Here is a 72,089-nt window from a genome sequence, read left to right as displayed (position 1 = left end):
GACACACACACACACAAATTCTCATTTTGTGCGAACAAGATGTGCCTGTGTGGGCTGACACAATAAGCTCCGTGTGTGTGTTTAAAAAGTGCATCATCGAAGTGTGGAAGATATTCAATGTGTTACATTCATGGTCATAGTTTCAAGTTATTATTGACTCTAATTTCAATTATTTTAGTTATCAGGGTCCATGCAGAAGTGCAGTGCAAATACCCTTTTGAAATTGGTTACGATCGAATGATTTGCCATTTTGGTGGCCTCAACACGGTCGAAAAGTCACGCATTTTGGCGAGTGTACTTATCCTGGTGTACATATTAGAAAACTCACTCAGTGGCGCACCTTTGAAAGTTAGACAAAAATCTGCACCCATTCCACCACATTTAGGTGGCCATAGAGTGTGAACCAGACGCACGAAAAAGTCCCAAGCACGGCGTCAAATTTCTATGATCATTTCAACAATTCAATTGAAAGAGAGCTTGTATTGTATTTTTTTAAATGAAATATGCATTGACTCCAAATACATTTTGGCAGAGTATTAAGGGATGTTTGCCAGTCAATATATTAAACTCGTAACAAACTGCATCCCTGCTCGGATCATTCCAGGCTTTAGTTTTTTACGACAGCGGGTAACTTCTAACTTCAGTCGTGCTATGCTCGTGAACATTTGTTCTGAATTTGATTTTAAGTGTTGTCATCTCCTTCATTTTTATCTATGCAACAGCAGCTTAATAACTTTCAGCTTCCAGCCAAATGATAAAACGGAATATTCTCTCTTGCTGATCGAGTGAGTGATGTTACATAAAAGCAAGATTTCTTTGCTAGCGGAGGGAGATGGGAAGCGGATTGCAGTCATGCCAGCTCTTTTCCAAACACAGTTAACAACAACAAGCACATGCTAATGAACATGATTCTTCAGCCTTAGGCAGCACCAAAAAAAAAAAAAAGATGACTTATTCAAAGGCCAGGCAACAATAAATCCGCACAAGACTAAAATGATCAAAGTGTGAAGGCGACACTTGATATTTTCTTACATTGTTAATGAATTCAGGGAGCTTTTGGAATGTGGTGATTTGTAATGAAAAAAAAATGTGGGGTAAAATGCAGTTTCTTAGGGTGGATTGACAGAATTGCTCGGACATCTGAAAAATGTTACACATGACAAGCATACCATATATCCTACATGTCAATCACTCCAGCTGTGCCACGGACTGGTCGTGACACAGTCACGACCCCATTAGCAGCGTAAAGTGAGAACAGTTACTTCTTTTCTGTTTGACTTCTATTCAAGATTTTTTTTTTCCACTCTCCTTTCTGTCTGACCGTCGTGTGACTGGCTGTCTTTCCAGTTGCTATCTGTGCAGTGATTGGCTTACAAGGGCGGAGTCATTATAGCAGCACTGAATGTTGACTGTTCTCAACCTGATTTGAAGCGGGAGCCCGAGTCATTTTCATATCGCCGGGCTATTCAAACTTTTGTGGACATAATTTTATGGACATCAAATGTTTTGGGGGGGGGGGTTTCGTCGTGTCGTCGGCATCGCCATCACCGCTTTACATCGCTGGCTGTAATTGGATGACAAAACAATAAAATAGGAGCCGTACAAAAGTCACATATAGCAAGCGAGCTAGTTGTTGTCGAAAAGGTTGTAAAATGTCATGAGCTGCAGCGTGTTCGAGCAATAACAAGAATGGTAGCATGGCAAAGAGATGCATGAATAATGTATTTGCACACGCACACACATATACAGCCACGGGCACACATTAATGGCAAAAAATAAAAAAACACACACAAAAACAAATCACATCAAATAAATGCTTGATTATAGTGTATGAAATGTTTCTGATCAGTCAGCTGAAAAACTAATTTCATTTTCTCATTAGAGTTCTTGCCCGGGGCTCCTTCTCATGTCAATGTTTATTACTTGCAAAAAGAGAAAATTAAAATCATCTGCCGCACTCGCAATCGGAACTGAGAGAGACTATTTGCAAAGGAGGAGGAGTAAAAAGGGGGAAAAAGTGGGCAACCATTTACAGAATCCATCTCTCTCTCTCTCACTCTCTCTATTTTTTCTTTTTTTTTTTTTAACAGAGGCAGTGGGTTTATAGCTGCTGTGACCTTTCCCTCTCTGGAGATTTGCTACTCTGCACTCATCCATCATCTTTATAATTCACTGTGGAGTCACTTGGTGGATTGTTTGCGCCAGGTGACCGACACCATTAATGTTTACCATTTTGTCCTATATATTGGCTTCCCGAGGGACAAAAACAAACATATCATTATGTATTTTTCTGCATTAAGAATCATACAGTTGAAGGAACTTCAGCTGACTCGCACCGGGCTTTTATTTACTGGAATGCAAGTTATGGCTAGTCTTTTGGCTACAAACGCATTTGTGTAATAGGACACAGACACACACACACACACACACGAATAAATACATACATGTTCCCAAAAAAGGTGGAACGGGGGAATGTTTGCTACTGTTGTTATTTATTTATTTGATTTTTTTTAAAGAACTTTCAATAAACATTTGGGAACTGAGGGCACTCATTGTTGAGGCTTCTTATTATTCTTTGCCATTCTGACTTAATGTATATTTTCAGCTTCTCAACAGTCTAGGGTCTCCATTATTTTATTTTCCAGTTAATGCGCTGCACATTTTCAATGGGAGACAGGTCTGGACTGCAGGCAGGTCAGTCTCGTACCCGCACTCTTTTAGGAGCAATAGCAACATTATTGTTTCCAGCAACAGAGTTATGCTACGTTACTACCCTGTCCAAAAGTAGACTGTACTGGAATTTGCAATGTAATTTGAAAGAGGAAATTGTGTAAATGAAACTCTCACCTTGATTCTACCAGATGGCGATGATACATTAATGTAAACAAGCAGCTGTGAGTGAAGCGTAAGCTCGCAAAGCCCAAAAACAAGCGTAAGGGATCACCACCCACCTGCCAGCTTTGACTGAAAGAAATCGACTTAAGTCTAATCATGCTGGAAGAAATGTAAGAAGATATCTCTGATTTATGTGAGATTTAACTGCCTATTTGAAGTCTTGATGTCATATGAAGTATTTTTCAAAGCCATGTCACGAAAACACGCGTCCTGACCTTTCCTCTGAGACCCCGTTTCCATTTATTTTCCAACACGCTTCCCTTTGAGAGCACTTCTGCTTCCGTCATTGGAGGAAAGGTCAAAGAGAATTGTCAATCCGACGACTCGACGAGTACTGCCAGTGTAATGAAATAAGAGTAGAAAATAAGTACAGAGGCTTTTTCACGATTCTGCTCCCTGATAATATATAGTCTTGAAAAAGCGTGTTTATTGTTTTCCGTTTGCAGAATTCCGCAAAATTGCTATCACTTTCCACAAAACTGTGTAGAGGGTTAGCGTTTGTGTGTATCGGCGAGGATCCGAAAGAAGTTGTGGATCCTCTCCGAACCTCAAATCCGCAAACCACTAGAACAGCATGCTGCCTAAGACAAAATACAAAATGTTTCTACAGTATCAAATTGAATTTACAGAAAGTACAAAAGGGGAAATACTTCCATTGCAACTGTACTTTTGTCTTGGTTGGCTTCGCATTACAGTATGTCTACCACAGTGCAAAACACCCCATTATCTACAAGGGCAATGCCTCCATGTTCTTCCAGAACAACATTATGCAGTACATTGAAATTATGGCTCCATTCAAGGGAAAATCGAATCCGAAAGTGATGTGCAAGGACAAAGTGGTTTCCTGTATGAAGGGCCTGAAATGAAAATCTGTTTGATGTTGGTGTTTCCTGAAATTTACAATAACCCTTCACGGTTGACAACCACATTGCAAAATTAAAATGATTGAAAAGGGCAGGAAAAAAAATGCGGGCCAAGGAGAGGCAGCACTGAAAGTGGTTTGCATGTCTGCCTCACAGTTCAGAATGTCTGCGTTTCGACTCTCAGGCCCTCCAGTGTGCAGTCCTGATCTGATGATCTTCTTGTGCTTGTAGTAAGACACCCCCCACCCCACCACACGCTACCACTCCTTCAAACAGATACACGCACACACACATTCAAAAAAAAAATGTTCGCTTCACTTTACTTGATTTACTTTTCTGAACTTTTGGACAAGAAGTTGTGAATTTCTATTCGTCAACAAAGGCAACTAGCTCGTTTGCACAGTGGGAATCCGAGATTTGGGACATTGTGAAGTGACCCCCCACGACTCCCCCTTATGCAAGTGAGCAACTACTATGATGGCAGGTTGGGGGTGTTGCTATTGGTGGCTTGTCAAAACGATGGTGATGGATGACACGGCTTCTGACTGGGAACACCACATTAGAACGTGGGTGATGAATAGAGCGAGCGTCAGCCGCCCACCCCTGAAAAAAAGGCGGACGACTTATTGAAATGAGTGGAACCCTGGTTTCAAAGCACACACGGTGAAGTAGCATTTTGCTGTTCTGCTGCACTCAAGTCGAATAAATGTCCAACTGAAGTGAAGTTAGCCCCTCTGTAAATGCTTTAACTAAGCTTTGTCAGGATTTTCAGACAGCTACTTTTTCTGCCTTTAAGTCTATTGTTTGGAAACATCTTCATAACGTTTTCAACGTATGAAGTAATTCTTAGTAAGGTATTTTTCTTCGCTTATCTTTGCCTGATAATGTCTTCAGCTGTTTGTTTTCCTATTTACTGGTACCGGTAATTAAAAATGCCTTGTCCAAACATAATTGTTGCTACATGCTTGCAATTTATTTATGATTCATTGTTTAAAAAGACGATTACCTTTTAATGTCAATAAATGCAGTCCTCGGTTCAGAGAGTTAACGCAGCAGTAAAGTCATATTTACAAGAAATAATTAGTATGAAAAACACGTCTGTGCCGTAAATATAAAAGCGTCTCATGAAAAACAGTAAGTACGGTGATTACTGAGCGTGCCTCCTTGTGCCATGTGTTGACATATTCCTATGCTGATGTGCAAAGTAGTTCTTAACCTTGAAATGTGGGCTAGCACAACTTGAGATCGCCTTGTGACTATTTTACAAAAATAGCTAACCAGTTTTATGACTCTGTTTTCCAAAGTGAAAGCTGACCTTATAACAAAGGTACATACTGAATTGTCATTCTTGGCGTACTATTCCAGCCTTATCATCAACTGGCTAACTGTGAGGACGCATTCTTCTGGTGGACCAAATTTATGACATGGCAGAGATTCCTCTGATCGTCAAACAGACAATCTTTCCACTTCAGACCCGTGATACATCTTTACTCATTGAGTCGGCCAATTAGTTCAGCTTTAGGACTTGAAAGTGCTGTCAAAAAGCCACATAGCAATAACAAACAAAAGGATATGTGGACTTCCAGGACAGGAAGGTCACTAGGTGCATTGGACCCCCACGATCCCCTTTGGCTGGCCCCCTGGCCCTGAACAAAGAGAGGATTCAAACAATGAATCACTCTGAGAGCTGAATGGATATACGGGGCAAGCACTATAACCCAACCCCCCGCACCCCCTTCAATTCCCTTCATGCTTGTGACAGAAAAATACTTGTTCTTCCCAATGAAGAACTAATGAAGATGGCCTGGGCAGTAAAATGATTTAAAAAAAAAAAAAAGAAAAGAAACACGCGCACACACACACACACACACAAGAGAAATGCGCACGATGGGAGCATGGCAGGAGTCTGTCTTGTGTCGTCAACTGTACACTGTCCAGGTTTCACAGTGCAGCTGTTCTCTCTGAGTCTCAAAACAATCGCTCACGTGCGTCTGGAGCTGGTGTCGGCTTGTGATTTGTTACGCAAGCTCACTCATCAACCAATGCGTGCAGTGTATTTGCATGCGCTGAAATACTGACGACCACTCATCGACGGACTCACCGGACTGACGAATGTCCACCTCTGCGTCAATCGTTACCCTGATGATGAAGGGCAAAGCTCAGTGTGGCCAATTTAGCGACTTTGACACCTGTCAAAAATGATACAGTGACTTTTTGTGGTTTTACTGGAGATTTCTGGAGATTTTGACGCTTTTCAAAACATGAGATATTTACCTTTCTGCATCCAGGTTAGCAAAACAACAAGGCTTAATTAAACCTTATTTCAACAAAAGCACGCCCATCAAAAGTTTCTTCTCTCAAACAATGGCCGCAATGACACTTCAGCATGATTTTTTTTTTTCCGCCATGCAGATGAGGTCTGCAGGCATGCAAGCTGTTTGCTCTTTTACCTCTGTTATGGCTACTGTTCAACCTTGTCAACACTTCCGTCAATCATGTTATTTATTCATTTATTCCAGTCATTTACCTTAAAATCATATCGGATATAAAGTATCTATTAAATATATGATACATTATTAACTTATCGTAACATGCATTATAATTTAAACAGTGCCCTAAATTTAAGTGATTATTACTATCATTATTATTATTAGTAGTAGTAGTAGTAGTAAATATATACAGGTATATATATATATACACACACACACACACGAAGTGAGCATCTAATGTGAAATCAATATAACATCAAAAATCCATCAATTGATGTCAGGATGATGTTGAATACAGATTACGTGCTTACTAGGTGGTGTATGACTATATTTTATGTATTTTATCTATCTATCTTTATATATACTGTATATTCGTTTGTTTTGTTTTTCTGCAGAGGCGATTAAAAACAAGAAATGATCTTCTGTTATAATACTATTCATATATTTCAATGCAGTGCATTTGTGGTATGATTATTATTTTAATATGATGTATTCAAATGTGTGCACATCTAACGGCATAATAATGTATTCGAATCAGAGCACACAAAGCCCGAAGCCTGATTGCCACTGGGTTAACGTAAATTAAATTTAATAAGTTCTTTTTGAATTCAAATGCATTCATGAAACATTTAGGGGATTTCATTTTTCTTTCATTGCACTGCAAATTAGAATAACCATTAAAAAAAAATATTGCGACTCATTTGGGAAGATTTAGCTCTTTATATTTATAACTTGATGATAGTTATTAATATTTACTATACACCTTGCCCACCGACAGCTGGGCCAGCCCCCAAACAAGACAGACAGACAGACAGACAGATGTTAAGTACAGTATAATCACCTGGAGGATATACAGTACTGTTCAAAAGTTTGGAGTCACTGAATAATGTGCCATTCTTGAAAGAAAAGCACCTTGACTCGATGCTTTGATTCTATTTCTAATTACTTTAATGCCACCTTCATTGGAAAAAAAAAGAAGTATTTTTTCAGAAATAATTACATCTCAAAGTGACCCCAAACTTTTGAACTGCGGTGCATGTCTACCGAACATACAATATATAAACACACATATTTTTAAAATACCAGTTTTAAATGATTTTTTTTCTCTCTGTATAGTATAGATTGTTTTCTTTATTTTTACTCTCTCTTTATTGGATCCATTAAAAATTCAGTCTGCACTTTGAACACAATTGAATCATCACCTTGCGCAGTTTTGAAACCCTTTAAGCATCCCTCCTCCAGCGCAACAGTAAATGTTTATAGAGCATACAGAGTAAATGAGTCATTATTGCTCATCTCTAACCTTTTCCTACCCCCACCACCTTTTGTTTGGCAACAGCTGTTATCATGGATTTTTTTTCTCCTCCTTCTTCTTGTTCTTCTTCTTTCTTTTTTTTTTTCTCGGTCAGCTGCGATTGCTTGGGGGCAAAACAGGAGCAGATGGTGTTTTGCTATGCATGAATGGAGCGTTGGAGGAGTTTGCCTTGAATAGGGGCAACTTTTCAATGGTGTCTCCGCGCCACCTGCCTCTTGTGGCACGACATGGAGGAAAAAGAGAAACGCTCGCCGGGCACCGTCCGTACGTATCGATTATCACGGCGAGTGGTGGCGTAATGGCAAGTACACCGAGCTTTGACGTAATTGGTGGTGACAGGGGGCGCTTTTGTGTAATCTATCGCCGGTGCCGCCCTTAATCAGTTGAGTTGCCATAGAAACACGTTGGCCAAGTTAATGGCTTTTATGATTACCGGTCCAAGTGAGCCGCATTAAAAGGGAAGGGATGATAAAGTACAGATGGAACGGAGGTTGTGTGCTTGTGGTGTGCATGACTGCAAGATTTGTAGATATAGGGCCAAGATGGGCGATCGTGATGTTTCTTTAATAATGAATGTGGATGCATCTTTACACTGAAGAATTACAAGGAATTTGTGATCTTTAACACAACAAAATACATAATTCAGTTGGAACAAAATAACTCGTAAATGGACGCAGTTAGAAAGGGGCGTTTGCACTGTTGTGGGGGTAAACGCAGCTGACTTGCTTCCTGGCCAATGCCAGCGACTCCTGTCATTTCCTTTGAATTCAGCGCAGGAGAGGTGTAGTATTTGACGAACCAGAAGCGGTGATTGACTTCCTGGAGTTCAACATATGCATAATAAGTTTAAAAGGAACTGTAAGATCACCACTTGCAGATGATGTGAAGTTTGCAAAGGTCGCCAGTATGAAGTACTAAAAAGGATGCGCCCGACTTGTCCAGGCATGAAAATCAAGATGCGCCGATTTTTACGCCAAGCGTAAAAGAATGCAGGGATGCCTGTTGTTGTCATGTTTATGAATGAATATTTGCCTGTGCCCTGATCAAATCCCCCAAAACCACGTTAGGCTACCTGCACCAGTATTCAGATGTGGTCCGAGCAAGCAAAACATTAAATCGGCTTGTGGTCACCAAATTGTCATTGCCCTGGACATATCTTCAAGGATATGCCCTTGCTGCGGCAAAAACTATAGTATTGATAGAATACCAAGTGGATACAGGGCAATACCATCAACACAAATAGATTTTTTATTTATTTTTTTGTAAAACGTTACCGTAAGCATGTTTCCCATTCAAATGAAATGCAGGCCAGCTTGACCGCATGAAGATTTCTCAGCTTGTTGGTTAGCAAGATGTCAGCAAAACTATTTCCACCAAAAAAATCTAAAAAGTGTGGTATACTGGCAGGTATCTGCAAAATTTGGTTTCAATGAAACGCCAAATAGAGTGGATGCATCATAAAATTGTTAAATCTGAAGAGCTTCGTGCTGTTGCTTTTTTTTTAGTTGGATATTAATTACCGGTAGTTAAAACCCAGGACATCGCAAACAGATGAAGATTCTTGGTTTTGCGGTTTCCCACTGTGATCTGTTTCAAGCGGAAGAGAAACATGAGCAGCGCAGCCGTATTTCTTGGCCTCCATTGAGTGTGTTAATGGTGAACTACTCTGTGGAGAGTGGTGCTATTTGCTCTCATTAACAGCAGGATGAAGCATATTAGAGCACTATCAATCACCGCGCCGCTATGTTCCCATGTGGCAGAGTTGCTCTTACATTAAGCAGAAAGCTGAACACGACATCAGAGCAGTTCTATTAACTGACATGACTGTCGTCATCACCAACATCATCAAAACTTTGACATTCGTCCTTAGTAGGTTGGAGGATCCTTTCTAGTTCATGGAATCAAACAAGTGGGCGGTGGCATGATGATTTGCTTGCGACATACATCGAGGTTGTCCAAAGATGCATTTGAAGAAATAAAGGCTTTCTACAGACATCGCTGTAGCTAGCACGGTCAGTGGAAGAAGGAAAGTCTTTTCATTCCAAAAAGCTGAGAACGCCAGCCTAGCCAAAAAACATTTATGGCTGTAAAGCATGTTTACAAGACAAACTAGCTAGGCATCTACCTGCAAAGAAGAACGTCACTAATGTGAACCTGTGTGCTCTTGTACGCCCCCCTTCGGTGTGGCTGTGTGGCTGCCTGCCACAGTGTGGAGGAAGCGGAGACAGAATCCTGTCTGCCTCCCTTCACACTGCTGCGTTTTATGCCATCAGCAAAACTAAATATGGCACACAAATATCAAATGCACTAATCTGACCATAGAAAATTAGAACGCATATTAGGAGTGCCCGAAAATATTCAATCGGAGATGTGAACAGAGACAGAAGATGTACTGTATTTGTCAATCTTCACTTCTGTAGCAGTACAGTGATTTAAACCAATAGAATTCTGCAATTTCGAAAGGAAATCATGAATACCCTTGGAGTCAAAAAGAAAATCATTATAAAGCACAGACCAAAGAGCTAATATCGTGATACTACAGCACATTAAAATAGAAAATAAATGTGTGGATTTATTTGTGTTCAGTGTATCTGTATGTATTTATTCTTCACAAGCAGGTGAGGCCCTGCCTCCCCGGACCCCGCATCCTTGGTATCTGTGCGTCCAAACATGCATCTGGACAAATAATGGCCTCTCATCAATAAATACCTTACAGATAACAAATGCCTGGTCCACCAGATGCCACCGCTTTACAAAATTTGGTGGAAATCTGTTTTGAATTTTTGGCATGATCCATCGACTGAATATTCCTCACAGCGGCTGCTCCTCTAACATATGCTGTGTCTCAATTTAATGCACGTTATATTGTATAATATATGATTTTGATTACATGTCCAAAAACTGATTAAGAACATGTAATTTCACATCAAGATGATTTGTGTAACTACACTCCTCCACTCATCCCTCCAATAAATGCCTGGTAATTACTGCAGTTGAGTAAATAACCCCCCGGCTAATTTTTGACAGAATAGGGTCTGTCTGTCATTGTAAGTAATACAATCACGGGATGACCTAATTATGCCCTCCCCTCTCCCCCCACTCCTTGCGCTGGAGAGCGAGTGCAGAGTCAGATGTGCAGGCAAAGGGATTTTCTATTTTAATGATTTATTTCACTCTTTTGTCGCTTTCCCGTCCGGCGCACACAAACAAAGCGATTTGCCACAAAAGCCCTGCTGACACTGACCATCTGACCACCAGTCCCACGCCCACCCGTTGCCCTGCTTGCTCACCGAGAAACTTCATCACAACATTGCTAACGCAGCGTTTTGTTTTGTTTTTTTTGTTGCGGGGGAGGGTGCGCACAAGCCGGTTGCCCCCGTAAGTCCAAAACACTGACTGATGTGCTCTACAAATGGGACAGCTGAACACTGACATGAATAGATGAGAAGAGAAGATCAGGCATCCCTTAAGGGTAAGGTGTTTACTAGAGGTAAGGCATTTATTTGGCCAAAGGCTTTATTCTTAAGCTCTACCAAGAGGAGAGCTGAAGTCCGACATATTGAATATTTAACTGCAGAGGGGATCAGGCTTCCATTGGAGGTGTGGCATTTAGTAGGGGAGGCCTGTATTTGTCCCAAGGCTTCTTTGCTCAACTGCAGAAGGGACCAGGTGTCAATTAGCGGTGAAACATTTGTCCAAATAAATATATATATATATATATATATATATATATATCCATCCATCCATCCATTTTCCGAACCGCTTGATCCTCACTAGGGTCGCGGGGGGTGCTGGAGCCTATCCCAGCCGTCTCCGGGCAGTAGGCGGGGGACACCCTGAATCAGTTGCCAGCCAATCACAGGGCACACAGAGACGAACAACCATCCACGCCCACACTCACACCTAGGGACAATTTAGAGCATCCAATCAGCCTGCCACGCATGTTTTTGGAATGTGGGAGGAAACCGGAGCACCCGGAGAAAACCCACGCAGGCCCGGGGAGAACATGCAAACTCCACACAGGGAGGCCGGAGCTGGAATCGAACCCGGTACCTCTGCACTGTGAAGCCGACGTGCTAACCACTGGACTACCGGGCCGCCCTAAATATATATATATATATATATATATTTTCCTTCAAACACACACGCTTTCTACACCTGGAACTGGGTTGAGGGAATAATGAACCGTGCCAAATACCAGTCAGTGCGAGAACAAAACAGTCAGGTTTTTTTCTCTTGAAAGCAAAGAAGTTATCAGAAAAAAAGCCTACTGGAACATCAGAACTTGAATAGAAATACGGTCACAGCTCGCAGGTCTGTGTTTATGCGTCCCGCTACCAAATGGGGCGTGGCCCAAAACCGGTCCGCGGACCGGCGTTTGGGCACCCCTGCACTAAATTGTCCTTAGTTGTCACAGTGACTGGTTGTTTGTCTATGCGTGCCCTGTAATTGGCTAGCAACCGGTTCAGGGTGTCCCCCGCCTAACTGCCCAAAGACAGCTGGGATAGGCTCCAGCACGCCCGTGACCCTTGTGAAGTTAAGCAGTTCGGATCATGAATGGATTTACTTCTCTGTGAAATAATAAGTTAAGGGGCCAGAAGGAGCGATTAGAGATTTTAAAACATGCTTTGTTTCCGTTTGTTTGTGGATTTTTTTGCAGTGAGGCACTCGGCCATTAATTGAGGAATGTGTCAACGAGAGTGGAGGCCACTTGTTTGAGAAAACATTCCTCTCGCAGAACACCTTTTTTTTCCTCTTTTTTTTAAGGAGAGTGTCATTGATAGTGCTTTATTTATTTTTTCATATCTGTGTAGTTGACTCAAATTGTGCAGAGTCAGGTATTGGGAAGGAAGTGCATTGATTCATCTGCTAAATGCTGTGTTTTGAAATGGAGCTGTAACCTTTTGATTCGGGTGGCTGTGAGATATTTGTCCACACACTGACCGGCTCGGCTCTAAGGGCTTCCAGGAGCAGCGAGGAACTCTTCCATGCATTATTTATGGGGCCTCGGCTGTGAATCCGCTTGGAATAATAATAACAGCCATTTCCCAGAGGCTCATTATTGTGTGTTTTTAAAAAGCGTGCGTTCGGTCTCCATGGACACCGGAGCACCTCCGTCCTCTCTCCCTCTCTCTCTCGATCTTGCATTGACATTCAAGTCACGTACACTGGCCCTTTTAATTTTCATCACATCATAAGACTTTTTTTGTGTGTGTATGTGTGTGTGTCTGTGTGTGTGTTTGCCTCTTCACCAATTATGGTGAAAGAAATTTGCCTTTTTATTTGATCCCCCCCCCACACACACACTAACAGGAAAACAAATTAGAACGTATTGTCATCAGAGTCAATTCACACCGCTGATTTGTAAGTTGAAATCCTCTCAGTTGCCTTTGGATGAAATAAAAATTTAAAAAATACCTTTTCTTGGAAACCTATTGTGAAGACAGGATTATTGTTGTTTGCCAAGACCCCCAAAGACACCCCCCCCCTCTCTTTTCCAAGCCTTTGGGACATGTTGGAAATGAAGCTATTCTGAAGGCAGTATGAAGAAGGAAGGGGGTGGGGGTTGGTGTGTATTGTTATTATGATGATGACGACAAGTAGCAGTTACATGCTGACCTTGTCCAGGAGATAACACAAATGATGTCCATAAATGTGACGAAAATTTACAAAAACAGTAGAATCATCTATTGTGTCCCCAATAAATAAATAAATAAATAAAATAAAAGCTAGGGCAGCGCGGTACACTAGCGGTGAGCACATCCCTCTCAAAGACTCCGGGTTCTGGGTTCTCCAGCTTCCTCCCACATTCCCAAAACATGCAATTCAGTTTCTCTTTCTCTCTCTCCAAACAGCCTGTTAGCACCTGAGATACTGTACGTTTCCAAATTGATCTTGGTCTGCCTGGAGCAGGCAGACCAAGAAAAAAGAACTTACCCATGCTTTTATCTCAAAGTAGACTTGATTACTGCAATGGTCTTCTGACTGGACAAAGGAGCATCAAACAGCTGCAGACTGTAAAGAGAAAACAACACATCACTCCAGTACCGAGGCTTTACGCTGGCTCCCAGTCAGCTGTGGAATAGATTTCATAATTCTGTTACTGTTCTGTAAATCGCTCAACGGTTTTAAGTCCTGATTACATTGAAGAAATGCTAATACGAATCCAGTAGGGCTTTAAGGTCTGCAAAGTCTGGTCAATTAGTGGAGCTCGGGGGTTCAAAGCAAACGTGGCGAAGCAGCATTTAGCAGTTATGCTGCACTCCAACGCATGAAGATGCCAGCAGAAGTTAAGTCAGTTCCAAGTGTAAATGTATTTGAACATACAGTATAAAGTATGCAAGCACACAATATATAGAAAACACAAAGTATTACCGCATTTGTGTTAAGTGCCTTTTAGAGGCGGGTAAGTTTCCTTACTACACGCAATATGGATAAAACTTGACTTAAAACTGAGGTACCGACCAAACCGTGATTGTTTGGGGTTTACTGTTATCACTGTAAAGTGCTGAAAGAGAAGTAATGCGATTAGTTTACCAATTGGAAATTTATCGCAAACATTGAAAAATGGTTAAAAAAAAAAACATAAAATTGGGCTCCAATCACTTTCATCAGTGTATTTATTTAGTAGCTAACAATAAGATAAAAGGCATAGTAACTCCTGAAACAAAAGGGATCCCGTCAAATAAATATTTGCGATTGATAGTTTAATTCTGAACACACAAATATATAATACTTCATACAAAAAAAAAGTATGGCTACTCTCATATTAGGTGTGATGGAATGTCTCTGGGATGCGTTGATGACTTGTCTACTTGTATGGCAAAGCGAAGGTAGAAAGAAAAATGTATTGTTGCTATTGTAACTCATAAAAACAAAGTAGAAAAAGAGCAGAAAACGCATTATGCGATATAGCAATCCACAGGTCATTTGAACAATGTTTTCATTAAAGCCTCACATATTAAAACTTTACAAGTGATATGAAAAAATGTACAACAATTTCTTTTTTGTGTGTGTTTCTGACTTACTTCAGGGTCTACAGTACAGCTGGCAAAAAAAAAACCCTCTCCAATGCCTTTTGTATTTTTAGAGAATTAATTTTCAGTTGGCTTTGGCAGTGCAGCAGCAGATCAGCTCTGCTTTATTTGTAGTATTTATTTTATTTGTTGTCACGGTAAAAAATACATGACTCTCCTCCAAAGCGTCAGCCTGGTGAAATGGATTATAAAATATCCCCTTTTTTTTTTGTTTGACAAAAATAAGACAATTTGTTTCAACAACTGACGTGAAAAGTAATAGACGATTGGATTTTGAGGGATTAGATGGGGGCAGTAGCAGCCCCGTCTCCACAAAAAACACGTACAGCAGATAACAGCGACACTTGGACGACACGGCGGCAGAAAAATGATCTTTCGGGTCTTGAAAACGTCCTCCCAACCAGGGACCAGTCCAGTCAGTTACATGAGTCCCTCCCATTTGTCATCGCCTCTGGCCATAAATAAAGCTTTTGCATTAAATAAAAACAGTGACAGACACATGGCGTACCCATAGATATCTGAAAGACACCACAAACAAAACGAGTACCGGCACACCCTTACTTACGAACGTCAAACTCAGAATATATTTTGGAGATGAAGATTTATGAGTTTGTTAAAAAAAGAAATTGAATTTTTGAGTTGCGTGGCTTCAGTGTACCGCCACAAATCATGCCAGGCAGCACTTTGGACTACTGGAAGAATTGCAGTGAAATGAAAAGCAAGAAGAAGAGGAACCTGTTTCATCCAAGATGTTTCAGATGAAAATTACATTTTGTCTTCCGGAGAAGGGTCACCATTTTTTGAGCATCAGGATCCCGACATTGAGCTATTCTCAAAGGTTACAACGTGACTCACAAACACAAAAAATGAGTCTGATCATTTCTTCAGACTGCGGTCGTCCACCTCGAAAGTCCTTTTCGATGTTAAAGAAAGGCACACCGAAGAAAACGAAACAAGTACAAGAATCACGGTATTCGTTATTAAAATTTGTATGAGTATTTCGTAGTGAGTCTTTTAAACGATCAAGGTAAGCTAAGAAATACATAGCAACAATTTAAAAAAAGAACTAATGAAGACAGGAAAAGTCTTCTGGAACGTAACTTGTTCGTAAGTGAGGGAGTGTCGGTCAACGCTATCCGAGCTTGGACGAAACCCCATTAACCCCTCTCTCCCTTTGGCCTCACATTTCTACGCGAGTGCATATCCGTCTATAACAATCGACACCAGTTCTTCTTGTTATAACATTCTAAATTGTGACACACTTGTTAAGTGCAACGCTGAAAAGCAACCTGGACCGATGCTTTTATTCTCATGTCCTTGTTGGATTTTGGCTCAGAAAATGCTGACTTGGGAAAGGACCTGGGCGTGGGCCTGGATCTGGGAGGGGTGTTGCGGAGGCGGAGGGTTCTGCTGCTGGGGGGCTGGCTGGGGGCTGCCGAGCGACGCGGAGCCCACCGAATGGGGCGTGCCGGGAGAGTGATGCGGCGGCGAACATTGGGACTGGTGTTGTTGAAGATGTTGGATTTGCTGCTGATGCATTTGCTGCTGCATTTGCATGTGCTGCATTTGCAAGTGCTGCTGCTGCTGCGTTTGTTGTTGTTGGTGGTGGATGTGGTGCTGTTGGAGCTGCTGCTGGAGGTGGTGCTGGAAGTGCTGATGCTGCATCTGCTGCTGGATCTGCTGGTGGTGCATCTGCTGCTGCTGCATCTGGTGGTGCTGGAGGTGCTGCTGCATTTGCTGCTGCATGGCGTGCTGCTGCTGCATGGGCGGGCTCATCTGCGACACGGCCGTGGAATGCGCCATGGTGCCGCCGGAGCCCATCTGGCCCAGCATTTGCGGCATCGCTGGGGACATGTTCTGGTGGGAAACGGTGACCGAGGTGACAATTTGACTGCCCCCGAGTCTCATCTGCAGGGGCTTGGGGGCGATGGCTCGGGGTAGGACTTGCTGAAGAGCCTGGGAGGCCGACGGCATGGAGGGGTGCTGATTGAGGGGCGAGGGCAGTACCAGGCCTGGAGAGAGGCTGGTGGAGGCCAAGGTCTGCTGCACAGACCGGATCGTCTGCGCCTCTGCGGATTCCGCTGCAGCCTGGAAGCAGGAAGAACAAGAACAAATCAAGCAACTGACGTCTCCTGATGCAATATTTTTGAGGATTAAGAGAAATATCTCACCTTGGAGACCAGACTAGCGCGGTATGCTGCCAGGGCCTTCAAGTACTCTTTCTTGGCAGCCTCTGTTTTGCTTTTGTACACCTGCAATGACATGACAACAGATATCAATGATCAACCAGTCTTGGGCGTAAAGTTAGAAGGATGCTAAAGCTCCCATTCCGACAAACGGGACAGTTATTAATCAATGTCTCAGAACTGACCACCTTTACCATCTATTCAAAGAGCTCTTTCTTCTGGAGCTAAACACACTTCTCCACAACAAATGTATGGAGTTTGCAGTCTCATACGGCCGGGCATCAACGCTTAGCGGAGCAACTGAAGAAAAAAAAAATTGTTCTTTCAAGAAAGAAAAGTCTTTGAGAAGAAACATCTGGTTCTTAAAAGAGTCTTTGCTCGGGAAAGTGTGTTTTTCCAAAGATCTTTGAGAAGGAAAAACGACTTGCAAGTTTCTTTTAGAGGAAAATGTCATTGAGAAGAAAGATATGGTTCTCCAAACAGTCTGTAAAAAGAAATATTTGGTTCCGAGAAGCTTCTGAGTGGCAACAAACCACAAAGAGTCTTCGAGACAGAAACAGCAGGTTCTTGAATGTACTGTGTAAAGGAGCTGTACTGCCGCCAATCAGGTTTGTGAAACACTTTAGGAAAGAGTACCAATCTATCAACAGCCAAGCAAGGAAGGAAGACTGAAAGCCCCCAAAAAACAATTCAAATGGTCGAGGATGCGTACTGTAGATCTGAATTACTGAGCGAGAGCACTGCTTTCACCGTCAATGATGACAGTTCAGAATGTGTTGGGCGTACCTGTTTCTGCTCCTCCCCGAGACCGTCCCACATGGATGCCACAATCTTGGACACTTCGCCAAAGGTGGCGTTCGGGTTCTGACCCTTGATGGCGGCCTGCGTGTCTCGGAAGAACAGGGCATATGCCGACACTGGTTTCTGAGGCTCGTTTGGATCCTTCTTCTTCTTCTTTTTGGGTGTCTTGGGCTTTTTCGTGGGATCGACGGGTGCCGGTCTCTTTTCGCCCACCACCTGCAATGATGGAGGACGATCGATTTTGCGCAGATACGAATACATATTCTCAGATATGTTTTGAGAGTCAATCTTTTTAGAATACATCTGATGACTTCCTCACCCTGTTGCCGTCATCCTGGTCATCTTCGTTGATGGAGCTGGAGGGCGACGGCGTGGCGGATTTGCTGGCTGGTGGCGATGGGGAAGTGTGGGCAATTTTGGCTCCCCCCGCGTTCAGGTTCAGCTGCGTGTTGAGATGTGACTGGTTGATGGTGGTCAGCTGATTTCGCGGGACCATCCCGTTGGGGACGCTTATGTTGCCGATGGACTTCATCAGCATGGCTGGGTTAGCTGAATACTGACGGAGATGGGCCGGTCCAAAATTCTGTGAGAGTGGCACCAAAGGAAAAGGGGGCGATGTTAATATGGTCATGCGGTATTGATCCTCGGTTTTCATGTTGCGTCTGCATCTCTTTTCATGACAGGAAAAGGGGGGCAAGGATGGTGGTTTATTGTGTGGCAGTGTCACAATGCAGATTTTATAAATAACTTGGTTACAAAGCTGTGACGAATTATTGTAATGTAAGACAGTGACAAATCTTATTTGAATTTTTTTTGTATTGAAACTCCTTCACTCCCAAAGACGTTTTTATGTCTTTTCAGACTTGGTTTAGAATTGGCTGGTACTGAATGAGTTAAAATCTGCAACAAATCTAAGTATGAAGGAGTCCAGGTCTTGCACAAAATGATTACTCCTGTTTATACCTAAACACATACGTGGTACAATTGACAACTGAAAAGGGAGACGTTTGAAAAAAAAAAAGTCTTGTGCAGGGAACAAGCACAACAAATGTACCGTATTTTCACGACCATTCGACGCACCGTATGGTTGGGCGCAGTCTCATTAATGGGTGCTATTTCTGTATTTTACACATAGACAAAACGCACTGTATTATTGGGCGCAATTTTAAAGTGGTAAAACATACGCCAGCTTAAACATACGGCATGCATGCGCGCACGCTAAAAACACGTTAGCTTGTAGCATGCCAAGACATACAGATACAAGCTAAAAACACGTTTTTAAAAAGGCAACGGAAAACTGAGTTCCGTTGTATTTTATTTAGCCATCGTACAATGTACTCACGTTTTTCGATCAATCATCACCCAGAAATCCATCAAAGTCCTCATCCTCTGTATCAGAATTGAACAATTGTGCAAGTACCGGTAATCCATCAAAAACGCCGTTGTCAGTCACTCTCATTGCCATGTGGCTCCACAGAAATGATGCCGGCTTTGCCAAAAACTCGAACAACAGTGCAAGCAGACACGTTCGTCCAAGTAGCCACAATTCATTCGCAAATTGTGGCGTAACTCGCCCGGCGCTACCTCTCACTCTTTGTAAAGTTGTGTTTGCCATCGATCATTCATTGTTCCCATGCCGTTCGCAACTTTACTTTGAACGCCCGGTTGATGCCGATGTCCAGCAGTTGGAGTTCTTTAGTCAAGGCTCCGGGAATAACGGCAAGCTCAGAGTTCATTTGCTTGACTTGGTTTTTCACCGCTGCTGTGAGATGGGCACGCATGCCAAAAGCATAACCGATGGCTTGAAGTTTGAACTGAGCTTCGTAGGCGTGTCTCTTTGTAGAATTTATTTTCGGGGGTTCTTAGAAACCAAAACCGAAGTTGTTTTGCAACAATGCACATAGCCACACTCTATACAGGTGTTGGTACCTGCTTGTAGCGTGCCTTTAGCGTCCACTTACACGCCCACCCTTCACTCATTGGCGGACTGCTTCCCCGCATGCCTGTCACTCACGTCTGCCTTTTCGCTCTCTTTCTCTCCATATATGTATATATACACGCCCACCCTTCACTGATTGGCCGACTTCTTTGCCGCATGCCTGTCCACAGTCACTTCCGCCTTTTCTCTATATAAACAGCGTGTCGGCTGTCAGTCAGGTTTTGGAACTCAGCGCATAGACAAGACGCTTCGCATCATAAGGCGTCCTGTCCATTTTGGAGAAAATTTTAGACTTTTAATGGCGCCTTATAGTCGTGAAAATACGGTAAGTGAAATAATGTAAGATTGAACAAGTTCTTGAAAGAGCTTGGCAAGCCACAATTTGTTCTTGAGAGTCTCGAGGAATACCGTGCTCTTGAAAGAACGTCTTTGGTTCTCGAAAAATGATCTATCTGTTCTTGAACAGAAGATTTCCAGAGGTAGTCTTTGGGAGTAGTGTTTGCTGGAAGCCTTTAAGAAGCATCGACTGGTTCTAGAAAGAAACTTTGTGCTCTAAGACAAAGCACCTGGAACTTGAAAGTCTTTGAGAAGGAAAAACAGGCACTTGAAAGACCTTCTGAGCTTTAAAATGGAACAACTGTCTCCAACGTCAACCGATTCTTGAAAGTGTTGGAAACCGAACTTGGAGAAGGAACATTTTCTGGAAATTGCCCAGTGCAAGGTGCACGTTTGCACAGGTTGGCATTGATTGCCGCTAGTTTGAAACCAGCAGCTGTCCCTAAGGGCTGCCAGATCAGAGAGCTGACATGGAACAGAGGAGGGGATGTGAGCGCAACACAAGAAGGTGATTTGTTCCTTCTGGCTGAGTCCATCTGGTATTCAGCGGCACAAACTCAATCTCCACCTAAATCAACACATCATAAAGCAATGCATGAGGCTTTATTGAACTCGCCCATCTTGCAGAAATATTGTCACACCTTTTAAGGACACAACATATTGTTGTCACTTCTCTCATCATGAATACAATTTGTGGAGCCACGGAAGGGCTCTATCTACATGTGACAGCAATATGCTGTGAAAAATCGTTTTGTTTTCTCACAAATGAGAAAACACACACACACATACGCACACGCAAGCTTGCGAGCATATTTGCATAGCCAGCTCGCTTCCAAGTGCTTTTGTCGTTACTGAAAACATGACGGGTTGCCGTTTGCGCCGTAAAAAAGACGCATGCTGAGCTCATTAGTCGCGGCCATCTGTATGGCAATGATGCAGGCCGGGCAATGGGCCGTTGCGCCCGTTTGTTTGGGATATGCTGATTACCTCAAAATGCTCCTTAAACGTTGATTTTTTCTCTCTCTCTCTCTCTCTCTCTTTTAAACACGAACCAGTACAGTTAACCTGGAAAGGGCCACATTTGTTTTGGAGCCAGGTTATTTGTTGATGCCCTTAAGACAAAAAGTCATATTTATATGAAGTATTTAATTTTGGCAGTAAAATTTAGAATGGATTTAATTATTCTTAGTTAACTGATTGGACAAATGAAAAACAAATAGGTATCGTAAAATGTTACATGTAAATGTAAAATACTGTATTGTCCTCATTTAAAAAAAAAAAGTTTAAATAAGTACTCTTTTTTTTAATTTAAACAATTCAACAAATCAGTTGTTGAAGTATTACATTTTAATGAACCAATTGTAGGAAAAAAATGCAAAAGAAACAATACAGGAGTCTTCATGATGTAAATGGCGGCTTGCTGGGCCGAAATTCAGAACTGTATTTAGGACTACGTTAAATGCGATCTTCTTATGTACTCGTTGCGTTACAAAATCCAATGCAAATTTTGCCAGGTGCATATGTTGCAGGACGGTTAGTTTTCTGGTCTATTTGGGTCAAACAGGACAGAGACCAATCAATAATAATTGACACACATTTCTGGGCTGTTTTGAACCCAAAAAAAGACCAAAAAATGTCGTTTTGTACAAAAAAAAAAACAATGTTGAGTACAAAACAACCCAGGCATTTGGGTCAAATTGACCCAAGTGGCAAGTTGGTCCCTGTTTGACATAACGATCATGTAGTTTCAAGTATCATGGGTGGGGTCTGGAAAATAACTACCAAGATGATTGTCAATCAATTGTCAACACTCTCCTTGTATGAACTATTTGGAGACAAGAATTTTTCAGAATATTCGGGTAAAACTGACAATTTTTTTCCATTTTCAAACTTTGGAGGCAAATATAAAAAGGTCATGAAGGTATCAGCTTGGCTCTGGAACATCCATCCATCCATTTGGAACAAATCATTTCTATTACAGTGGATAACTGTTGGGACAAAGTGTCTTGGAATTCCAACAAATTGGAACAGACGTATGCATGTGCATTATTTGCATGCAGATTGGAGCGACAACAACAAAATACGGGGTTGCCTGACTGTAATCACCGCGTAACGGTAACGGCTAACGAATCATCTTGGCTCGCGGTCGCCTCGAGTACGCATGAATGGATGGCTGCCGATGTACGGCGCCCGCCGCCTCTCGTTTGCATTTTGATTGCGGCATTGTCAGCCCCGCAGACGAGATGTTTTGATAGTCATCGTCAATCTGCAAATACGTCCTTATCTCTGGCTCTCAGCAGCTAAACAAGATGCAATGTCTCAAATCAATAACCGTTAATCCACTTTGTAATATTCCACACATAACGTCAGCGAAAGGACGACGGGGAAAAGTTGCTTATTTGATGCATTTCTGTTGCCGCGGCGCCATAAAATGAAAGCCATCTTTCTGGGCTTGGATGACACTCGCGTGATGATGTTTTTGACAAAGATATCACCAAAGTAAAATAGAAAATCTGAATTGATGGAGAGTTTATAAACAGTGGCCGCGTGCGCTAAGCTGTAGGAGCACTGAAAAGAATGTTAACAAGTTCAATTTCCATTCAATCAATGGGCAGAGCTCTTGGAAATGTTCTGTGGCAGCAGAGGGCTAAAAATCATCTATATGGTAATTACGGGTGGATGAATCCCCCAGTAACTTTCGCCAGCATGAAAGGTCAGTCCTATTAAAGATTGTTTATCAGCGCTCTGCACATATTCCTTTATTGGGCTTCTAAATGGTGACATCATTTTTATTTTTAAAACACACACACACACACACACACACACACACACGCGCGGCCCCGCCCTTCCCATCTTCAGCAACTGCGCTTAAGCCAAATGAGAAAAATGCAATTGTGAGTACTGGTGAAGGCTACAATGCAAGGGAGGGGACGTAGGGGTGGGGGGCCTTGCAGTTCTCCAAAAGCAGAATACATTAATCGAAAAAAATATAATGTAACGATTAAACATCATGAATTATTATCTGGAGGATAACTAGATACACTGCCCATGAAGTAAAATATGTTTCAGAAGCCACTTTCACACTTCTGGCACTGAAATGAAAATTCCGGGACAAAGTCAGCCTGCTGATTGATCCCATTTGGAAAATATACTAGAAGTCCCGTTCCTACTGCCTTCAAAAGCCGGCGTTTTCTATCTTTTTCTGTGTCCCTTTTTGGTATACATGGGAGCAAAATGGCAGAGGAGGAACAAAGTTGACCTGACATTTTTCCGGCTTCGGAAGTAATAACAGAAACCCGTTTTAGATCGTCTGTAAAAGCTGATTAGGGGCATCTGATACTACCCCGGGAGGCACCTTTTTTTTCACTGCGTCACTGTTCTGTACTGACCCGACAAACTGGGGAAAAAGTTGATCTGACAATATTCCGCCTTCTGAGGTTGTATCAGGAACCCTTTTCACACTTCCTGTAAAAAACTATTTTTTTACCTTTTATCTTCCAAAATGGAATGGAAGGAACATGGTTGAGTCGGCAGTTTTACACCTTCAAGTAATGTTGTAAGCCTTTTTTACACAGACTGTAAAAGACGCCAATTTCAAACTTTTTTTTTCACATCACCCTGTTCAAACAAAGTTCCGTGGGTTTTTTTTTTCCTGCCTTTGAGTTAGTTAGTATCAGAAGCCCCTTTCACACTGCCTTTGAAAAAGCCAGCATGTTACGGCCTTTTTCCTGTGTCAACACCTTTGAATGGAATAGAGGCCATTTTCCCCCTCCTGAGGTCGTATCACAGGTCCCTTTCAAAATACCGGCATTTGAAGGTGGTGTAAAAGGGCCTTTGCGGGTTTTTTTCTGTACGACCAGCACAAAAACAAGTTGACATGGCAATAAGCAAATTTCTAAGAAGTATCAGAAACCCTTTTCACACGACCGGTTAGAGTCCATATTTTTCTCGCCCTTTTTTCTTCTCATAAGCCATAACAAGGGATGAGGTGCGAAATCAACTTGGCAATTTTATGCCCTTTGAGGTGGTATCAGAAGCCCATTCTACACTTTATTTAAAAAACTGGTATTTTGAAAACAATTTCTGACACCGCCAAAATTAAAAGGGGGGGGGGGGGGGGGACAAAGTCAACCCGGCATTTAGTAATGCACCAAAAGTAACAGTTTCACAATATCGATGCTACACAGGCATATGGCAAGAAGGATAAAAAGTCATTGCCATTGCAACGCCAAATAACCCACTTTCAAAGGCCGTAATATTGGCAGACCGACCTGGACACCTATCGTGCTACGTTAGCATTAATGCTAATGTTACAGGAACTGTTCAGTGCCTTGGATTAAGACTCTCTCTTGACAGGTGATCAGGCCAAGACGTATCCCCGCTTCTGACACAATATTCCAGCTTTCCGGTGACCCTGAACAGGATAATCTGTACAGAACACGCAGGGTGGATGGACATGACATTGGTAAACAGAGATTGCATTACAAGACAACAACTGTATGTTTGTAATCCAATCATAAAAGGACAGACTGAGGCAATTTTCTCCGTGTCCTTGCACATGTGAGGACGCGGCGAAGGCACCAGGTGTTCTTTGGAAATAGAAGCCCGGGACCCTCGCTGTGTGGTAGAGGACATGGGGGCTGGGGGGGGGGGGGGGGGCAGAAACTGTGAATACACTATACTGAAGCTACGCTGGCAAGCTGTGGGCTGCGGTACGATTGGGTGTGAGCACAAACTCGGGTAAGGGAACACTCTGGGAAACATAAAATGAGAGTTCGGAGCTTGTTAGGAGAGTCATTATTTAAATAAATAATGCCTTTGCATTCAGGCATTGTATTGCCCCCCCCCCCCCCCCGGCCCCCTCCGAACAAGGTGAACAATTTTCAAGATCAACGTTGTGCATGAGGACTGTGAAATTAGCGGGAGATTTGGCAATGCAACATGTATTCACAGGCTGGCTTTCATAAAGGTCTTCTTATCTTATCCTGTATAATCTTTTCATAAAACTGTATACGTTGAATTGAATGTCAGCATGGATTAGAGTTTACTGTTGACCAGTGTTGTCTGAGTGTCAAATCAGGTTTCTGCATTAACCACGACCCGGGGCCATCCGAACTTCACTGACACTGGCTCGAATTGGGCCAGCACCAATTTCATGAATAAATAGGATGAAATCAACACGTACTTGTTTTGTTTAGGTTTTTTTTTTTAAAATATTCAATATTCAGAATTTCATGCATTTAAACTTATCAATCATCAGAAATCTTTTTACTGCACTGTGGACATTTTTTTGAGGAAAATGACAAATATTTAATATATTAGGAAAAAAACATGGAAAAAAGTTACTGCAAAGAAGTATTATTTTCCTTAATGGCTTAAATAATACAGTATAAAGATGCTAAATTTCTGGCAGGTCCACCGCAACTTGGCTCATGGTGACCCCGTGTAGGCTTCACGGAGGACTCCAGGAAGCCATATGGCCGCGTGAAAATGCGCACAGCTGCAGTCATACAGCGCCTTGACCAAGTTTTTGTGTTAAAGGCACAGCTGGATGAATGCCGTACCGTCTATTAGGGCTCTGCCAGTGCAATTTCGCATGATTTCTGGATAAAAGTGAGCAGGAAGCAAACAAGACAAATGAAAAATGTAATTGCAATATTGTGGCGTGTATTTGTTGGCCCCTGCGCCCCTAATGAAGACGGGAGCTTGTAATCATGTACATAAGCGTGTCATTCCGTTATCGGCGTGCTGACAACAATGACAAAACACCCCTCCCAGGCCCTCGTAAATCACTGTCCGCAAACTGAGAACAGCACTTATCTTGTTTCAAAAGTTACCTCTTGGAGATTTGAAAGAAGAAAAAAAAAGAATCAGGTGAAAGGAGTGACGATAGCCATTGTGGCAAGACTTTGGGGGAATCAATCCCATTTCAGGAGAAAACGAAGGACCGTGGCCATTTTTTTTCCCCCTCGCGGAAGAATGTGCGATGGCCGATAACGAGCGGCAACCTACTTTCTCAGCTTTAAAATAAGAGTCCAATCAGACACATGAGCCATGCAAATGGTCTTTAAGGAGGAATAAATGCCGGGGAATCAAAATCTAATCCTCCAGCAAGTCGTGAGAATGGTCCAGAATGTAATTGTGTCAAGGTTCCTCCAGATGTACCGAGCTTAACTGACCGTGAAATGAAAATTCTTTAGGCACAGCCCTTGTGGGGCCCTCACTTACTGTACGGGATGTTTTAAAAAAGCGGCAATTATCTCGTGGGCCCCGGAGCAAGGAGACGGGGATGGGGAGCTCTTAAGAGTTTATAGCCCTTCTCCCCTTATGGAATGTAAATAAATGCAGTGGAACCAAGAGAAATATGACTCCAAAGTCAAACGATATTTGTACTTCAAACCGTCCAAACGATGAAGACGTCAGCATCTCAAGGAGTTAAGTCGTTTAGCTTTTTTAGGGACGTCACCGCATAAATGTTATCAGCGATGAAGTGTGAGACAAAAACCGAATAAAGAAAATATGGTCTTGAATGTGACATGGTACGGAGGTACATCATAATTTTCGCATGGTGACACCTCAGAGGTTTGTCAGTGATGAAAACAAGAAAAAAATGTGGCCATGATAGCAGAAACGGACTTTAGTGCGACATAGGAAAGTAGTACATCTATTATGTCTTTGTCCTTAGTACAATATAGCTTAGCATACTCCTGCAGGCTTCCCTTCAACCCCTTTCTGATATTTACACAGAGGTAAGACATTAAAACGGTTGACGGCAACTCAATATTATCATTATCTGGACCAATCATGTTTTTATCCATTTGCTTCTACTGCACTAAATGAATTTCTTTCTTTTTTCCTAATAGACAAGCAGTCTCCCAGTTGACATTTTCCATTTTTCTTTCTCAGTGCTTCTACCCACCGTGGCATTTAAAAGAACACCTTTCCCCCCCCAACCAGAGACAACAATCTCACGGGCCTGCCTGCTACTACTCCGCAATTGACCGTCTCTCATGTTGAGGAAAAGCATTTACGTTTCGCTCACCTCTTACAACCTGAGTTTTGCCTTAAAATCTACAATTTACTGTACAATGGTTTAAAAAGTGAGAAGCGACTTCCCTTGTTGCCATAGCAGCCGTTTCATCGGATGAAAAGAAGCGCACTGAATACTTGACGCGATGAAACAATATTTTCCCTGTGCCGTTCTGGCAAAGTAGAAAGGCGATTATGCTCACCACCGCTTGGCCGTTGCCGATCGCAATCCCATCCTGGTCCATCATGTTACGCGAGATTGTGATAGACGGAAGATCCAAGCTCTGAGGGGGGAACTGAGGGATCAGGGAGCCCCTGTGCTGGGTTGGAGGCTCCGGCATGATGTGGAAAGGTGAATCCCCTTCAGACAGGCCGAGGCCGGATTCCATTTCTGGCGGAGGTGTGATGGGAGGAATCTCAAACTCCTCGTCCCCAAGGCTGGGTGTGTGAAAGGTCTGCAAGGGGAGGGAGGAGACAAAACATTGGTTGATCTGACAGAAGTTGTTAAAGAGTTGTCGGAGTGTGGTAACACACTTCTAAATCTTCTACGTGCACTCAAGTGTCATTTTTTTCCTGAAGCTATTAATGCGCTGAAGGCATCCGAAGGGGGAAAAATAAAAAAGGAAATGGCAATCACAGCAGAGCAAGAGCATGCACGATAAAGGCACTTATAATCTTTGGGATGCGAGATGTTAGGTTGAAGTGCACTGAAAATACACGTTACAGACTAGAAAGCTTGACAAAAGCATTTTCAAAGATGATTACACATGGCCAGGAGTATTTCTTTTTTGTTCCCCTCGCCTGCACCCTTAAATCTGCTCATCAAACAGCCTAATCCTTCTGCCTTTGGAATTAAAGCTTTCCGACACGCTTAATTTGCTTATGCGCCTTCGCCGAGATGGGAATGTTCACACACTTAGGTCTTGTTTTTATGTTGCAATGTTGGCTTAAGTCACTCTGCGGAATGGCGGTGTATTCATAAGCTCACGATGACCGCATGAACACCCAAGGACGTGCACGGTGTCAAAGGTGCTTGTCGGTCCTTTTGCAAAGTAATGATTGATTGAAAAGAGACATGAAATCTGAAGCCGTGGATCATATCCACAAAATGATTGAAGTTGGTCTAACCAACCAAAAGCAATTGGGGGTCACTTTTACAGGACGGCTTCCTTTCAGAGCATCCTTGACATGACTGTAATTGGTCTTGAAAGCCAAAATAAGGCATTTCTGATCATCACAAAGGCCTCTCTTCAAACGCAGTTTAATTTTCAAAGATCTGAGATGAAATGCACCATGGCAACCTTGCAACCATTTCACCAGGCAGAAGTCGCCGAACACCTAGAAACATGATTTTTGGCATCATGAAACAAACGGAAATAGCCTCAGAGGTGGGTCAAAATACTGCCATGGCATATCACACCATATCAGTACATTAGCGTCAAACAAAATATTTCAACTTGTCACAAAACTATTCATAATCCTGATCTTAATGGACAATGCTGCAGAAACACAAACATTTGCACCATTATTACGGTAAGTTCTTGTTGATAAATTATGGGCTGATACAAAAAGAAGAACCAGCAGAGGTGCTGTTGATTCGCTTTCAGCTTTGCTGGCTACAGAAGTAACAAAGTCCGCTCTCGGAAGTTCAATTCCATTCAATATCGGCAGTTTTATTCTGGTTTGGAAACAGTAGTTCAGATCCATCCAAATAAACATTTATTCTTTGAATTGAATTTCTTTCAATTTATAAAATGGTTCACACACTTATGAATAGAATTCTCACACAAATCCTGTACAAGGGTTGCTAATGCTAATACTTTCCATTGTTGCGTGTTTGTTTTACCACCTCGACCTAACATCTGTTAGCCACTCCGGGCATCCAAATCAGCATCTCATAACCAATAACCATCCAGAGGCAGAAACTGTTAAGACCATTTTCATTCAGAAAACAGAGCCAGTTCATTTTCAGTTCACAGGAAGTGAAAGTCCAATTTGTCAAAATGCCAGCCTGTGGCTGCCTGTGTGCTGAATAGATGACAAGCACTTCCAGTAGGAACCGTTCGCTAGGAGCTCTCCGTTGCCATAAGCTTCAGTCCACTCAAAAAGTCCCAGCGATGCCAAAAAAAATAAATAAAAATACAAATGTGTCCAAAAGTTAATAAACTCAACTGCCACAAGTCAAGAGAGAGGAAAGCTCCGGAGATCCCCCCCCACCCCCCATCCTTGCCGCGTCCATTCATCTCTTCCAACTTCCCCTGCCGAGCCGGGTCAAGCTGTATGCTGGCGTGGAAAACTTGTTGTCTCGTCTCATCTGTATTTTATATAACACAGCCATCGAGATTTGCTTTGACAGCAAAATGAGGCACAGTGAGGAGACGATGAAGATTTGGGCACATTTCCAAACTAGTAGTAGCATTAATAAGCCGGTTTACGGAAGTTTTTTGTGTTTCAACATACGGGGCAGAAACAGTACAGATGACGGGGTGTGACCCAAGGTTGCATTTGGGCCGTTTTCAATGATATTTGGCACATTTAGTGAAGTGGGTTGTGGTTTGTTTGGGTTCCTATGGCAGCAAAGTAGCAAAAGAAAAGTCTCTCATTACACACATTGCTGAAGTCATACTGACAGTATATTATACGTTTGTAATCACGAGGAGGTTCGCTGTTTAGTGGACATGTCACCGCAGCTTCTGTGCGAGTCAGGAGACCTCTTTTGCAGGGTTTTTCCTTCACTTTATGATGAGCCTGACATACGGCGTTTCAAAGTTACGAATGGGGTCCGATGAATCGGTTTGTGCAGAATTGTGACAGGACGCTTGTACGAGAAATGCTGTACTTACTGTTTCTTCAATGACTTTTATTTGTGGCCCGCTAGGGTTGCCTGAAAATTGGGCAGAACAGGATATTGGAGCCCAACAAATAGGAAGAAGGCTGGGCCAGAATCGTACTCAGCTATTGTCAGTGATTTCATTTTTTTTTTTTTATGAGCAACAAGGAAGTTGATGACATGATGGAAACAGGCACCGGTATCACTGCTGGCCCATCTCCTCTGTACCTTAATGATGATACAAATTACAATATGCACCCGAGGCCTTCGGTGCGGTCTGATCTCATTTGAAACAAGGACTGTTGAAATATGTCTCCTGTCCATGAGGAAAGACCCTTTTTAGGATGTTTGGGGGAGGGGGGGTGGGCGGGTTGGATCCTACTGGACGTAGCAGGGTGTCACGGTGTTGCCGCGAGTCATTTCCAATAAAGCTTAGCTGATTCCAGACCAGAAGCAGCTCAGAGGGGGCCTGTGATCGAAGATTAAGAAACGCACAGTCTAATTTCTTTTCATCGCCGGTCTGTTTATGAATTCCAACGACGCCGGATAGCTCGGCTGAGCCAAGTGCCAAAACAACTGCTGGCACGGGGATGGAAGTGCACGTTCAGGTTAAGTGGGCAACATTGGCAGTTAGCATTAGCACTCTTGTGGATGGAAAAGGACACTTTGGAGTGCAAGAGGGCTTCAATCATCAAGGATTCTTCCTAAAAGTGTACAAGAACATTGCACAACAGCCGAATATGGCATTTGAAAAAATACCTGTGGGTAGGAAGTCTCTGAGTCACAGAATAGTGGGCGCATGGGTCATTTTCCTAGCCCAACTGCTTTGTGCCCAAATCCAACCATCTATGGTCAATGCAAAGCAATACACATAAAAGAGAAATTCATGTGTGACAAGAGAGTACTTGATTCCCCCCCCCCCTCCCCAAAGTGTTGTAAATATAAATCTTAATAGATTAAAACACAAATATGCCGCACCCTACTGTATAACCCCAAACCACTCAAACTAATTTTACATTACCACAAAAATCCTCCGTAACCTCGTCTAACACCTCGGCTGATGTTAAAACATGCTAGCTTCTCAGTCGAGATGTATTGTGTCAACATACGGGTAAATTCTGGTAAACAAACTGCTTTGTTTGTTGCAGGTTGTATTCCTTGTTTTGACCTCGTACAATCTCAGCTTTAGCATTTATTTCCCATTTTTCTACAACCCCACGGATCCGACTGAACAACAATGTGATTGGTCAACGTATAATGCACATTGTTTAAAAAGCAATAAGAAAATTACAACAATGCCTCCCGAAACAAACAGAACAACAAGGTTGAATTTTTATCAGCGTACCGTATTATTATTGTTGTTATCATTTTATTTTATTTTTTTCATCAGAGTGCCTTTGGGCTGCTCTTTCAGGGAGAGAGAACAAAAAGCTTTTCAGGCAGTACTCCCAGCCCTTCAATAAATGTACTAATGCGATTCACAGACGCAATAACCAAGACATGTTGAAGGCAGCAGCATGTAATTACTGAATGTAGCAGGCCTGCGAATCAATGGCAGGCAGGATTAAGGATCCAGTTTCAAATCAGCAGAAAGCCAGAGTGCAACTACTCAAATGACAACATCAGCCATCAAAAGCCCTAATCAACATCATTTCAAATTTGTAGTCCATTTCTACATATTTATAGTTCATTAGATGTCTCTAATGTGATTGGCTCAGTAAAGTGATACATCTGGGTAGAAGACAATCTTACCCGGACTGTATCTTTTACTTCGAGAGAGGCAGTCAAAGCTATTTGCCAGCGAGGGATGTATGCTTTAGCAGGCACAACCAGGTCATCTTATCTCATCCTCTAAGTGCATCAGGTAAATGATACAGCGGCCGTCAAAACGCCACAGCCCATGCAAGATCACTATGTTATATGCAACACATTGGCCACCAACTTCGGTGGGATGGAACGCTTTATTACCTGTCCCTCAAATAAATGCCTCACATTTTCCATCAGGAAGAAAGATTAACTGCCACGAGAATTAAGCCATTTGATCGGTGTTGCTAACCCAAACTATAGCACTTAAATGGTGTCTCCGAGTAGATGAGATTGATTGGTTAGTGCAGTATTAAAATAGACTTTTATTACCGGTAAACTGAACATCTGCCACAATTGCTTTGGGCACTTCACACTCTCCTTCTGTCTCTGATCATAGATGCTATCGTTCACACAAGGATATTCGGGCCCAATTTCTGGGTCCATAGCAAGCACATTCTAGCTGTGCGCATGGGTGGAGTTTATGGGGGCTTTTTTTTTCTGTATTTTTGTCGACAAGCGCAGGTAGAAAGTGAGGTTTTCCTCATTGTGGGAGTGAAAACGGCCAACTTACTTCTTGGCCAATGAAATAAGCTCCACTCCCTTTAAATTCAGTGGAGGAGAGGCACTGGGGAAGCAGAAATAGATTCGCTGGAGTCCGTGCAGAAGATTTCAGCGTGCAAAGTACATTTACAAGGAACTGCAAGCAAGCCTCTACTTGCAGGTGATGTAAGGTTGGCGAGGGCAACCCCTGTCCATTATTTGGGGAGATACAGTGTCTAAATGGGCAAAGTCCTACTTTTAAAATATACAGTACAATGCATCTTAGAGTAGTTTGAAGAAGCCTGACAGAAGCTTTCATGCTTCGTGTCCTGAATGTCTCTTGGCCCTCTTAGTAAGGAGCAATACCATCTGTGCTCAAAACACTGGAAACAGTTGTTCCTTTTGATAAAGTGCAAATGAGTTTGGCTGCCACCCCCCCCCCCCCCCCACCTCCACCCCTTTCTGAAGGAGCGACACCCGTTTACCAAACTCACCCTTCCAGCTCATCCCACACCCCATTTGACTGAAGTGGCTGATTGGGGAGCTCGCAGTTAAGGTCTCTCGTCATCCGTATAAACCTCTGCATAAACCCGTTTTTCTGTGCCATGCGATTATATACCAGTTATTTTTTTTTATTGTGGGGCAGGCCCAATTTCTCTCAACAATATACGGCAGGACAAATGATTGTCACGTATTAAACTTCACAACCAGGTCCGGGCTTTCGATTGATTGCTTTCACACAGGTCTCTATTCCAGCTCAGAAAATTGCTGGGTTGACTCTGTCACCCCATTCCGCGACATGGACCATAACCACAAAAATAGCTCCGCAGCCAGGAGAGAACTGTCCATGACGAGCAGTGTAAAGTATCCACGGCGCCTTTTACGCAGAGATCCTGCAAAATTGGCATTAAAAGAAGATTTGTCTTTTTTCTTTTAATCTTTACTCTTTGCAAAGGAACCCAGCAAAGCAGGCTTTTGACCCAATTGTGTGTGCTTTTCACACAGCATCCCGCAATCAGACATTTGCGCCGTTCACACAAAACAGTGACCTGGTTAAAAAAAAGGTCAGCTTTTCACTGTGTTTTCTTTGAAGGTGGGATATTATTGGGATTACTTCCTGCCTCCCACTCTTTGTCAGTGCTGGTTATACAGGACAATGTGTTGCTGTTCTGCATGAATAACACTGACATGGAATGGGCGGGGAAGAAGTCGACCCAGCAATCTTCTGGCTATGGAGGTAGTAGTAAAGGCAAAAATGAGACACCGCAAAATGTAATTTCTTAGAGGTGGCGGTTCTATGTGAATGGCACTGACATGTAATGGAGGGCTGGGGGGGGACCAAGTTGACTTAGCAGTATTTCACCTTTTAAGAATGTAACAGAGAAGTAAACATGCGGGGGCTCTCAAAAGATGGGAAAGAAAAACATAACGCCGCCCTAATTCCATGTCAGTTCTTTTCATGTGGAACAGAAACAAGAAAGAGGTTATCTTCCTGTTCCATGTAAAGTACATCGACCCACAAAGGGAGGATGAAGTTCACCTGGGTGATATTCTTACCTCTTCGAGGTTAGTATGTGAGTGAAAAATAAGATCTGTAAAGAACAGAGATTTGAGAAAAAGGCTGAAAAACTGTCAGCTTTTTCCTGTGCCGCTCTTTTATGGGAATACCACTGACACAGAATCAAGGTGGCAAAGTCTACCTGGTGGTTTTCTGGCTTTGGGCGTAGTATCAGTTTGGAAATAAGGTAGAATGACAGAATCTGAATCAGAAACATCTTTCTTGGCTAAAAATGTTAATACACACAAGGTGTGAAGCTGCCTTTGTACCTCAGCAATCAAGCTAACATCACAAAATGTACATTTGGAACCCAAACACAAAATTACAGGTCGTCTGTTGAGCGGGAATATGGAAGGAAGTCAGATCTCTGTGTGAAAGAAAGCACAACACAATTTCGTTTTTTATGCCAGCGGGCAGAACTGCAGAACCTCTTTTCAGCTTCACGATTGTCTTTGAGAGGTAAGACAGGCATGTACATTGTCGTTGTCAGCAGCAGACAATGCAGATGTGAGCGCTAAGCTACCTGCGTTGTCTCTGGGTCTCGGGACAAACGATGAGGCACAAATGTTTCAGGCGCTAAAAATAACAGAGTAATGGAGTAACAGGAATTCATCCATATGAAAAGTAGAGAGGGCTTCATGGATAGGGGGCTTATTATATTGGAATTGATGCTTCGAAGTGGTGAATTATGAGTCACAAAGCAATGAAAAAGAGCTCTATTATTCATGGAATGGGGCCAATGAAAAGAATGAACTGAATGGGAATGATACTGAAGGATTACCAAGGAAGGAAAGCTATGTTTCTTCTTCTTATTGTTGAAATAAGACAAGATTTCAATTTTATAGACATGTCATCATCACACAACCCAGGATTACCAAGGAAGGAAAGCTATGTTTCTTCTTCTTATTGTTGAAATAAGACAAGATTTCAATTTTATAGACATGTCATCATCACACAACCAAAAGAAACGTACTTCCAAATAAAGTCGAAATATGAAAATAGTGAAAACTACGCCTTGAAAGCACACAAAAAAATCGAGGTTGAAGGGCCACGGTGAAATCTCCCAAGAGTATAGATTATTGGGCCTCTGACTGATTAACTCCAGAAATGCATTTTTTGAAGACCACGACAATCGAAACCTGGTGATGGCAAAAAGGAAAAGAAAATCTGAAAATGGCAAAGCAGTTCATACTGTTGTTTTGGATGCTCAATTCAATATGGTTGCAACAACAACAGGAATTCAACAATACTGAGTTGTGCTCAGAAATGTGTCCACCCGACGCTGCAGACGTTAACTCAAATTGAGGAGTCAATCTTTTTTTCCCTTTATCAATGAACAGATGGCCTATGGATAAACACCCTCAAGAATTTATTTCTAACCCTATACAACCTGTTCATTCCTAAAGAAAACCTCAACATTTACATTTCCACCACCACGCTCTGCTTCCTCTCGTTTCTTCAGTGCCACTCTCTGTAATCTGTCCATCATGGCCAGCCTCACCACTCTTTTCATCCTAGCAGAGACTCTTTGTTCACATAAGTCCCCTGACACTGTTTCGTCGCCTTCTGACCACGTTCACCGATGCTCTGGACTGTTGAGCCTATCACTAGTGTAAAAACAAAGGGGCTCAGAATTGATCCCTGCAGTCCCACTTCCACCTTAAACTTCTCTGTCACAATTACAACAACACCTCACCACTGTTCTACTGCTCTCATATGTGTCCTGCGCTGTTGTAACATAGCCTTCTGCCACTCCAGACTTCCTTAAGCGGTACCACAGTTCCTTTCTGGGTATCCTATCCTATACAAAAAACAAACAAACAATGCAGCAACTTCTGACCTTCTCTGTACTTCTCCATCAGCACCCTCACTGCAAATAATGCATGTATAGAACTCTCCCGAGGCGTAAAATCATACTTTTGCTCACCAATACTCACTTCTTTCCTGATTCTAGTCTTCGCTAGTCTTTCCTATATTTTAATTGTGTGGCTCATCAGCTTTATCTCTCAAGAATTCCCACAACGCTTTAGATCACACAAGTTCTTAAAAACGGGCACAAGTACACTTGCATTCCTCCGGTATCTTCACACCCACTAGAATTCGACTGAACGTCCTGGTTAAAAAATAAATAAATAAATAAATAAATAAAACTCCTCATTGAAGTAAAGAAGCACAGTATACGGTAGAAAGCCACAAAAAAGATCTCTACGAACCACAAGTTTTGGTAGCAGACAGACATTTCACCCTCAAAAACAATCTCAAATCTACCAGGGACGTAAACGGTGAACCACGTTAAGACGGTAGGAACACCGTATCCTTAAAAATGAAATGTGCCGAGTCTATTCATTGATTAAAAACGACTCAAAGTCATGTATACTCACATCACTAGCAGTCAGCAGGGCGCCATTCGCTTCTGACATGTTCATGTAGTTGTTGTTGTTCTGGAACTGAAAGGGGAAAAGAAACAACAAAAACACCATCAACTTGCTGCTCTGCTAAGATTGGATAGCTGTCACTCAAGCGCACTCGCTGCCAAATGTTTACACACCGGCCTTGAACCACCTTTTTTTTTTTTTTTTTTTAATGAGGCCACACCGCCACTTTGGCCCCTGATGATTGTGTCAGTCGGAGGCCTGGGTTGATTCAGTGCAAGTGGAAAGTAATGAGACGCCACTCTGTCTATTCAGCGGCTTCGGCGATGACAATTAAAAGCGTTTGCATGACAAAGACAAGTATCAAGATGCACTAGCAGCTTATTAACTTCACATAACCTGTGGGCGAGTAGCGATACCACATGAGGTTGAGTGTGTTCTACATATGGGGGCGCGTATGACACAGGGTAATCAGAGTGAATTAATGCGAGTGTTGGCAGTCATAGCTGCTGATCTTTGAGGAGCCCTTCTCAAACTCCCACAAGCCACGCACACCCTTCAACAGTTGGCGCACCCTCCTCCCTCTTGCACCCACCCCGAAAAAAATCCAATAAGCTTTTATCGCAAACCAATTAAACCGTGCACCACCACGACATAGACCATATTGGTTGGTCAAGGTGTCATTTTTAACACATGTAATTTGATGCACCCGCAAAAGGACATTCAAAATTTTTTGGGACATTCCTGCATTAAAATAATGGAGGCTGTAAATGCCACATGTGTGTTTCAGCGACTAAAATGAGGCACTTTGCAAAGAAATGTTTTCACAACCCCTGAAACCCCCTTCCTGACCCATGCATCGTCTGCTCGAAAAGTGGCGGCCACTTCCTTTCTTCGGGGACACAAGTGTGGTGAAAGGTTGGAACAATAGGACATAGAATGAAGAATTATGGGCGAGCAGCTGGGTCAGGCAGCACAATGCACCTCTGTGTGAAGTGGGCTCGACCCACGCGAGACTCGATTTGGATTGGGGGTGGTGTAAGAATCGCGGATTCGTCGTTCAACTTGCGTTTCATCGGTCTTTTGTGTGTGTCTTAAAATAATGACCAGGAACTGCAGTTGATGAGAAGAAGAAGAAATAAAACGATGTCTTATCGGGGGGGTGAAACAATGGCGTGAACAAATTAAGATCAGAGCCTACGCATGAAGTGCATCCATATATTTTCCAGCCTTTTGTGCCCGTTTTTTTCCCATCTCCTTTTATTTCGAGCAGTTAGTATGCGAATGTAATTACCGAAAGGACTTGGGCTAATCAACTAGGAATGGTATCCATTAATTAGTCTGCGCCAGAGGGAGAGAGGGAGTGAGTGGAGGATGGGGTTGGGGGGCTATGTTAACAGTGTTCCGCATCAACGAGAAGTGGTTGTCGGAGCAGGTGGTTCGCAGCCTCTGGTGCCATCACCCCTAAAGATGTCCTGCTCAGACCTCGTTGAACCAGGAGTGTTGCGCAGATGACACTGCCTCGCTTATCAAACTGGAAATTAATCCAAAAGTGGAACTTATCTTGGAAAGTGTTATTCTGCCACTTCGATGGCAAACTGGAGTCTCAGAGATGTCCTCTCGTCTATTCGGGCAGGAGGAACATTGATCCGAATGTGGCAGCGGTAAATGGATGGCAAGAAGCAAGTAGTATCAGAAGGTCAACCTGGCAATTGCCCACTTTCTGAGACAATTCACACCCCTTTCATGCCATCAGAAAAAAACCCCATCAGTTTTTCTGCCTTTTTCAATGTGCTGCTTAAGAAGTTGACCGAGAAACGTTATATTTTTAGAGGTAGATTCAGAAATCTCTATCATACCGCCTGTACAAGTCAAAGGCACATTTTTCAGTTTTCCTGTAATGCTAATTTATGTAACCCCCCCCAGGGGCGGTTCTGGATCAATTTCACTGAGGGGGCCGGGCTGGGGCTAGGGGTTTTGATGGGGGGGGGCACATTCAACCCAGGGCTAAAAAGACAGATTCAAAATCTTATTTGACTTTTTATTTCTTCAGACTTTGAAATTGTAGTCATAACATTAGAGTGATGAGAAAAAAACAGTATTAGGAGGGCTAAAATGTCTGCAAGCGTAACAATACGTCTGTTGAGAATATTCAAGCCGGGGACAAAAATTGCAAATACACTTAAGCTAGATGTTTTACATGCATATAATTATCCAAATTTTAAAAGGCAATGTCTTATATATTGATCCTGTTAAATAAAAAATAAAAAATAAAAAGGGAGACTAAAAAAGTTACACACACACACACACACACACGCGCGCACACACGTGCACACACACACGCACATACAAACACGTGCGCGCACGCACACACACACGCGCGCACACACGCACACACACACACAAACACGCGCACACACACACACACACTCACACACACGCGCGCGCGCACACGCACGCAAATAGCACTCGTGTCGTGGTAATTTCCTTCTCTGCGGACTGCTTCTCATTTTCCCGCTCATTTTTAAATGGCGCAGCGCACTAAAGGGTCCGACTAGAATGTTAAATCACGCACTTCAATCACCGATACTGCCCACTCTAAGTACATGTGAAAATATAAATTTAGTTCAGTATTGTTGTAAAACATAATATTTGTACCCTGTGTATGCTGTATTTCTATGGCTTGGCATTGCCGCCGTGGCTGTAATGGGTCTCGTTTAAAAGGCAAATCAAGTCAAACATTTTCTTGACAATAATGTGTTCTTTGCACACCCACTAGTCTAAACACGATATTTTGATTAATATTGCATTTGTAGAATATGAATTATGCAGCATAACCCATCCGTTTTTATCCATCTTAGGAGGCAGCCATTTTGCCATTTGCTGTCGACTGAAAATGACATCACATTTCCTCAGCGTTCAGCTCGCGAACGTCACTGACCAACCCCTATAACAGGTTGAGCTGTGATGGTTGTTAGATGCAGGGACTTTTCCCCGGTGGCCGATCGTCTGTCATTCATGAAAACTGGTTGCTGGGCCCCGCTCACTGGGCAACAGTTCAGTCAGGTTTGGCCTCATTGCTGGGTGTGCAAAAAAAAAAAAAAGACATGGAAAGAGGGGACAAAGTCAAGCCATTTTCCACTTTATGAGGTAGTATACAGTAAGTCGCTTCCACGCTGCCTGTAAAAAGCCGCTATTTTTCCACCTCCCATTTTGCTGTTCTGTACAAATGTCACGAACACAAAACGGGGTCGCAAGGATCAGAGTCTGCAATTTTCCTTGAAGTTAGTCCCAGAAGCCCCTTTCACACTGTCTGTCGAAGCCGGATTTTTTTTCTGCCTAATTTCTGTTCTGTGCACAGTAAATGCCAGTGAATGACACTGAAGCGAAATAGGGGATGAGGGGGCTGGAGAGGATAGGGGATGGAGTTCTGCAATGTGACAGGGGTGAAGTCGCAATAATTAAAAGGTGACGTAGGGATTAATAAACTTTTACTGGGTGTAAAAAATAAATAATTTTTTTTTTTAAAAGCTTACATCGGAGCATGACCGGTTAATGAAGATGACAACTTCATGAGCACGGTAGAGTTTATACATCAGTAAGCCACGTGTCATAAACACAAAAACCAACAGACGAGTACGGTTGAGTTGCACGGCAAAAGAGGGATATTGATCAGGATCGCCAAAGTGATAATTAGCGGTGTAACGTCCCCGAGGGGGTTCTGTGTTTTTATTGGCTTTCAAGGGGTTCCTCTCTGAGAAAACATCCCCTGCCACCTGCATCAATCTTCGCCACAAAAAGCTGTTTCGCGTCCCCGAGAAGAAGGGGCCGTAAGACCTCAGTGGAGGTTGGGATTGTTTTTCCCAATTCATTTTTTTTCAACGAGGAGGAGGAGGCGCTTGGTGTTCTTGGAGTCCAATGCCAGATGAAATTAAGTGTGATTGGAAGGGGTTGTGCAGCTGACGGTAAATTGGGTCAGGGCAGACAATGAAGGCTCTGTAATTAAAAATGATGGGACGAATGAATAGGCGTCTCCATGTATGTAGAATGGAAAGCATTCTGTTCGATCGAACTTAGCTTGTAGCAGACGTGTGCACGTTTTCAGCATGACGTCTCTGATCCAGTGGTGAAAGGACACTTTGATTCTCTCCTCTTTCATCTACAACTGCTTCAAACAACAAAGCGTATGCAGATAAAAGTGGTTAAGATTGCACGACTGTCTGTGTCTTTGTATGTTGGGTTGTACTATTTTGTTATTTTATGTTAACTGTTCTGTTGATGGCGGCGCGGGTACCCGCAGCTGCTCCGCACTCTCCTGTGGTTGCACTGTGGTTGAGAGGAAAGAAATTTGATCTGTGCTGTATGTTGCACATTGAGCATATTTGACAATAAAAGCCGACTTGACTCGAAGTGATTTTTCTTTGCTTCGACTTTTTAATTGTTCATCACTGGAATCAACGTCTGTCTTACCCAACCTATATTGAGCCAAGCCACATATTTTTACACAATAAAAAAAAAAAAAAAATCTCAAGGTACACCAACAATTTTCTGCATGCGATATGCAATATGGAAGTTGAATATTGCACGCTCGATATTATTGCTTTTTTTTTTAATGACAAGTAAAAACTTTCTGTAAACATCTTTGCAACCTTTTAGGAACCCTGACGAACAAGCATTCACTGCCCAGGTAAAAGATTAATGGGATGATTAGCCTCCGGTGTGGGGTGTGTTGAGAGTGATTGTTTTCCCTGCCAATCTGCAAATGTAAATGATGAACCTGTTCAATACTTAACACGCACTCATGTGTTACTGACCCTGTGATCGTGACTTGAAACAGAATGATGCCTAAGCAGGAAACAACCTGCAGTTGGCGCCGTTGCCAGACACAAACAGAGGAGCAATTGGTTGTGTTGAGTGCTTGTATAACTTGTCCGAAATGTTAATAGCCAGAATAGAAATGACAAGGGAACGAATTTGCAACCACAACGTAGTTGAAATAACAGAAGATAACAGCTAGCCGAGCTTCTTCAGTTTCTTGTTCTCCTACTCCAACTCTTTCTTCTGCTTTGTTGTTCCCCCGAGAGAAACACTGAGGAAAGTCGATTTATTTTACATCGCCGCTTCTTAAACTCATTCGGCTGAAATGTCAAGAGGCAACCTTACGTGCATTCAATAAAAATGCATGACTCTTTTAATAGAAAACGGTCACTTGTGTCAGATACGGTTGATGAAATTCAGCAGCATAAAGGGAAATCCGCACAGTGTTGCTATTCCTCTTTGAGCACAAAGCAAATTCCTGCAATAAGAGAGTATTAAGAGCTCTACACAGATGCCGAGCTCCATGTGAAAAGACAACAGCGTCTGTCGCATGAAATCACGTCTATTTTCTTTTGTCTGTGTCAATTTTGAGATGTTTTCTTCCCCTTTCTCACCTCTTCTTTAAATCCCAGTGTAGAAATATTTGTGTGAAAGAAAGGAAGTCCAGTGGGAAATAAGGCATTTTGCAGCTATTATCCCGCACAAAATTATTTCAACCTTTGGGGTGAACACAATATTGCGCCGATATAACCCCGCCTCACCCTAAATCTGATGGAGTAACCACATGTCAGCAAACATGAGCGAGGAACGTTAAGCTCTGACGCTGAGGACCATCAGTGTCTGCATGCGTTCACGTCATCTGAACATCAAATATGGGTTTGTCAATTGTGTACGCCAAATAAGACGTCACAGAAAAACACACGGCAGGGCTTCTTAGAACTTTTATATTAGCTTTAGCAGTTTTTCAAAAGGGTACAATAAAAATAAAAAAAACAGTTTAGCTATCTTAGCTTTAGTTTGGAAACCACTAAACTACTTCAACTCAATTAATTCAACTCCCTGATTTGCACCATCACCTAAACTGCTGACAAGCGATTTTATAGCCGAACTAAGTCCTCCGGAACATGACACTTATGCTAATATGGACTGCAGTATAGGGACGGCCGTTTAAAACACACACTATGGGATTCCTTTCAATTTCTTTTTGAGCTCGACCCAACGTGTCAGTGCCTCCCATTCGGGAAAACTCTGATACATCAAGGCGTAAACTTCCGATACATGTATCTTTGTTATTATCTGAAATGTTTCGGTATTAGAAATATTGCACTTAACATTACTGTTGCGCACCTTTATAAGCAGCATTTTCCAAACGTTTTACGCCACATACCTTACAGATATTTCTCTCTTCCTCACATACACACTCTAAAAAGATAAAACTAACTTCACTACATTTAGTACAGTAAAATGTTGCAAAACATTAAAACTGCTCTTTTAATTTGTAAACTGGACCTCATATTCGTCCTGCTCAGTAACTGCTGAGAAAGCAAAAATGTATTTTTGAACAGGTGATTTGATGAATAGCCGTCCACAAAATGGGTGGTTGTTAACTCATAAAAGAAGGAAACAAAAAAGAGAGTGTACTCGAAAGGAAGGAAACACTATTATTTGGGAGTTGCCGGTATGCTATGATGTCACGCTATTTAAATAGCCAACGTAGCTATCGTCACTCCGCCGACAAACCGCAGGATTTAACTGACACAAATCACTTGGCGCCAGCACGGATTTAAGAACACGTCTCAAATAAAACAGCCAACCTTGTTAAATGGGGACGAAAGAAAAATCCCGGTGGTGATACACTACCAGATTTCATCTCCCAAATCTGCGTTCGTCTCCAAGCTCATTCCGCGTAAACACTGTGCAGCTGCTTCTGTGTTGCCCTCACAGGGCCCATTCACGCCCAGCGGGCTACCGCGGATGCAAGTGCTGAGCTGACACGTATGGATGTATCTCCTCATATGTGTGCGTATGTGTGGAGGGGCTATGTTTGGTAAAGCAAGTCTACAGAACAGCACGTCCGCACAGTGGGCCGCCGCTGAATCAATAGTTAATTCAGTTTAAAGCTAAAATCATTACTCCCCTGGCCCAGCACTGTCTTCCACTATTAGAGAAGGAGCAACGCCAAAAGGGGAAGTTGGTTCTGAGTATCACTGAATGTCATTTCAGTCGCGGGGCTTGGACTCGAAATGACGATGGTTTAAGTTCAGTTCTGGTCTGATCGTATCGAGCGAGGGTCATCGCAGCCTATAGGCGGGCAGGTTCAACTCCTGCGGTAAATCCACTTGGAGGCCAGGTCTCAATGAAATCCACTCCTTTGACACGTCAGAGGAAGCTCAACTAACAAAACAAATGCATTTTTAAGGGAATTATTCTTTATGACATTGTTGAAGGTATACTATTGTTCGCTTCACTAGACACGGTAGACTGACGAGATAAACGAATAGGGGGGTGGGGGGTATTTGTAATACCTTTTCCGTTTCATTTAACTCATAGTAAATACATTTTGACAAACTGCTTCTTGTCTTTACTTCCTGGGGGTGTAACGATGACACCCAGTTACTGGGTAGAATTTTCAGTCGGATATCCAAATACCAAAATATAAATAAACATACAATGGAAAACTACAGAGGCAGAACAGGTGTTACATTTTAAGCATTTGATAACGAAACAGAATACTAGGACATATGGAGAAAGAGCGTCTAACAATACTCACAGGCATATATTCTTTATCCTCTGCAAACTAATACTGAGCATACTGAGAAGCCAAGAGAGGAACTGAACCTCCAGCATGTTGTGTCAAGATGTCGGTCTGCTACTGTTTTTACTTAATTGAAGTATGATATTACAAATGTTTTGTTACAGAGTCCCACTGTATTGTATCTCATTAAAAAAAAAACATTACAAAAATGTCTTGTCATTTGGGGTATGCTGGAATGAATTAATGGCACTTCCATTCATTTCAATGCCTAAAAATGACTCCAGAGGCGAGTGTTTTTAGTTATGAAGTTAAGAAGCAAACAAGAAACAAGTTATGAAGTTAAGAAACAAATTTAACTCATATTTCAAGACACCACTGTACAACACCAGTGCTTTATTGTTGTAAAAGGGGAACTATACACACTATTCTTACTCAAAAATAGTTCATGTTTTAATTTCAATGGCATTCAAGGGTAAACACGGTTGTCATGTTTAACTTTCATTCGGATTTTGAAGGGACTCCTTGAAACATCTCTTCCCTGTTAAGGGTACGCTGGATTCAAAAACGATGCACGTATTGTAGGAAGTCAGCAAAAAAAAAAAAAAAAAAAAGCATAACAGACATCCCAAGTCAATTTAATTCTCAGACTAACGTTTTGCGCTGTTTGCACGTGTCATGAATAACAGCTGTTCAATCACCAGGGTTTTTGGAAACCTTAAAGGCAAGTTATGGTTCAATTCCCCAATTGTTTGACTGACAAGATTCTACTGACTGTTGTTGGCATGGCTGACTCGTTAACTATCAGCGTTGTTTGTGCTGGCCCTGTTGAACTGAGCTCAGTATGTCAACACTGCGGTGGTGTAGGTCAACATCCAACATCCCTTTTGTTCCGTGCTGCCTCCCATCCTTGAGATGAGGCCATCTTACAAGAAAGCTACCAGCTAAATGGGGCGCCATCTTTGATCTTGCGGGGTGCTGAGCCATTGGCCGGCGGCCACAAAAGAAGCTTAGGAGATGAAGAGGGCCTCAGAAATATGGTGTAGCCTTGTCACAATGGCTGCTGCTACTGCAAGAACACTGAAGCTCAAGTGGCAGTGTCAGGAGAAGCCTGACGGTGGGCTCTTGTCACAGATTGAGCCCCCGCGTCGACTTCAGGCTTTTTGTTTCTAGAAGCTTTGAAGAAACTCCAAGATGCTCTCAGTGTATTTGGACTAAGCTGACTTGGCTGCGAGTTTGAGCGGAGCTCAACGTCAACCGTGGGGCAACTAATTAGTAGGGGTGTCACAATATTCACAAGACTGCGGTATCAAAAGTGCCTCGATACCATTATGGTCTTATATCGGAATAAAATGAGCGGTTGGCCGTCGGCGGTAGGTACTGTACATCGTGCCGCAGCGCCCCCACAGTGCTGCTACAGGTGATCTCTGCTGCGTGCCTCGAGTTTAGCACTGTTGCTAGGTTTAACCGCTGAAGAAGGTCACTCAAAGGAGGCACTTGTTCTTCGCCTTTTGTCCTGGGACACTCACTTTTTGACTGATATAGACGATTGTAGCTTCCCCATCCACAGCTTGCAATCTTTTGTGAATATTTAGTGGTGGTTCCCGTTTCAGTAAGTAAAAAATTTAACTGACGGGCATCTCTCAATGACATAATTTCCAGAATAGCTGACAGGAAGAGGAGAGGCTAAAGTAAAACTTTCCTGAAATAAAATTTCAAACAAGTTCTCCAAACTGCAAAAAAGTTCTGGGGAAAAATATCAATTAGTTGCTCAAATTAAACAGTAGTTCAAAATATTTAGAGGAGTTCCCCACATAATTAAAAGGGGGAAAAAATCATTGTTAATGGTTTAGTCAAATGCTATATTGGAAACAGGACTTCTGCTTTTAAGTGGGACTAATGGTGACCCCAGTTGTACTCCTGCTGTTTCACTGGGCAGCAAGTTATGGATTCAGATAAAGCTCCAATTGCTGGAGCAACACACACACGCACACGCACGCACACACACAGGCAAGTGCTCGCATGTTGGTCTCTCCCACTCTGCTATTATTGGCGAATACACCTTTTGTAACAGGCTTACAGAATGTGAAATAGACACATTCCACTCGTCTCAAAGCCTGAATTGCAGGAAGTAGTGAAGAAGCAAGATTTTTGTCAACCTATTTTTAGTACGTGCTCATTTGGGATGCAAAGTCATGTTCAATCCAGTTAAACTTGTTTCGTATGAAGTGGGCTGCTGTGTTTGCTTTGAAGCACCATTAAGGGTACAGGGTGGAAAGAAAAAAAACCCCCCACACAGAATATCAATAAAAGCATTCCGTTCTCATCTGTTTCTCTTTCCTTTAGTGAGACAAAGCCCTGGTGCCGCCCGTGTCCTCACTGGTATTCATAGCATAAACCTGCAGCAAACATAAACACGACCAGTTGTTCAATCTCAATAAATCTGAAACACACAAACTGCTGAGTGACGACTCGTATATCAGTCTCTTATATAGCGCCGGGCTCGACTGTATTACACAAATTGCTCGGGCCTGCAGTTGGAAAAGAGAAGCAATATGGAGAGAGCAGAGGTTATTGTCTAATTTAAATCCTGGCAGCGTTCCCAGAGCTGCGCCACATTCCAATTTGTGGCTGTGTTGCTTGGCACTCCCCGACAGAGGTCCGGCACTGCAAATACTCTCGGGCCGCTCTCCAGAAATGTGTCTTCCAAAAACCGACAATCAACAAGTTGGCAGGGAAGGAACGGCAACAGCCGGGGAAAATTAAAGTGAAATCACGACAATGTACAAAATGCAGATTGTGTGACACAACTTTTTCCTGCAAGTGGCTGGAAAACATCATCGTCGCATCGTTCCAGTCAGTAACACCTTGATAAAATTCCAAATGTTTTGTAATTACCGTTTTAATTTTCTTTCTCATCATAAATTCTGGAAACGGCAAGTCAAAAATGTTTTTCCGTGGAACCTGTCCTCAGCTTGTAACCTTTCTGTAGCACCAAAGTCTTGGCTACTAGGAATGTAGTAATTGGCATCATGGAAGGATGCAGAGGTAATAATACATCGCTACTGTTCTAAGTGTGACTGACTATTGACTAAGCATCCCATCATTATTCACAACATTTCTGTTGTCTTAAGACATTCAAAGATTTCTTTGGGTCTTGTGTGGAAAATTGCCTTTGTTTGCTGATGTTTACTTTTTCTAATGCCAAACTGATTTTAAATAGAGGATTGTTTTTTTTCGGTTTTTGTTGTTGTAATTTTCAATGCCTGTATCTGTGTGTGTGTGTGTGTGTGTGTTTAAGTTAATTGTTGTACCACTGTAATAATACAAACGTATGAAAAAATGCGGTCATGATCGTCATGAAATTTGTATAATGCTTCATATTAACATCACCAAGTTGCATAATTAAAACAAAAAACCCTGAAAACAACATCTGTGAACATGGCAACAGTCGCAGAATGGCTGAGTGGGCTTTTAGAGGCAATTAGCTTTTTCAAACAGTTCCACAGATGAACAGACTATTTTGCGTTCATCTGAGAGACTGACCGCACACTCAGACATGATTAGCAAACCTGACACACAAAGTTGCAGATATTGTTCCGGTTCTGACAAGGAGCCATTAGGCTAAGCGTCTCTCTCTTTTTGTTTTGTGCAGTTATTCAAACTCCCAAATGTCACTTCAAGGTTTCCCTTTGCTTTGAAAACGTATCAACAAATCAAAGTACCTGACTGTAATGGGAACACTTTTACGTTAAAGGAGACAATCTTACACGTCTGCTATGACATATGCTGTCCCACGGAAATCACTTCCCCCAGTTGGGAGCCCTATTCTCACATTATTGCACACACAATCTCGGGTTTCTCACATGGCCATGTGAGTTTACACGTGCAGCTTGCGAGGTAATGTGATTTTGGTGGAGGGGGTGAGGGGGAGAAATTGTAAAGACAGACAGAGAGAGTATCCTGCAACATGATGGAAGAACAGAGTGTCTTTATTCGGATGGAAGTTTCCAATAAATGAATAGAATCCCATGTTAGATGATACAGATGATTTGAGAGCTTTACATTGGATTTACATTGTGGGTACTTTTTTTGTTATTAGCATTTTAGAATTATTTAAAGTACTATGTAAAGAAAATGTATTCCATATTTTACGCACAATAAGGCGCTCAGACTGTAATGCACACCTTCAATGAATGGCCTATTTTAAACTTGTTTTCATATATAGGGCGCACCGCATTATTAAGGCGCATAGAATAGAAGCTACAATAGTGGCTGCGGTTGCGGGATGTATCCACTAGATGGAGCTACGCTAAAGGAATAAAATACAAAACAATTCCGTTTTATTTATGTCGAGCTTTCACAACCGCTGCAGCTGCAACAAAGCGCTTTACAGAATATTTAAAACATTACATCCAAGAAATCAGACTCTTAATCCATATATATGGCGCATCGGATTTTCAAGCACAATGTCGGCTTTTGAGAAAATGGAAGGCCTTTGGGTGCACCCTCTAGTGCGGAAAATACGATATGGGGAGAACATTATATAATTAGAAATAGTCTGTCTCTCTACAGCGCCTATTGAGGCTGTAATAGCTCCGTTTGTAAAGAGGGACTGCTGGAATGGTCGGAATCAAATCACTTCCAATAAAACTTGTTCTTAGAGTATCAAGAGAAGAAAACATGATGTCGTGGGGTGAAGAACCTGCCTAGTAGACGAGGGATTCTGAGTTTCACTCCCAGAAGTCCCTTTTGAAGCTCTAGTATCTCCCTCTGTCAAAACTTGAGGTTGCAAGAGACTACATGCAGATCTCCGGATCGCGCGCTGCATTATATGTCAGGGACCCTCCTCAGCCTCCAACTTTTCTTTTCGAAGTACCGCGAAGCAATGTACAAGGCTGCGATTTGGACCATTTCAACCACTGCAAAGTTTTCCTTTTAAATTGAATCGATGCGTTTGATATTAAACGGACCCCTCTGCTGGGACATGACAGTTACGATTACATTTTTACTGATGTTTTGCTCTATGTGTGCAGTGAGGGGGATGTGCGTCTAACGCCGGGACATAAAGATGACACAAGGGAGGATATTTGCGGTCATTTGTGATTAAAATCCTGGTTCAATTTGGAACAGATCTTTCTGCTCGGCCCACCTTACGCCTTGAGCTCGTGTTGCAATATTTCAAGACGCGTGCTATGGCTTCAGACTCGGTTTGAAGAGACTGTCGACAAAACAAGAGATCCTCTTTAAACGCCAGAAGTGATCCCAGTTTCAGCATTTCAGTTTACATTTGTTTGAACTGCTATTGGCTTGCCTGGATAAAGTGTTTGTCTAGTCAACAAGAGATCCTGGGTTTGAATCCCAGCAATAATTTTTGAGGCCACATTAGTCTTGTTTTTGAGCAAGTTTCAGTTTAAATTTGGTCTGAACGGCTAATGTCTTTGCAGCAACCCATCATGTGGCTCTGTGACCAAAGTTGGTTCAAATGGGAGCTCGTTCCGTAAGGACTCATCTTTTAGCTGGAGGGTGAAAGTGTCTCACAATCTGATAAACATCGACCGCGATATGAGTACCTAATAATGTTAAATCGGGTCTCCGTATTACGTCAAATTGCTGTCAAAGCCACAGTCAGGACAAATTCCAGATTCAACATGGTTTCATGTTACATCCTCCACTTGCTCTACCCACCCTGCACTTTGACCTGTTACTGTAGCGTAACCCTTTAAGCAACATTTTGCCCCAATATATATTCCCTTTTGTGATTTCAAAAGGTTGTAGCTTGAAACATGTTTCGAAGGCATACTGTAAATGTTGCTTGGTGCAATTTTGCTAGTTTGGTGCTTCAAGGGTTAAGAATGTAGCATGGCAATGTGGTGCCTGTCTACTAAGCAGCAAAAGCAGGGTTTGAATCCCAGCAGCAACTTTTGCGGCACCAGAAGCCTTGTCTTTGGCTTCAGCGCCGCGGAGGGAAAAGAAAAAGCAGCAACAATTAAGCAAAGACATCTTTGAAATCATTCCATGAATGCATTTTCAGGTGTTTTATTTTTATAACGTGGAACTTCCATCTTTTCAGCCCCGATATACAGTAGGTAATAATTTGGAATCCGATAATTAGGCCGACGGGGTATATGGTCAGACGGTATCCTAAGAGACAAAACTGAACTGGAAATGAAATGACATAATGGAACGCGAGAACACACTGCAACACTAACAAGCTTGTGGTAAACCACTATTCCTCCATTGATTTCTCCATTGATTGGATCAAGCATGTAATTAATCCCGGGGACTTGAGCTTGTCACGCCACAACTGACACAGTGAGCACAATTAAATTAGTGATTATGAACAAAGACCATTTGCTGCACGGCCGCAAACAGGACCATCATTATATAAATTGCCCTGTTTCTTCTGCTATTACAGCACATTGAAACAACCTTGTATGTTCTGTTGTACGTCCATCCCCCTCCTCCCAGCAGTATTGATTTCCTCCTCCATCTACGCCTCCCTGTTAGTGCCTCCCCCCCCTCCTCTGCCCAACCCCCTTGTTTCTCCACTGCAAGTAGCTTTAAAAGAAAGGGGTTCATTGACATTTTCTGTACTTGAGCCTTGACCCGCATTGTTGGACTAGGAGGCGAGTTTCGCTGCTCAAATAGATGAGGTCAGCCAGCTCACGCTTTATGGACTTCACTTTTTATTTACACCGATGAGAGAATTTTGTCAATCCTTCCTAAGACGGTGCAAACGCTTTCAGCCAGGTGCATGGTCAAGAAGCCTCGGAAGCCAAACGGCACTAAGCCAATTAATCGATGTAAAAACAATGGGAAAATCTCTTAATTCAACATGGGGCAAGCGGGGGGTTGCGTCTAGCCAGAGAAGCTTTGAAACAGCTTTCCCACTCTCAGTTTGTCATCAACTCAATTACCAGCAGCCAAAAGGGCAGACTCACCGGAAGGATTGGAACAGTCAATCTTTTTCTTTGTGAAATCTGATCGAACCAATGACCATGCTGACTGACAGGACTGATGCTTGCCACATCCCAAATAGTTGGGTGCTAAACTGCGTATTCACATTGTGTGTGTGCCAAATTCATCAGTTTGCATAAATTCCTCCCACAATGTGCAAATGTATTTTGTGGCAATTGAGCACGTTTGGCAGATGCAATTCTGATTGTGCGCTGATAACAGATCAGCTTCCACATCAAGTTCACGTATTTATTTGTGCATCCTTGCTTCAAATAATGTGTTAAGTCAGGCAAAGAATATTTGACTTTCTGCTGATAATGAGCCAGTTCACATTACATTATGTTTGGTGATGAAACAGCAGTATATAGGTCACTCCCGTCGTCGTCCACTGAAAAGTTGACATGCTCATATTGTATTGCCTTTTTTTCCAGTATGTTGTGACCCCAGACAAACCAGTGTCACCTCAGAAATGTCATACAAACTGAAAGATCGAGGACAAGAACAGCCCAGAGGATGGCCAGCGTGGCCTCTGACATCCAATGCACTTCGTAAGCATGATCAGGAAAATTGTCTCTGAAAAACACAAATACGTAGAAACGCTATGGTTGACCACCATCCATTCTTGGAATGCTTGTCAACCGTGGATTTGTTGGCAATCTGAAAAAATGTTTCCTCATAGGAGAAAATGGAACTAGAAATATTTCATTTCAAGGTTGGAAACATTCCTAGATGGTGCATATTTGAAAAGATCCTGTTATCATGAGATGTTCAAGGTCAAAAACAGGCGATAAACTTCAACACTGATTCACAATTTTAAAGGCTTCCATAACATTATTTCACTACAAATCAAAGTACATAGGTAGACAGGAAACCATGTAGAATTATGACTGCATTCTGTAACGACATGTACAAAGCAACGAAAACAGTAAACTGTGATAATAACGTCTAATAATTCCTTTTAATCCTGTTTAGGTAATAAGGAGATTAATACAGTATGTCAATCCTGCTTTTTGGCATGTTCTCCAGACAGAGAAGGCAACACAATGCTGCAAAAATGCTTCCCTGTCATTTCAAATTGAATTCACGGAACACAAAAGGAATAACAGTCTGCTATCCTGAAAGAAAAAAATGAATAAAATAAGGCACTTATGCTCTGGGGTGTGATTTGTCATTGTAATTCTGTGCTCGCTCACCTACACTTAAAACATGATCCTTCTGGATTTTAATTAAGCACCAAGGTAGCTCCCAAGGGGCTCCGACTTGGCAAAGGAAACCACTTTGATTTACTACTTTGTTGTTTCTACTTGAAGCTCGCCTCTTATGAGAGTGCTGCGCTGATAAATGAAAGAGCCTGAGCCATTTTCGCTCTAATTTGTTAATTAGTTCCCGTCAGTTCTTCTGAAAATAAAATCAAAACGTGTGAATACTCGTATTGAACATGCGAGTGTCAGGCTGACTGTAAGCAGCTACTGTATTGTACATTTGCGACAAGAATCTGATACCGAGTGTGCGGAACACCAGGAAAATATTTTACGTGCATTAATTGCAGCACGAAACTACATAATTATAACTGATGGCACGTCAAGTGTGCAGCAGAGTTTCCAGACACAATTAATCAATACATTAATCTATCTATCTACCTATCTAGAACGCCTACTAAAGCTAGCTAGCTAGCTCTAGTAATGGTGCATTTCATAGAGTGGACTCCTATATGATATCATAATATTTTGAGAAAATATCAAGATACGGCGATTATACACCAGTTAAATGATAAGTTGAAATCATGACACAATAAAACATATCTTCATTTGTCCTTTAGATAGCATACTTGGGCAACAGTATCAACACCTGATGTTGCTATGTCAGGGGTGAACCCTAAATGTTGATATGGTGATGTCCCAAATTATCGTTTATGAGACATTATCACCACAAGTATGAGACAGAATTTTTCCAATATATTCATATGACATGTATGTTGTCATACATCTTTGGAAGTGGTATTTTCCCACCCTTGGTAGTGATATTGAACCCTGAGCGTTAACAACGCAATATACTGTACTGTAATAGCCCTGTTTTGTTTTACCACTACAGCCAAAACTAACAGTGTTGTATCTGTCTCTCATTATAACATATTATGGATGGAGGCCAGTCATGGATATGGAACATATTTAATATAATCCAGGTGTTCAATACTTAGCTGTTTTTACAGGCCACATTCCCTGGAATAACTCTCGCAACACAATGTGCTTCTGATTACTGCTGTCCAATTTGGTTCTGTTGTTAATCGCCAAACAGATGTGCTGCCTGCAATGTAGTTTCTAAGCTCTTTTCTCAGGACGGTCAGCTGGTAGGACTTCAATTCTTTTGCTCAGACAACTTTTGGGAAGAAACAAGACCAGCCTCAAGGTGAAGCACACACAAGATCGTCAACACCTGAACAGAACACATCTGCCACTCATGTTCCCAGAAGCAAACGGACTCTCTCAGTTGCAGAGAGCGCTTAGCTCCGATTAGCTGGTGGAGCTGCTGAAGGTCACCACTGTGGAGCGGAGCGGCCAGCAGCAAGTCTTCATAAAACCATGCGGCGTATCATTATTTTCAAAGTGTTTCATTATGGATGGTTAACCTTGGCTAACTTTGACCTAACGCTGTAATCAGCTGCCAGTAATGCCTTCCAAACGGGGCAATCAGGCCGCCCCGCTCCTTGTTTATCAGCCAGGAAAATACATCAAATGTACAATTTTACTGCCTGTGCAGGTTTTAGGAAAGTTATCTTAAATTTAAAAAAATAAATAAAAGGGGGAAAAAAACATGCCGTTGAGGGCATACAGTGCCAATGTTGAAACCTTCATCTGTTATCCCGCCTCTTGAAAAAGTTCAGCTGCCAAAAGAAACAACCAGGACACGCTGCAAACTCTCAAAAATATCAGAAGTTGAATCAGGAATTTCATGAAACCCATTTGGAGCATAATTTTCATTGATGTTTCAGGGACTGAACCTCCAAACTGCACTTTACTTTGGCAAGTAATGTCACGAGATGAAACACCTACGTAAGATATGACATTCCATTGACATGTTACATGAAAGGGAGGACTGTGTAATAAGAGATTGTTAGCTGGACGAAAAATTCGATTCTGGCTTCGAGACAACTTTGAGGAAGTGTATCAAATTTTGTTTCGGATATAATCATTTATTCTGAGTTTTCACTGCCACAGTCCACATGCAATGGGACCGAGAAAGAACCTACAGGATACGTTTCCTACCCGACAAGTCAGAATGAAATTTTTCGGATTGATGGGCAAAAGGTAATTGGCCCTTCTGTACCTGCTGTTTTAACCCCCATCAGATTGATTTATTTTAATCACTCACACTAAACTGTCTGTCACAGGAAAGACAGAAAAAATGTCTTTCAAACAAAAGAAGCTAAAGCGCAAACAATATTAGTTTGAGGTTCTCATGACAGCAGCACCGTGATTGGAAGTAAAAGTGCAGCAGTCTGTGTGGGCTTCAATTTTCGGAAAATACAAAGCTCATTTAAGCGGTCGTAAAGAGTGCTGCACTGTTAGTGGAATGACTTACAAAGTGCACGCTGATGATGCGATTAACTTGACTTGCAACTACAACAACATTAATGTAAAATTAATTTACTGGTGTCGAACAACAAAGCTCATACATGCAGTTGTGCTGAAAAAAAGCACTTCCTTGAGGGGAGATGTTTGGTTTGCTTGTGTTTAATCCCTATCTTTTTTAATGACCGATTGCACTTGTGGCAACATGCATTGTTACCAGCAACCCTGGAACAGTGCAACCACAATTTTGACCGTTTTAATCACCGTGATTGTCAAGAACAACACTAATGATGCGGTCAGCGGTGGTCTACTAAATGAGAGAGCATTGTGCGGAAGCTATTTATTTTTATCATTCCTTGAAAACTCGGGTCGTCACGTTATGGCAAACCAAAGGTCGACGACATCTCTCCAGTCCACGACCAATCAAACCAAAAATAACCTTTGGCACTGTGATTGACTGGCGACCAGTCTAGGGCGTTGGCTACCTTTTGCCCTAAGTCAGCTAGGATATGCATGAGATGCATTTTGTGGCATTTTGGAAAAGTTCTCTTCAAATAGGTAGTATTCTGTGGTTGAAGATGCTTGTTTCGATAACAACTGCATTTTGGAGAGGTGATCATGCACATTTTTGAAAACATTTGTTGAAGGCAAATGCAAACGAAAAAACAGCAACCCGAGTGCTGCTTCAAGCAAAATCAGCTTTTGGAATAGGCAGGGTGGACTAACGACATTGTTATGCATAGAAATGTCTGTGTTTTCAGGTATTTTTTGCAGCACCGTGTGGAAGTACTTTGTTAAAAAGAACTTGCAAAACTTTTCAAAAACACAAAGAACCCTCCAATTCTTCCATGATCGTTCTTGTGCCTTAGGAATGTCAATGGTCTACTGTGCTCATCAATATTTAATTGGAGGTGGCAACACAATGAACAACTTGCTTTAACATAATAACAGCCACACTATCTTTTCATCTCCGTGATAAAAAAAAAAAAAAAAAAAAAAGCTCTATGTTCTGCCGTGCACCCATTTGTCCATTAAAATGAGAGCATTTTTATTTAAAGCTAATATTGAAGCTCTTTGTCCGATGGCTCTGAGAGATATTTGCACACCTGCTGCTTTTGTCAGTCCTTTTGAGTGCAGCCCGGTAACACATTGCATTATGGGAATGTGTCATGTGAGGGGAGGGGGGGGGGGGGGGGTTGTGTTGTGCAGATAAATCATACGCAACACACACCTGCAGCCCAGAAGGAAGAAATTCTCACCCTGTTGTTGGAAAGGAACCTTAAATATATTTTTAAACTGGTTTCGACATGGCACGTTTATATTCTCCCCCAACATGATATTACGCATCTATCTTGATTAGAAGCTGAATTGAAGATTACCAGCAGAAACATTTAAAGGAAGGCAAGAAATCCAAACGAGAGAATTGAGAGGGGATGGTTTTTATCATGGGGGGTGGGGGGTATTAAATCAAGCATGTCAAGTTAAAAGACAACTATTTTAATACGACCCATGAGCCCATTAAGCGGATTGGATATTAGAGCTATGAAACATACTTGTACTGCCCCAACTGGAAAGCTTTAAAAATGGATGTTTTCTAACCACTGTCGGGACACAACACTGATTGAATCAGTCAACAAGTGATTGACTGGCTCTATTGAGAAGCGTTACTTTAGAGAAAAGCAGTTGGACAGTGAGTAGTCTTCCCTCCTTTTAATAGGATCAATGCTGCCAAACATGTGGCAAGTCCGATTAAATCAATGTATAATTACAGTAAATGTACAGTAAAATGCTTTGACAGAAGCTTTGTTTCCCCTCGACCCCTACGAGATGAAGTGACCCAAATCAGTGACCTTTCATGTTGCTATCCAGCACTTTGATCAAGACGCTCATCGAAAGAATCTTAAATGTCGTGCATCCTTCTCTCTCTCTCCTGCTGACATCTGACTTCTTGGAAGACCCACAGATAAGGTTAACAATGTTCGTACGGATATCAGTTCCTACTCAGGGATGGTGTGTATCTGAGTGGGAATTCGCGCTGGAGCATATGATGATACACATCGCGAAGGTGAGAAATGATCAATCGTGTCACTTTTATACGATCGTGCCTATCGTCGTCGTCCACCCGCAAAGTCACCTGAAGTTGAATACAAGTAGTAAGAAGATGGCAGAAGGTTGAAGTGAGAGGCAGATGCTTTCATCTGTCAATCTTAGGCAACACCAGGTGGCAAGATGAACAAAAAGAGAGGGACGTGAATCAGATTACATGGCCATCATACATTCCAGACGTGCGGTGCAATCGTAAATCTAACAGCTCACAAATATTAATGGATGAATCCAAATAACGAATGACGAACTGTGCCACCAAAACGCAGACACAAAAAAAAAATCGCATAACTGAGAATCACCGATCATTGAGTTGTTGCTAGAATTGAACGTCCATAGACGGAGATATGTCAAGATCAAAACTTTAAGTTGAAAGAGTCCAAGGCAGTTGGAAAGCAAGATTTAGAAGAATTGAGACCAAGTCAAGACCGATACATTGATGAATTGAGACAGAGCCAAAAATAAATGCAGATTGAGACAAAGTCAAGACCGAGAATTTGACAAGTTGAGACCATGTCATGCCCGCAATCCTCCTAAGGATAAGCGGAACAGATCATGGATTGATCATCTTGATAAAGTAATACACTGTCTGAAACGGGAAAGGATTTATGTTGCTGATAACAGCTCCAATTTGAAAATTGGCAATGAACCACCGCAAACTGACATTCACAGTCAGTGCATGAAATACATCATCGAATCAGTACCGGTGTGTATAGTATATGGCACGTGCATTTTGCAAAAACAGCATCACGAAAATGTAAAAGGCAAATTGCATCATCATTAACTCATTCACTCCCAATGACGTTTTTAAACGTTTTTTCAGACTTGGTCCAGAATTGGCTGGAATTGAATGAGTTAAAAAGTGAAGAAGATGGATTTGAGGATGATGATTGATCAAAAAAATGACATGAGTCCATTTTTAAATACTTCAATAAAGTACTCCCAAACTCCGTTTTGCTCCCTCTGCCTGTTTAAAAACATAGGCTAGCATGCATACATGCTACCGTATTTTTAAAGCTAGCATACATTTTAACATTCCTGCGTCCAATAATACAATGTGTCTTGCATATGTGTTAAACACAGAAATAGCCTCCATAACTGACACTACGCCTTTTAATACGGTGTGCCGGATGGTCGTGAAAATACGGTACTTCCCTGTCTTTAATCCTAAAGGTTTTTTTTCCTTTAATTTGGGTTGGGTGTTATTGAATGCACTGTGGTGAGAGGAAACTGAGTCCATGGTTGCCAACTTAACAACCGCATATCTACATCTTACAAGCACACAACAGAGAGATAAGGGGCATATTATGAGCTGCGGACTGAATGCACAGCTGCAGGTTCACACGGACGCTCGGGCGCTAATCGCACTGAGTCAACATGTGCAAACACCATTTAGGGGCTTTAAAATTGGATTTAAGGAAGTGTTTGAAACAAGAGAAAAAGAACGATTTTATTGATTGATCATTTTTAACTGGTGGTGTGCTCTCTCATTTCACGCTGAGTAAACATCAAAGTAGTCGTAATGAGGTTTTTGTTTTTTGGGGGCGGGTTTTGACAACACACAATGTCAGAACTAAAGAGCGGTTTGGTTGTTGGACTGTTGCAGTTCAATGTTTGTTTGTTTTTTTGATCAGATCCTTTTTCAAATCTGCCATGTGAGACAAATTCACATTTCACAACTGAAATATTAGTTTTAGAAAAAGTACAAAGAGTACAATGTTTCAGAAAATATTAAATGTTACCAAGAAGCTTGAACTCTGAACGGATTTTTAGGTCATATTAAGGAAACTAGTTCACTTGAAATGTGGGAGCAAACCCACTGCAAGTTGAGTTATCCACTGTAATATCCAAAAGTGTACGGCATCTTAATCTAGATCAGCACCAAATGTTCCATGTACCACCACTGTGCAACTATTCCTTGAAATGTCCTAATTCTGCAGACTAACAACTCAGTAATTTCACTAAATTAATTGGGCTGCCTTTTCGGGATCCCAAAATATTATGTATACTTGTATGACAGTTAAGAATGTTAAAATGCCCATTGAGCAGCGTTGACGCCTCTAAACGTCCTGTGCCGTGCAAGAAGATGAAGTATATGATGGTACTGTCCAGTTGACAGTTTTTCACACCATTGAGAAGTCAGTCGGCAACATCATTCTCAAATAAGGGATCTCAATGAGAGAGTGCTGTGGCAATGACGATGCACTAAAAATAAACCCTCTCTCATCTCAGTGGGGAAATTGGGTGTTTAATAAATCTGGCAAACTACAGTTCCTGACAGGCTACAATTAAAAGGCTGTAAGAAAAAAAAAACAGCATCAGCTATTCACGTCTTGTACAATTACACATTTTACACGTACCCTGGAGTCCTATCTGTCAACTGTGGGGCTTGAAAAAACAGCTTGTGAGGTCACACACACACACGCACACACACACACACACACGTAAAGACACTCTTCTCGGGCACACAGTTTAAGTTGTGTTTGGATATGTTTAGAATGTGTGTGATGAAATGGCACCAGCTGTGTACACTAGAGGGATGCACAAGGCCCACGAGTAGAGGCGAAGCTTTAACCCTTTCCTTGCACACTGTGGAGAAGGCGGGACAAAGGGCACAATGGGACTAGGGAGGAGGGGGGAGAGAGCTTTTCCAACTCTTCAGTGTCAGGATCAGTTTCTTTTAACAGACCGAGTAAATGCCTCAGGTAATTACAGCTGCAGCTCAGTTCAATTGACTTTTTTTTTCACAGCGCAATGAGTGACTCAAGAGGATCATAGGTGGCTTAAAAAAGAAACACAAATAAAAAGGCAGAATTGTAAAACTGGACTTCGCGCATGTAATGTTGCAGGCCACCAAGAACATAGAAACGGATTCAATTACCAGCCAGAATACCGCCGGAGGAGAGCGCCACCAAATATAATAGATATAGCTTTTACAAAATGATGCCCATACAACTACAAGAAACATACCACATGGAACACATGAATCAAAATGAGTTATAGTCGAAAAAAAAAACAACAACAACAAAAACAGTCAAAGAGAAGAAGGGTCTCCTGTACCAACCTCTTGGCATAGAAAGAGAATGTATTCAAGAGGAGAGTGAGAAGCAAGAAATTGAGTGCTGTGGTGGAGACTGCTGGAGTATAATACTGCCCAGCCACAGGGGAAGCTACGGAATGCTCAATTATCCTCAAATTCTACAATGACACATTTTATTCGACAGGCAGTGCAAAAATGGAGAGCTGCAGCTAAGTAGAGACTGGCGTGTAATACTTCAGCATCTAGAGAAAAATGACAGCAACAGAGTAACATATTATCTTGTGGGGTTTTCTTTCTCTCTCGCTCTCTCATTTAAAGCTGCCTATATGCATGTATTACTGTGGAGCTGCAATTTTATTTGAGACAAGACTGAAGGACACAAGTTGAAGATGGTGCAGTACAGTTTCTCAATGTCCAGAACTGTGGCGCAGCAAGTGCGTAAGCTTAAATTAGCATACAGTACTTTATTATTTGTAGCAACGGCAACTCAAATGTTACAATATGACAATTTTATTTGAAGGAAGATAAAGGTCACCAATAAAGCAGTCTGCTGTGGAAAAGTGGAGACTGGAACATAATACAACACTTGGGAGTCCGGTATGAAGACACGGTAACAAGGTTAGCTAACATTAGGACGAAATGTGTGTTTGTCATTTCTAGCCACATATTCCGAAATGTTACAATAAATGATATGCCAATTTTTATCCAGATACCGAGGACAGAAAGACAAGAGACCGCCGCAGCAAACTGCATCACCCAGGGCTAATTTACAGCAACAGCGTAAGCTAACGCTAGCCTGTTTGTTCATATTGATCATTTCTAGCCATGTACACACAAATGTGACACTGATGTAATGACTTTTCTATTTTGCCAATGTTTTTCCTTTCATCCCCTCCCTTAGACACAAATGTTGTTACATATCTGCCCATATGTTTTAGCACTGGTGGAATTCCTGTTCGTTTGAGTATTAGCACCAGTGCAGGTGAAGAGTTTGCAAGAACATCTGTTGGTAATTTCAATCTCTCTGCGCCTGGAGGCAATGAAATCCCACACTAAATGGATACTGTATCTGAAACATTATTAAGAAAAAAAAAAAGGAGGGAGGCAGACCAGATGGTCGTAAATATGAGGGATACACTGGGTCTCTTTCATGAAAGCATTAAGGTTGATCACATTCTGCTTTTACAAATACCAAAAAGCCAGACAAACCCAAATAGCTCCTCGACTTGTGCTCGGTGCTGAGACTTGCACGCGTAACCGCATAACCTTCGCTGTCTCACATCATGCGCATTATATGGAATCGGACAAATAAACGTTGGATGCCTGGAAATAAACTCCACTGTGCTAGTGTAAAGGTTTTCCAAACAATGGAAGCAGATATGATACTGACTGCAACCTTGTGTTGCTTCACGTGATCGCAAGTGGCACTATGAAAACGCTGAGTCACCAATGCAATGAGCAATCTGTGAAGAGCAATAATGTCAACACCCAACAGTAAATATAGCAGAATAAATCTGCGCACAGCGGAACATCTGATGTCAATATGTTTTTTTCCCCTCTAAATATTCCCAATGGAGGATGAAAGTTTGGCTAAAATGTGTTAAGGAAGAAGGACATTCGGCACTTAGTGGTTACGTTGACATGTAGTCAATCAATAACCCTTTCAAAATCTGCATATTGGCAATGTTCGGGTTTTGAAAGGCCATGAAAAACATGGGCAAAAACCCAAATATGCTCAAAGACCCCTGCGTTGCCTCTTGCAAATTCCAAATTGTACTACTTAATCCTACATTCAGCTTCATAGATTCAAACGAATTATGACGTTCACTTGTTCAACTGAAAGCATTTTTCGGAAACATTCTTGTGTCAAGCCACAGCTTGTTCCTTTTCAATGTCATCTCTATTCAGCACCTAATTAATGTCAATTGTTCCGATTTTCAGTCATTTAAAAAAAAAAAAAAAAAAACTTCCCGTCTCAAAAATTGCCTCTGTATTATTTTTTTTCTCTTTTTTCTGTTACTCCAGATCCTGCCAGGGTGTATTAATAGATTTAATAGAGCAATGCATAACACCAAGCGCTTGGCAAACTGAGAAATAAACCGAAGGACAGTTGGAATGATGTATGCAAAGAGAATGCGTCCACCATGCAAACGGTAGTCATTAGCATGAAACGCTTGCTTTGTGCTTGTTCGAAACCCACCCCGCCCCCCCACGCCCCATCTCCCTTTCCATCCTACTGCAACTGGTGGAGATATAGGATCGGTCTCCTTTTGCAATTTGTGGCCAATTAAACGTTACAGATGATTACATTTGCCCTGAGGAATTTGGAGTAAACGAAGACCAAGAAATCAAGTCGAATCAAAGAAGCGTTCTCTCGGGGCTGATGAAGACATGATGAAATTGGGCACATATGACAAGTTGGCCACAATGGAGCTGATGAAACTGTACAACAAAGCCGGCAACTTTTTTTTTTACTTTTTTTGGCAAGCGGCAGAGGCCAAATAGACCTGATAACCTAGCAGGAGGGGAAGCATTGCTTAGACTTTACCGCAACGGCAAAAACAGTTGTGGGATTGTTTTTCTGTCAAGGTGATGTATCACCACGAGTACAACACTGACATCATACCACCACCCCCCCCCCCAAAAAAAAATGTTGGGCTTGCATAACATTCTCGCTCTAGTAAACATACCACAACTCCCTGGTGATGCTTAACAAGCGTGAGGTGACGCTTGGAAATATAGTCATGTAAGTGGAGAACATCACATGGTCTCTTACAGACTGCACTTGAAAGTAGCAAATGCAGCCAATGAAGAATGTTGGTTTATTAAATCCGTATTTTGGATGTGGCGTGCCACATCATAATCAATTGTGTGATTGTTAAGAATTTAGTTTGTTGTTTGGAAATTGATGCGCAGTACTTGGCTGTGACCAGCAGAGACACTGTTGATTCACCCGCCACTTTTATGGACTCAAGAAGAAGCAACACGACACCATTTAAGGCCCACTTTACATTGCCGCTTAAGCTCCAGCATTATTCTGCTTGCACGGAAAAGGGAGCTCAGAACGTTGCTTTGAACCTGACAATACCTGCTTCTGGGTCTGGCAGGTCAACAATGCAAATAAATATGTAAAAATTATCATCTGCTTCTTTAGAAGCATATTTGGCCCAAAAAAAAAAAGGGTACATTTTTCAGTCACAATTTATAGCCCCACTAACTAAAAACATCAAATAGCTCACGGGGTTTCAAAGTTTATGTTCTATATACGTCCTTTGTTTACAACAGAGTACCGTTCCCTCGATGGCGACACAACACAATGTTTCACCTAAATCTGAACGGTCACGCACTAACTTACGCTAACGCAGCGGTAAAGTCACAATGACAGTAAACAATGGTCCGAAAACACTTTTACACCATAAATCTAAAACAAGCAGATCCAAAATGAAGTCCTGCAGTGACTGATCTTTCACCGGGGGGTCTTTGTAACTTCAAATCCTCCAATGACAGGACCTTCATAAACCGCAGACCCCCTTGTATTCGGGTGGACAAATTTCGGAAAGTGACAAAAGTGTAACACAATACCTTTTGTTCCACCACTGATGTTTACGCAGTCATACATGTCCACGTGTGTTGCAGGGGTGCATTTTTCAGTTTTTTATTCGAAGAGGAGTTTTACAAAACGTTTGCACTTTTACTCTCTATGGCTGCTTAAACTCTGGCAAAGCATTTGAAGCAAGCAACTGAGAGGTAATGCTCCCAAAAAGTTTTTATTTATTTTTTTTTTTAAATACCATGCAAATTTACCAGTGATGTAACCTGAATGTGTACGCAAATCGGAATGTCACCGACCTATACTAAGTTACGGTGAAAAACACTTTGATGTCATAAATAGAAACGAAACACATGTAAGTATAGTGTTAACGTCTTGTGCCACACGACGACATATGACGCCGCTGCACTTTGAAATGTCTCAGTATATGTCGTAAATCGAGGACCCCCCCCCCGTATTATTAATTATTTGTTTTGACAAATTGAGTTTTAGGAGAAAAACACAACAACTCAAAAAATTTAGGGGGCTGATTTAAGGTTGTTTTTTTTGTTGTTGTTGTTTTTTAAGGCCTGCTTAAACCTGTGCAAAGTAGTTGAATCAACTGTGGCTTCGGTTCAGTGAACTACTACATTTTAAAAAACGTACTCCAGGAAAAATAGCGAAACAAAGCATTTCTGAACAACGATTTCACATTTTCAAACATTTGGACGAGGTTCAATAGTTGCAATACAATTCAATATTCAATGCTGGTCGATGAAAAAAAACTGCAGTGCATGTACTGCTACTTCTGCAACGACTATTATTGGAGTGATTTGCCTTCTTTCATTATAGTTGATGGAATTCACGGCATGACTTCAAATCCAAGGTTGACATAACTATTGCATTGCAAGTCAAGATATTCATTGATTTATTTAAACTGGCTTGCAGATTACAAAGTGATGTGTTGTTTCTGACTTTGTGATTCACGTTTGTAGCAATATCTGCACGCCACTTGTGCTCTTGGCCCCAATTCGTGATGTCCGACGGCAATTAACACGCAGCGCTAAAGTCTGTTAAAAGTTTGCTTCCGAGTGGCAGGTGAGTCCGGTGACGTTTGATGAAAATCAGAGAAGGAAACTCTGCACATGTTTAAATCAGTTTGCAAGTGGTGCACTCTCGCGTTCGGGTCATTCTCATCGCCAAACAAGCTCCCTCACCTTGTTGAAGTTGTAGTATCCCAAACAGTGGGAGAAATCCAGGTTGGCTGGTTCTCCGGGAATAGCATTTCCACCGGCATTGGGGTAAAAACGTACATCCATGGCAAAAGGCGGGAGGGGCGGGGGTGTCGCGCTGCTGTGGCGCACCGGGGTACAGCGTGCTTTTCTCGGCTTGACAATCCAAAGAGCACCGCGGAGCCCGGTAGTGATCTTGTTGGTGGTCGTAGAGGTTAAAAGTCAAAATAGTAGTTGGAAGCAGTAGACGTGGAAGTTTGGGTTATCCCTCTTCTACGCGCAAAGACTCCCTTGCAGGAAAGCTGTAAGAAGGTGCCCCTCATGGAGCGCCAGCGGCCGAGCATGTACACGCAGCTGCTGGATACAAAAGACCGGCAGGGAGCGAGCGAGCGGGCGGGTGGGTGAGTGAGCGAGCGAGGCTCGAGTGAGCGTGGGTCCACCTCCCCCTCCTACTTCTTCTCCAGCTCCTTCTCACACGCACCGATTTAAAAGTTAAGTCCACGCGAGTTGAAAAGACTTAGCGGAGGAAGTATCCGAGGTAAATTGTGCTGGGCCACCACGGACACTCGGTGCGTGGAAATGATGTTTGCTTGTTTGGTAAAGACTTGAGCTCTGACTGCTCACGCCAGAGGAAAACAAGGTAAAGTGTACCGAGGAGACGATACTCGGCAAGACACGCCCACACATCATAGCAGAATGCTAATACGTTAAAAATGACGTAGAAATCGCATTTTGTTACTATATATATATATATATATATATGTGAGTGTGTGTGTGTGTGTTTATACGTGTATATATGTGAGTGTGCGTATGTTAATTAGAAGTCTCCCTCTCTATCTCCTTGCGAACTTCTATAACAAGAAGGCTGAATTTAGGTTGGGGTTTTTTTAGTTTTAGTGAAGTTATTCACAGTCAGACCTTTTCAAAGCCGTGTTCCGCATGTTGCCAGCGTTTGAGACTTCTGACTGCTCTTTCATGACCCACAGAATATTGTGCTCTGTGACAATATACAGGACCTACAAAAATAGAGCAGACGTTTCTTTCAAAAGGGGGGGAAGTTGGTTTCTAGATTTTTCCGTTCCTTATTACACAGCAGGAGAACGTGGGTTGGGTTTACACACACACACACACACACACACACACACACACACACACACACACACACACACACACACACACACACACACACACACACACACACAGCAGTTTTTGTCTGTAACCCGAGTTTTTTGTGACACCTCAAACTACAAAAAACCAAAACCAAAACAGAAGAAGAGCTTTTGATGGCAAAATAATTTATTGACAGAATTACAACCATCAAGTGACTGACTCACCACATGCCTCGTGGGTGGCTTTCGTACATGGTGTTCATCAGTCACTCCTTGGACTGTCATTTTCCCCCCCTTAGAATCACATCACACACTTTCTATTAAAGGGATCATTCGGCCGGGATGGTCATTTTTTCACGAAAAAGCTCAATTTACTGTATGTATTTTTTAAAATCATGAAAATTAAATTGTCTTGCATTTTTAATGTCATCATTTTATTTTGGAGGAATCTATAAAAATCGAACACCTCGAATAAAGCCCAATTTCAATGAGGAATGTGGCCACGCCCCCCTCCCTATCCCTTCATATCTTAATGAGTCACAAGAGGGATCGGAGACTGTTTGTCCATTGGAAATATGAGTCTTTAGCTGCGAGTTTTTGTTCTTGTAGGCTACTGAGCAGTCTCATTTAATAACTGCTACTGCTTTGTTCTTTTTTAATTGTCAGCTACAATCAGGTTCCATTTCATTGACGTAACCACAATCCGAGCTGACGGTAACAATTAATCTCTCTGCCTATGCTAATATTTCCATTCACACACACACAAGTCGTTAAACAAAAATGTTCCGCAAACATTTGTAATACATTGTGTAAAGAAATAGGTTACTCCTCAGAGGAATAACACATTTTTCTTTCCTGGGTGTTTTAATAAATAGGTCGCCGCTTTTTGACAGCAGTGTCATCTAACATTTGATCTCGGATGAAAGTGATAAAACAGAAAATGTACGGCGGCTTCATTTTTAACGCAGCCAGTCGGCAGCTCGCGAGAGAAGTTAACTTAGTAGACTACATCTTCGCTCAGTGCTACTCCGCGTCAAATGATTGGACTCAGATGCTGGATTTACACCCTGCTACTTATTACCGTCTGCTGTTATTCAAACAGGACCTTTCCTGTGCGGTTGTCACATTTGGCTCTGGGCAAAAGAGGTGCGCATAAACATGGAAATCAATGGCGTCTGCCTTGAGTGTGACACATGAGCACAGCGTTTGTGTTTGTTTTGTTTGTCTGCAAAATGTCACACAGTGTGTCTGTACAGACAAAAACGAAAAATGTCAATCCTCCCATACTGTATTTATGGGAGACCTGACTCCGTGTAAAACCCGCTGGAAGCTTTTATCACTGCTTTTCACAAATTTATCAAGCGATGCACGCCCTTCCACGTTCCTGATGGAATTGATGCACCCTCTTTACTTCTCACGTGCTTTAATCGAAGTAAAAACAAACAAACAAACAAACAAGTGCTTTTATTACTGTTATATTTATTTCGGTCTTTGCCTCACAATTTCAGCAATGCACCTCTTTCAATTCCGTGTCACAGTTCGCTCAGCTCCCCTCTGCCTCACAAACCTATAATAAAAGTAAAAAATATATATATTTCATTTTTTTTTCAGGCCACACACTCCGTGGGGTCTTGAAACACCTTTGCATTATATCATCAATAAAAGTAAGAATGCTTTATTGTTTATATGTTTTACTTCGAGCAGTGGTTCGCATTGCTTTCCCTGTAGAACATGTGAGAATGGATTTAAAAAAACAAACAAAGTGAGCTGTGTACCATGACTTGAATCAAATCGGCATTGCTCATTTGTTCTTCAAGTAACAACTTAAAGTTAGTTTTGCATTGCACTAAGAGCAGTGGTAAACTTATTATTACGCTTGTAAATTTACATTTTTAAAACTAACATTTTGGGCCCTGTTATCATTGGCATGAAAATGGGCACATCTTGATAAGTTGTCATTTGTTTTGTCTCGCTTGACAGAAAACATCTGCTGGGAATGACAAAATAACTTCAAGCCTCTTTTAAAATGAATTGTTGAATATTTGCCACACTGATGCTTATTGTTAATTGTGTCGAGTTCACTGTCACCGTAAAGCACTCATATACCAAGTCTGTACTTGCAAGTCAAAGAAGAAAAAAAAACCCCACGTCGAACCACATCCATCCATTCATTTTCCGATCCGCTTGTCCTCACAAGGGTCGCGGGGGGGTGCTGGAGCCTGTCCCAGCCATCTTCGGGCAGTAGGCGGGGGACACCCTGAACTGGTTGCCAGCCAATCGCAGGGCACAAATAGACGAACAACCATCCGCGCTCACATTCATACCTAGAGACAATTTCGAGTGTTCAATCAGCCTGTCATGCATGTTTTTGGAATGTGGGAGGAAACCGGAATACCCGGAGAAAACCCATGCAGGCACGGGGAGGCCAGAGCCAGAATCGAACCTCTGCCACTCCATTGCAATGTCACCATAGTATCCATTTTGCAAATATGAATGTCATTCAGTCTAATCAGCCGGTCAATGATGCTCTTCTTCAAATGAACTCAACGTCAACGTTTTGTTGTCTTCGTGAGTACATTGTACAAGCTTGTACAGTTTATGACAGAGAAAAGCCACTGTAAGCGAGCACGGTGTGTGTTGGCATGTTTGTAATCAACGTGCTACAGCGCACCGCCGTGCTCGAGGAAGATAATCCCCCATTTGAACACTCTCCAGCCTCCTTGCTCGGGAGATGGTCAACAATCCGGAAGTGTCGCCAAGAAATGCGCTTTGTAATTACGGAATCATTGACGTTGGCCTTCATGCAAAACGTGTTCCCGTTTGATATCGTTCCCCCCCCCCCCAGCCCCCACCCCCTCCCATCCGCATGCATAAACCAGCAGTGTTACTCTTGCAGGTGCGCCTACCCAATCAAATCCCATTCAAGTGACACATAAAACATCCCACACCGTCTCCCACACTGCACATATCAGATAAGCAAGCTTCCACTCTCTGCCTGCTTATTGGATGTTGTGTTGGCCACATGACACAATCATTGTGTGTCTCTTTTATTTAATTATTTATTTTGCGCACCGTATTCCATGTTTTTTTTTAATTGTTGTTCAGCAGTGCAACCAGGCGGTGGGATTCATTTCCTTTTTCTCTCTCCTGCTTTTTGGGGAAAAGCAAAGATGAGTTCTGCTTCTCCACCATATGTCATTTCCTCCCCGGCCTGGCAACACCGCGGCGACATGAAAACAAATATTCATCATCCGCCGGCTCCTGCTCGGCTGCAATGAAAGCATTGCAGTGTGGTTAGGCCCACTTACAAAAAAATGGAATACACGCAAAAAAAAAAAAAAGATTCATTAGCCTTATAATCTTTTCTTCACAGTTAGCATGCAGCGCTTGTTGAGTCCAACTGACACGTCATAAATTGCTCTTCAAAGACAGGAAAGTCAATTTGATGCTGGTTTTATTCATGACGGCACACAATAAACAGGATTATTATTATTTTTTTGTTTTGTTTTTAAAGACTAAGCTAAAATCTAAACAATATGGCTTTGGCTAAAATTTGGACCACCACCATAGGGAAACAAAAGTTTGTTTTACATGTTGCACAGCACAGCTACAGTGGAACCTCCGAAGTCGAACACAACCCCGTGACGTTGATCCGCCAAAGTTGGAATAATAAGTCATATCGTTACCGTTCTTTATTATCTGTACATGCACTAAATATTTTAAGTAACGCTCCTTCGAGGTGTGCAGTCGCAACGCCTCAAAGATGCGTGATCACAAACATAAACTCACAAATGGAACAGACTATGACGCACAACACAATATGAACAATAAAACGAACGAAATATCCCCTTTATTCTTTCTTATCGGAATATTGTGGAGTTTGCCATGTTGTACAAGCGACCCCTACAGAGTCTCAAATTGCTCATCCATAGTTGATTTCTGCTTCTTGCCAAGTTTGCTGAATCTCACGAGCGAAGCCAACATCTTGCTTTGCTGAAGTCTGACGTGACGTCACTCACGACGACGGTTCAACATTATCGTACGCGTCACACTCTTCCACAAAAACACGGATGGCGCCCAAAACAAGATTGAAGACATGCCATTTCTAGTTGGAATGGCGAAAACTCCATTTTACTTTACTTTGCTGACTTCTCGGAAGAAATGTGACGCCTCGCGCGGCTGCGGTCGTATATTTTGTTTTGATTGCAAAGTCTACGACGTTAATAGCATTTAAGGTTTCCAATGTATCTTCCATTAATATAAAATCCTGCTGTGGATTCTCATCTTTTTACTGCGCTTTCCACCAACATATTGATCGCAAGGGGGAAATTTCTAACGTTAGAAGTTATTGCAGTCATAAAGAAGTTGAATGACTTTTTCGAGCCAATAACGTTGGCGCTTCTTGTCGGTATTAATATAAAACGCTCAATGGCCTTTTAAATGGGAGGTCACCTAAAATCAATGCGCAGGAAATGTAAGTTAACCCTCCGTTTAATTCTCGGGCACAGCAATAATATCCCAGCGCCAATTAGTTTAAAGGAGACATTATTCTTATTATGATTGGTATCATTTTTATCCATCCATCCATCCATTTTCTGATCCGCTTTATCCTCACAAGGGTCGCGGGCGTGCTGGAGTCCATCCCAGCTGTCTTCGAGCAGTAGGCGGGGGACACCCTGAACTGGTTACCAGCCAATCGCAGGGCACAAATAGACGAACAACCACCCGCGCTCACGTTCATACCTAGAGACAATTTCGAATGTTCAATCAGCCTGCCATGCATGTTTTTGGAATGTGGGAGGAAACCGGAGTACCCGGAAAAAAAAAAACCCACGCAGGCACAGGGAGAACATGCAATCTCCACACAGGAAGACCGGAGCTGGAATCGAAGCAATGACCCTGCACTGTAAGGTTGACGCGCTAACCACTCGACCAACAGGCCGCCCTAGGTATTATTTTTATTATTCTTCAAAACAGTTCCCAGGTGTCCGAATAACACGTATGTGACATTCTTTGGTGAAAATATTTAAAGGATAAATAATTACAGCGCTTTTAATATCCACTTGTCTTGGTCTTGTTCAAATCACACATTTGGGGGGGGGGGGGGGGCGTCAAGTGGGAGGAGGTTACTGGTTCTGTCTCTTATTAATGCAAACTATGGCTTTCATTCCGATGAAATTTGGTATGTTGTTGTTGTTAATTTAGCCATTTTTCTGATCCCTCAAGCACTTCTTTTTCAAGGAAAAAGTAATGAGCTACTGATCTAGCAATTTTTGTAGTGATAATGAAGACTTCAAGAGACTCTGAGACTCCCTCCGCAACAGGAGGAAGTCGGACCATCGAAAATATACGTGGTGGTTAATTTCACACCGAACGAATGGGCAGGCACTCCCAAGACCCAACGATCTTGACGCAAGCACTTCAAAAGTCCATTTTCGTATTTTCCCTTTCATCACCCTGAAGTGCGAACTCGCTTTGCAATTATGCGAAATGAAACATGATGAGGTACACGTCGGTTACGCCGATTAAGCTGAGCAGACAATTCCTACGGAGAAAAAAAAAAAACTCCCTCAATTTAAACCGCTCGATGCTTCATGAAGGTTCTACCATGATGTCAGCTTGCCCTCTGGTTTTCTTGTTGGTTTCATCCCGAGTATGAATGCAGTCTTTGAACGCGAAACCCAAAGAGGGTCTTCAAGGGATTTCGTTGTGCTGCCATAACGTTCTTTCCATATTGCCCTTTGGTGGCCAATAAGGAGCAAGGACTGCACAATGACAAATGTGCGGGACACTTCATTACATTACTCCCAATTAAATATCTGTCCTCAGCCACGTTAGTCATCTCCGTGTTCGCCATCCATACTAATTAGTGCTCGTCTTGCGCGCAGCGCGCTGGAAAGAGGACATTTCAATATCGTATTAAGCCATTTCAAGATAGAGCTCTTGATTGGCATTCACTTTAAATGCGGCGGAGGAATGAATTAGGTTTGCCGCTTGGCGTTTTCTTTTGGCGGGTCGAGTTCAAGCCGCGCTATTACACACGGAATAATCAATTCTGCTTCCATCTGATTTTATCTGATTCGTCGTCAAAGTGCAGCTGTTTGGAGTCATTCGTCGAAAATGAAAGAGCGTACGTTTGCCTTTCGTGGCGGTGTAAAAATCAGAACCGCCGCGTTGAGCGAGCGACTTGGATGCACGTCTTCATTCCGCGTGGCACTTTTGGCGTCGGGGAAAGGACTGCGTGAAATTTTAATGATTTGCTGATTTAAAGCGGTGTAAAGTGGCTCCTCTGAGCTGTCGTTCGCTCTCGGAACGTAAATGAAAAGCACATGCGCGTACACACGCGCACACGCAGAGTCTCTGAAAGTCTTCAATATTTATTCCGTTGCCACCGAGCATTAATTACCTTCCATTTTGACAGGACATCTGTTATTGCAGAAACGTTGGCTCGAGAGAAAACATATGCGTCTCCTGCGGTTGTGTACGCACTCTAAATGGTGCCGTGTAATGAGTTTTTAGTAATGAAATTTCTATGTAGGATGATGAATAAGCTCTCAGCGAGAACAAAGTCAATTATTCCGCAAGCAAACATTTCTTTGTGTGCTTAATAGGGAAAAAAATAAAGGGAAGGATTTGTTTTTACATGAGGAGCTTGAGAAAACATGTTGAGATCACCAAGTAGTACATTTTCAATCCTGGCCGGATGCTCTTTCAAGGGGGGCGGGGGGCACAAAGTGGACGTCTCTTCACCTTAGCCGGGACGCGTACGTTGCCCAGCCTCGGACGAAAGTGTGCTTGTGTGAAAGGAGTACGGCGTTGGGCCGATTTCTCCCTCCAGTCTCTTCTCTTTAGCAAGTAAAAGGCACGCTCCATTAAAGTCTGGAGATTAACTTGCTCTGTCGAAAACAGTCCACTTTTGATGAACTCCTTCCTTTGTTTTGGCAGTGTGCTTTGCGGCGTCATTATCTTGCTGCACAATGA

General features: G+C 42.2%; 1 protein-coding gene across 1 annotated transcript; it reads right to left on the bottom strand.

Moving 5' to 3' along the window:
- Nucleotides 1-14,164: 14,164 nt before the first annotated feature.
- tox3 (TOX high mobility group box family member 3) lies at nt 14,165-64,632 on the bottom strand. Its single transcript, XM_086107539.1, has 7 exons — nt 63,985-64,632; nt 36,006-36,071; nt 27,094-27,345; nt 17,906-18,169; nt 17,572-17,802; nt 16,771-16,851; nt 14,165-16,687 (listed from the first exon to the last, which is right to left on the bottom strand). The coding sequence occupies exons 1-7, from the start codon at nt 64,084-64,086 to the stop codon at nt 15,932-15,934; spliced, it is 1,752 nt and encodes a 583-aa protein (XP_085963665.1). The 5' UTR covers nt 64,087-64,632; the 3' UTR covers nt 14,165-15,931.
- Nucleotides 64,633-72,089: the final 7,457 nt, after the last annotated feature.

The sequence above is a fragment of the Hippocampus guttulatus genome, chromosome 3 (assembly GCF_054856545.1).
Source record: "Hippocampus guttulatus isolate MCC_2025c chromosome 3, RoL_Hgut_1.0, whole genome shotgun sequence".
In the NCBI taxonomy this organism is placed as follows: Eukaryota; Metazoa; Chordata; class Actinopteri; order Syngnathiformes; family Syngnathidae; genus Hippocampus; species Hippocampus guttulatus.
Note: the sequence above shows the minus strand (reverse complement) of the source record. Positions and strands in the feature narration are given on the sequence as shown.

Bases quoted from the DNA above. Each gene is read 5' to 3' on its own strand.
- tox3 (XM_086107539.1), bottom strand. From the start codon at position 64,086: ATGGATGTACGTTTTTACCCCAATGCCGGTGGAAATGCTATTCCCGGA. The intron at 18,170-27,093 runs GTGAGCATAATC...CCACTCTCACAG, and splicing joins TCGGCAACGGCCAAGCGGTG to AATTTTGGACCGGCCCATCT. The intron at 16,688-16,770 runs GTGAGATATTTC...TCCTGCTTCCAG, and splicing joins GCGCTAGTCTGGTCTCCAAG to GCTGCAGCGGAATCCGCAGA.